The sequence below is a fragment of the Tachypleus tridentatus genome, chromosome 10, assembly GCF_004210375.1.
Source record: "Tachypleus tridentatus isolate NWPU-2018 chromosome 10, ASM421037v1, whole genome shotgun sequence".
NCBI lineage: Eukaryota > Metazoa > Arthropoda > Merostomata > Xiphosura > Limulidae > Tachypleus > Tachypleus tridentatus.
The window spans coordinates 109,255,785-109,327,873 of NC_134834.1; the positions used below are offsets into that span (position 1 = coordinate 109,255,785).

Sequence of the window (72,089 nt, forward strand, 5' to 3'; positions counted from 1 at the left end):
CAGATAAAACTTTAAGTAGCTAAGTACTTACCTACAAGCATTCAGTCAGTCACTGGGTGGTTTCATAAACACGGGCAAATATAAACATAAACAAGATGTTACTTTTTGTTTTGTGCCATTCAGGAATTTTAAAGCAATAACACTTTGTTTCCATATCTAACATTTATAAAGCTATAAAAATATTAACAGATGTGTTTAGAATGAGTCATATCCACGGCTCAGGATAAAGCCAGAAGTTTCGTTCCAGTTAAATTGAATGAAAGTTAAAGATGTTTGTGAACTGTTTTGGTTGAATGAAATGTGGATGTAGAAATTTTTCGTGAGAAGAGGAAAAATAGGTATGTTATAATCTCCTTTATAAAATTCCAGTATGAAGAGTAACGAGGGAAATTGCAACGGCCAGGAGGTTTGGTGAGAACCTGAAACAAAGGAATGTCCATGAATCATTGCAGGATTACCCTTGACGCCATCACTAATTATCACAGGGTTATTTTTGACGTCATCACTAATCATTGCAAGGTTATCTTTGACATTATCATTGGAATCCTTTTTAAAATTGAGAATATATATTTAGCCTAGTCACGAAAACAAAAGGTTCAAGAGGTTAGAAATATATCTTAGTTCGACACCGGAAATATATTATGAGACAATAAAGTTAGCAAGCGTTCTTATAATTAATATTCCATAGCTTTTATCTATTCGATGCTGGTTACTGAGGTATTCGACTTGAAATTAATTTGGGCATTGTGTGAAACGCGAGAGTTTGTTTAAATTTTGAATCCATTGGTATCAGCAATACATTTGCAGGATTGACAGAATCATCACTTAATTCATTAAAACATTCTAAATTACTTTTAGTGTATTTCACAGTAAAAATCGAAAATTTAAAGCACGTGTAGTTCTATTTGTTAAAACAGTAATTTTATTAAAATTTTCTTTTTTTTAAATATTCAAGTTCAGTTTGTATTTATTTTTATAAAAGCACTTTCTTAATCAAAAGTTTCCGTTATAACCTTCAAACTCATACTTTTATATTCAGCTTAAATAAAATGCGCTTCTAGTTAATTCTTTGCCACTAAGTGTGAAACGAGGGAAATAAAAATAGTGCTCAAAATAAAATTTATCAGTTTGAACCTCTGTTCGCTAACCAAATATATATATATATATGATAAAAAAGTAAAATGTGGAGGTTCAAGCCCACAACGTTCCACAGCCATCTCATTCTTCATTGTCTACATACAACTGTGTGAAAGAGAATGCTCTGAGAAGAACCTAAGTGATAAAAAATAAGGTCCTAGTTAGTATTAGGGTGTTGAGTGAAAAAACCTTACCTCCTGAAGTTGGCATTCCAGCTCCCCACTATGGTAAAAAAAAGTTCAAAGTTACCTCATAATAGAACAGTAGACAAAAACAGTTTATATTTAAATAAAATAAAATTCCTACCGAATCATCTGAACAAGCATATAACACTTATTCCACATCCCTAAAGCTAAATATTAACTGTTTAAATAATGTTTATTTGTTAAATATATTTCAAAATATATATATATAAAACACAATCCTTATATAAACTTAATAAATTAAAGTGCACTAAAATGAAGGTTTTACTAGCAAGTTAAACTGGTTTTAATGAAATATTATTTAATTGGAACTTTTCAAGACATGTTTTATCATCTTATGGCATAATATAATTTAGAAACGTGTTTTACTGAGCTATTTTATTGTTTTTCTTTTTTTCCCACAGAGAATGTATAACAGTAATGTTAAATTAGCAGCTCAAAACATTTCCTATCAAGACTTCTGCAGAATCTTGTACATGAAACTCTTGACAAGAGAAGAGTAAACACTTTAACAACAGCAGATGATCGTAGGTGTTTCTTATTAGGCCTAGCCCCCAGTTCGGTGAGGTACTTCTCTAGTTATGATGCACTCCGTTAGAATTTTTTTTTTTTTAACAGATAGCTTTGCAGAAGCAGTTGTAACCAGTTTGTGACGTCATTGAGATGTGATGCCCAGTAGTTATGCTTGACAAGTGACACTTCAACGACTGGAACTGCCTCAATGTTGGAAAAGTTTACTTAAACTAACTTTGTGAGATAAATATTAGTTGTCAACCGTAATACATGCTGTAACATAAATATGTCTGAATTCAGTTGTAGGTCTGTGCTAACACAAGTTTACGACCGAAACAAAATAAAGTAAAATAGTTAGTGATATCTAGTTATATTTAACTGTAAAATAGTTAGTGATATCTAGTTATATTTAACTGTAAAATAGTTAGTGATATCTAGTTATATTTAACTGCTTTGTGACTATGTTCGAACTCTTTAAATACTTTCTGCATACTATTCCTTACTTTGATCCTAAGTTCTTTAAAGAAGATATGTATTTATTGGTTGAAACTATCAGAATAGATTTGTTTAATATACTAACTAATCAAGTTATGACAAGACTATAAATAAATAAGCAACGAAATTATAGAGATTACGTAACTCTTAAGCTAATTGTGTCTTGTAATCGTTGTGACTTTTTAATAAACATGAACTTAAGTTACATCTGTAAAACAGCTTTTGTTGGATTCCAGCTAATTACTTTAAAATAATAGTAAATTTAAATAACAAATAAAAGTTAATAGCGTTTTCTAACAATGCTCCTAATAAGTACCGTATTTCCCGGCATCGAAGACGCACCCTATTTTGATTAGCTAAATATCGATAAAAACATAAACATAAGAATAAGGTCGCAGCACTTCCACCAATCTTATCAAGATGTTTCGTGGATTGTTTAGTGATTTACGGTACATAAATTCTCTTACCCACTTCTCGTTTTTTTGTGAGCCAATGCTTATCTTATATACCTTTGAAAGTGTATACCTTATATTACCACTGAAATATCTGATTATTACCACTAATAATGTTATTCCAAGCCTAGGGAGTTAAAAGAGTGCCTGTATTATATGTACGGTGACCTGTTCTTGTTTATTTATTTGTTATTTAATACTAAGTAACATATACATTTCATTCTGGGTCATACAGAGGCTTGGATTACTGTCTAGTATCAAAACGCTTCCTCTGGCTTAGGTTTAGGCCTATGATCAACGTAACCTTCGGCCTGGAAGACACAGGGTAAGTTTTTGAGACTTATTTTCGGGAAAAAATAACGTCTTCAACGCCGGGAAATACGGTAATTTTTTTCCTGTGCTTACGTCTAAGAAAAGTTTAAGTTTAGCTTTCTTTGTACTAGGTAATAAATACACTGTTTCAAAATTAATTACTAACAAGAATGAGATTTTCATATTGATGAAATTAACAAGAATATTTAAGATAAGTTTCAGCCGTGGCATAGCGGCTCATAGAACGACTCTGAGGTTTTTTTACAAGTATGAACGTTTTGCTCATAACTCCGGCACCTCTTAACCGATCTGAGTTTTTGACTCAGGAAGTCAAACCCTTTCGACTGCTGTATTTGACTATACCCGAGGTCTCATAGATTAATTTACTTGACTATACCCGAGGTCTCATAGATTAATTTACTGCAATCCTGCCTAAAATAATTTCAGTTTGAGACCCAAAAGAATGATGAAATCGAATCGGGTATTCAAGCTTCCTATGCTTTGTATTGCTGGCTCTCAAAAGTATAGCTAATGAAAATGAAATAGATCAATTTACTCTAATCTTGCCTAAAGAAATTTCAAGTGCCGTGGCTATTGAGGATTCCTTCTTCTCTTTACTTAGCGATATTGTTTGTGTGACTCGACTGATGTAACAGTAAAAACATTATGGTTTGAATGTTAACATTGCCAATCAGGATCCAAGGGGGTCTTTACACTACAATTTATTGAATATTAAAACAAGGGAAACTTCCAATCAGAGTTGTTTTAAACGTATCTTTTCGAGAAAACTTCAAGTCAAGTTTACATTTGTGAGTTGATATTTTTTGAAATAAAACATTTTGAAGTCCCCTTATTAACTGGGAGTAAATTTAATATCACATTTGTTAGTTTTATCTTTCAACTGAGATACAAATGATTTCATCTACGATTCGGTAAGGAAGATGAAAGCATCACAATAGTCAGCAGTAGGATGAGCAGATAGTAAGACTTTTAAAAGTAGCTACAGTCATAATACTGTACTCAACTTGCTGCACAATATCTTCCAAGGTGGATATAAACGGTTCCTGAATACCTCTGTGTGTCATTTGGAGTCTTCCATGACTTGTATGCTTGACTGTTAAGCTCGTGATGCACTTACAGACTACAGTCACCTTACCACTTTAAATCACTTTTCGCAGCCACGACGCTGAAATAGAACGGAAAAATGTCTTCTTTTTAGCCAATGAGTTGTCAAGAATATATCACTTAAACTTAGAAAAATTGAATTGGATAGTTTTTTTTTTTTCTGTTTTTTCCACCACTGGCTCGAGAGGGTATTGTTATAACAAACATTTCTAATGTTAGGTTCATAACACATTACACTTCAGTGTTTGTGAAAATTTTCATCTTTGCGTTAAGACATAATTTACATTATGTCTTAATACAAACGTATTAAGTAAAGTGTTTTTTTTTACTTTTGTTAAAAATTGTTTTTAAACGCAAACACTAGAAGAAACAACAACGAACATTTTTCAATAATCCATAATGGATGTCTGACGTCTCCTTTTTCAATCTTATAGGGAGTTTGTCAGGGTTGTCTGTTATTCCCTTTGCTTTATGCGTTGGTAATCGAGTGGTTGCTCTATTGTCTGTATCAGTCTTTTCCAGTACGTGGCCTCCAGTTGTTGGGGGTATGAGTGTCAAGTATGCGAACTCAACATCTACAGGTTCGGCCTTGGCCATTGTTCACCATTACTTTCAGACCAGTGTTGCTCAGCTCAATTATGCCATGTCTTGGGCGCGGTGGTTGGGCAAATGGGGCTCGCTGCGGAATCCCCGTTTGCACTAGACTGGACCTCTTAACCAGTCACTTGCTTTCGTGTTCGTTCTCTCGCGTACCCAGAGATGGACAGGGGGAGGTGGTGTTGGTTCGACAGTGTAAGATTACCCTACTGCCCTGCTAAATTGTTTGGAAGGGCAGAGGTGGTGAAGAAGAGGATACTCCCCTTGGTCTTAAACCTTGGCTCTGGATGACTGCACTGCATGGGCTATTGAGTGCCATGTCTTCACCTTTCTCTAGAGTGGCAAGCCTGAGGCTGTGTCTCGGCTTTCATTGATCCTATGGCCTCACAGGGGAAGTCTGGGCATCTCGTGCTCAAATCCAGGACCATTTTTTATATCACGTGCCAGTCCCTGTTCCCAGCCATTTGACCTTTTCTTTCCGATATACGTTAACAGTATTTAAGTATGTCATGTTGCTTGTTCAGAACAATGTTGTTTTTGAGCAGGCACCAGAGTCATACTTTAAGATACTTGATAAGGCTAGGTATAAGTTGTTACTCTGTCTCGAGGCGGACTTTCAGCGGCGCATCTCTGTGGTACATTTCTCTTCCTTCACGGCTGTATGTGTTGTTTGTTTTGTTGGGGGTTCAGATTTAGATCGGGTTCTGTAACTCCTAACTCAGCTCTCGCTTTTCGTAGTTCTTATATATATATGTTTTGTTTTCCTTTATTATTATCATTTTGTACATATGAGTGTATTTATGTTTCTTATTATTCTTTCTCTTATTTTCATTTTCTATATATTTGTATGATTATCATTTTCATTCATTGTTAATTTTTTCACTTTCTATATATATGTGATTAAGTTTCTTCTTGTTACTATTATTATTTTAACTCTGTATATATATGTACTTTGTTGTTATTATTCTAACGTTTCTAGTTTGTTTATATATGTAACTGAGTTTCCTATTCTTTATTATTTTGTGTATATATTTTGTACCAAACTATTTTTTATTTGTATTACTATTTTTACTCCCACATATACATATATGTACAGTGTATATACGTTGTTTGATATATATTTGTGTTATTACTATTTTTACTCCCACATGTATATATGCACAGTACATTTACGTTTTTTGATATATAATTTTTTCACAGTACATATCGCGTTTTTCTTCTTCTTTTGTCATCATTCATTGTTCTAATATTTTTGCTGTAAATAAATTCAAAATTGTAAATGTGGATGTATTTTTTCTGATTATTATTTACCTTAAGATGTACATACATGGTAATGAGTTGTATGGTTTGATTAATAAATATTTTTGTTCTTTTTGTCAGACTAGTTATGTCTAGATAATGATCTATAGATAGCTATATGCAAGTAAGGGTAATATATTAATTAACAAATAATTAAATGGAACTTGTCTAAGTTTTATTTAATATGGAAAATTATGAGTCTTATCAATCTAAACGTCTTTACGAATATTTATATTGTTTCTTCTAAACCTTTTCACAGTTAACTCTATCACTTACAATGACAGGGTGAACCTAATATATCTTTATATTTTAGCTTTAACAATAATATATTTTATTGAAGTGTAAGCTTCACTTAGCCTACTAGCCTTAAATGTTTTACCATATCATCACAACTGATTTACATACGACTTCTTTATACTGTAGTCTTGGACGTTCTCAACAAGTGTTATCGACATTATGTGTGATGCTGGTGTTTGGTTATGATATTCACGAAACGTTGTTGTTGCTCCAATGTCCTTGTTTGGCATTGTAGTATGTCTTCTCATACGGTTCTGTATGTGTTGGGTTCCGTGTGGCACAAAACATTTGTTTTTTACTGTGAATTCCTCAAATTAAAATAGTGAAAAACGGAACACAGGTAAACGACCACGTCTTCAAGATTCTGAGCAGCAGTCTTCAACATCTGTAACACCTGTACCTCTGACATTAGTCTTTGTATGATAAATACCTAGGACAAATGTTTTCCTGCTTATTGAAAATGGCTTTCCAATATACGTCAAACACTACGTTCTGGAGATATCTTGGTGGAAAATCTGCTACTAAACAGGGTGAACTCCTATTGCGTTCGAATATCATTGGGATATACCAGTTGAGGTTACTCTCCACGCTACTTTGAATTCGTTACGAGGAGTTATTTTTGGGAGGGATTTGGAGAAAATCTCGGAGTCGGAGATTCTCGCGGGTTTCTCCACCCATGGAGTTTCTGCAGTGATAAATGTCCGTTTGCAAAGATGGAATTATGATGCCATACAGAGTTCTAATTTTGATGTTTACATCACTTCTACTTGTCAATATCAAAGTAAATTACTTAAATTCCAAAGAAATGCCATGATACCTACGAGTGTGAAAATCCGATCCTCATTGTGTTAACTCTAGTGACTTTCACCCAGCTGTTTTTCGTTCATACCCACGATGAGTCGGAGAAAAAGATGTCGAACGTTTTGAAACAGTTAACAATATTTCTTATCCTGAGGCTCCACCACTCCATCTTGGATGTATGCTGCTGAAATCTATTCCACTGTTACAATGAGTGTGCAAACAGAACTCTCTGTGCATCCAAAATAATCGTGTTTAAAAAACGTGGAAAGTCTTTTGCACTCCATACTTAAGAAAGTTGATGAGTCAACATTAATATCTACCTCTGTCTTTACTATTCAGATCCACGGACCCACTTCCTTTTGTTCCAAGTTCGGGCGTCTTCCCACGTTCATTTCCTTTTCCATCCCAAAATGCAGGAAGATTATTCGTAATGCCCTGAGTCCCTGAAATATTCTTTCAGTGACAGACCTGCCCACTCCACCCAGGACAGAAGGCATGGAGGTCAAGAGACTTCTTTCTATTCAATAATGTAAAGAGAAAATACGTGGTCGTAAACAGAAGGGCTTTCCAACCAGTTATCCTCTAAGTAAATGAAAATGGCCACATTGATAGTGGAATTGACGACGTTTATATTGTAATTTAAATTATATTAAGGCACTGACTGATGACTATCATCCTGTGTTTTTTTAGAGGAAATATTTTTGAAACCTGCTGATACAGTCACCCTTCAGCAGTTTTTGTAAAGAAATGACAGGTTGTGTACATAGAGAGTTGAAACTGCTGGTCAATCGACTTAGAGGTCCTAGACATCTGTGTTTCCATGGGTCATACCATTACTGTTTGTTCTTTTACCTGTCTCTTGGAATCAAATCTTAATGCTTTCTGGGGACTGTGTTGGACATAATCCCTCTGGGAGGTGCTCATATTGATGGCAGGGGTGCTACATAGATCGTATACTTACCGATCACAACATTTCTCTCTTGAATAAAGGTGTTTATTCTTATTTTCATGGATCTAGTCAATCTTTTACTGCTATTGATCTGTCTTCTCTTCTTCACTTTTCCTCAATTTTCTTTCAGGGTTAAAAGAGACACCAAGGTAGTGATTATTTTCTTATTTTAAGAGAGACTGGTCGTGGTCAATGCTATCCGACCCATTGAACCAGGCCAACTAGCCCATTTCACTGCTCTCTCGTAACTTGGCTTACTGAGTATATGTAGTTACTGACTGTATTGTCACAATATATACCTAAACCTAAAACATTTTTCACATTATATTCGTCTGGTGGAATCCTGCCAGTCACATGGCAGGGAAGGCTCAAAAACGGTCTTGGAATACCTTTCGTAGATATTCTACAACTTCGATCTGAATCACTTTTCATTAGACCTATGCACATGCTCGATGCTTAAGACGTCACAGCCAGATGAGATTTTGGATTAAATTCACAACCAAAACATTTTCTAACGCTAGTTCCAAAATCATATGTGACAAGATTCGAAAGATCAGCAGGTAGTATACTTCTGTGCCATTTTGATCTTGCTTTCTAATGACCAAAAAGTTTCTGATGCCCAGATCATCGCCAATATTCGGTGAAAGGTTTTGATGGGTATCTAGCATTTCTCCATTATCCCCTGCCTCTTTAGCCATCAAGACTTGGGAAGAGCAGTCGCTTCTTTTCTTTTGGGCTGATCATCTCTGTGACTATAACTGCTCCTTAACCCTGGTAGAACTCAAGCTTGCTCTTCATCAAGCTGGAAGTAAATCAGTCGGAACTGATCATATACATAGGAGATGTTGCGCCATATCTTTCCTGCTTCTCTTTCCATTCTTCTGATTGTTTTTAACCAGATCTGGCAGGAGAATGCTTTTCTCGATTCTTGGCGCAGAGCTATTGTCCTGCGTTTTCTCTTAGCCTGGGAGGGATCCCAAGATTCCTTCAAACTACCGTACAATTGCTTTATATTTAATATATATTAAATATATATTTAACTAAATATATTTAGTTACCCAAATATTTTTTACATGGTTTCACCTATTAGAAGTTAGTAATATATAGAAGTGGTATCGTTCATTTCTTATTATAACTTTCTAAAGATTCATTCATGGAAATATGTCGTTTTGGAAACTGAGAAACAGACACATAATTATATATATGTATATATATATATCTTTCTGGTTTATCACATTCTTTAGAATTACAGGAATGAGTGTACCAGTATATCACTAGCATCCCAGTATATACTACAGGAATGTGGGTTAATGTTGTTTCTGCATTCTGGTTGTTTGTTATAATTTTTATGTGTATAGTTATTAATTTGGAACTGATTGACACACTGCCATCTGTTGAACTATTCTGGTGTAACTGAATAACTGAACTGTCGCTCTTATTGGTGCATCCACAGTCCCAAACGAGATCTATTAATTTATTACTTATTGAAGAATGAGACAAACCATCAGATTCACGGTCCACTCTAACGGATTTACTAATTTACTCTCATTTTAATATCTATGTTTGTATACGCTTAATATATATTTAGAAATGCATGCAATTTATAGGCTTAGATATGAGTTGAGAAAATTCCAACTATTCTGCAAATTTGAAGATTCTGGATTGTTATAATACAAAATGTACTGTGTGTATGTAAATACCAGTTATGTTGCGAACCGAACTTTGGAGAACCTCGTCTTAAAGTTTATCAGTTGCAAAACACGCGATGAGTCAGTTTCATATTGTTGGTTTGATATACTGTAAATCTAGGAAGCTATAATTGTACCTTTATCAATAGGGAACGTGCAGATAATTGACCAGGAATGTTTATAGCTTTTTAACGCTACAAATCGGTTAACTCCAGTCAATTAACCTCGGACGTTAACATTCTTACGAGGACATTATATATCTTCATCTGTGAAAAGACTCGCATGTGAGCATTAAGAGATAGCTTACCGAACTGTACTGTTATCAACATAAATTCATTCGCTCAGCGTAAACCTTCGATAACATATTAAGTTCCAAACCAAATATAAACTCAGTATTGTTAATGAGTTTGGAAAACTATTGTATAAAAATCTATATTTGTAATAACTGTTATTAAAATGTCATTGTTCTTTGTGCAATAATACATGTATTTGTGTTAAAAATAAAATTCTATGTATCAATTTTGTTCGTTAAAATTAAAATTAAAGTTTTGAAGTTTGAAATCGTAATACGTAAAATGCGTAACATAATGATGAATTATACTACATAACGAAGCATTCAGAGTCTAGGCATTCCAGTGTAGGAAGCCACACAAGCTCTTGTATGTTCTGAGCCTTCAACAGAATTTTCAAGCATCTTTTATACTGCACACATATTTCTGCAAAATATGTTGGTGTATTTCAGAAACATTAGTGATAACTATGATAAAAACACAATCAGTGCTAGTTAAGTTCTGTAATGCTATTTGTAACAACAGTATAGTTCATCTGCTACTCCTGTGATGAGATGAAGAGTGTTTGTGGGATAGTGTCTCTGGTCTGAGTTTTCTCATAAATTCTTTCATTGTCTACGAGTTATACAACAATAAAAAACTTACGATCATATGTTTATGAAACTTAACACCTCTGTGATGTGAGAAAATTAGGTATTTATAAATCTTTTTTTTATACAAATAAAAATTAATTTACTGATTCTACTTTTCACTTTATCAATATAATATTCGTATATACCAAAATAGCACGATTCTTATATGCACAAGTTTTTTGTTAGTTTATATGGTAAAATAATCGTCAGCCCAACAACACCCATATATTTATTCACTGTATATATAAACTATTAAAAGTGTCTTTTAACTAGTTCGCAATAAATTCAAAAATCATTGTTGTTTTGAATTAAGCACAAAGATACTCAATGGGCTATCTGTGCTTGCCCACCACGAGTATCGAAACCCGGTTTTTAGAGTTGTAAGTCCGCAGACATACCGCTGATCCTCTGGGGGGCTTCAAATATCATCTAACAGTACTTAGTCTGATTAGTTTCAGAAAAAATTTGTATAACGAACTAGTTAAAAGTATGTCCAACAAATGTTTTACTATCTTGTTCTTTTCATTTTGCCAAATCTCCACTTAGGCCTATTCATTTACTTTAGAATTTCAGTTTACAAGCCAAGGTTTTTTTCTCCATTAGTATCGAAGTATAGTTTATTTATTTTAACGTCGAATTACCACGGTTGTTTCCTATATTTACATAATCATCTTTTTTTTTTTGTAATCTGAAGAATCATCTGTCTATTTATCAATGTCTCTTGAAGATACTTCAATTGTTTTAGAATTGTCATTTACGTAATAAATTATTTTTCTTACCTCAACACCGTTAATCTCACTCTAATATATTAACAGTTAAGCCTATATTAATCATTGAGCTTCTGTTTGTACGACGTTAAAGTTTGCGTGTAACTTTTCTTTTGGAGAAATTATTTCTCGTAACTTCTCACCTTCTCTCTCTTCGTCTGTTTATTTTTTGTGCTCATCTTAAGCTATTTGTATGCTTATTACTTAATCGTCTGTCGTTTTATTCTCGGAATTAGTAAATTTTACGCAACAATCTATATTTCTGTGTGAATGACTTTTAAACTTAACGTACGACCCTTTCCAGTTCACGCAACTAAATTTGTCATATGACTTACTTTTAAAAACCTGCTTCAAACTTTCTCGAAGGGAAGCGTAAAATATTCATTCACAAATGGAATAAATTGATAATACCTGATCAAAAAGTCTCCCAAATTATGATATATTGAGATCAGTTTGATGAACTTTATTTACAATGTATATCATAAGAGCACATTTATTGAATTAAAGGATCTTCGAATACAAAATAATTTAAGTCCAATAGAATATTTTAAAAACAACAAAATATATATGTAACGTAACTATGATATTATTTTATATCAAACTTAAAAGCAGTTATTTTGAACGCTAATAGTAAATAATTAATAGTTCTGCAAGTTTAACAAGTAACAAAGAAATTAGATTAATGTTTATCTTTAGGAAGTAGCATCACAATTACGTACAATTTTGTTTGCGAAAGTATATTATTCTACAAAGTAATTATTTACCCCATAGTAAATATGCAAGCAGTAACATTAATTGCGCAGTTCATGCCAAACATAAGTTGAGCTATGAATTAAATATTTACTTTTTTATAAAATTATACCTCCAAACAAGCTGGAATTTTAATGTAATGTATCCACACATTTTTTTCTAAATAATTTATTATTTCTACAAATTAAATTAATGAACCTAAATGTATCAAGTGTTTCACTATTCTTAAAACCATGTTTATATTGTTGCTTTTGTTGACAGTATGGTTGAGAAATGCGTTTGTCAAAATTAATTTAACAAGAAATACTTATAGCTCATATGTTGAGACACAAAATAAAATGTAAAAGTATATATAAAATGAATTAGATTTGTACTATTTTATAGAAATAAATACAAAAAATATTTAATTCTTCAAACACAATGGTTAAACAAACGAATTAAATGTTATAATTCACGTGAAAGAAGCTATAATAAAATCAAAGCTATGTTAAATATAGAAATACATGGTGTCTGGCACAGTGATCCTTTATTTACAAGGTCCGGTATTGCCAGGTGGGTTTAGGCGTTCGACTCGAAATCTGAGGGTCGCGGGTTCGAATCTCCGTCGCACCAAACATGGACGCCCTTTCAGTCTTGGGGGTGTTATAATGTGACGGACAATCTCACTAGTTGTTGGTAAAAGCGTGGCCCAAGAGTTGGAGGTAGAGTGGTGATGACTAGCTGCCTTCCCTCTCGTCTTACACTTCAAAATTAGGAATGGCTAGCGAAGATAGCCCTCGTGTAGCTTTGTGCGGAATTCAAAACAAACAAACAATCCTGCTACTGTCTAAATACTAAGTAACACTCGGAATATCTGTCACGATGAGGAAAATATGAATTTTTCGATTTCCAATTTTGAAAAAAAAAAGTTTGTTATCTTTGTTTTGTTAATATGGATACAAATTCAGTATTCTTGTTATACACCCGTCAAGAGGTGAACATGAATCCTCTTTATTTCTTTTGATTCTTTTTCTCATCGTCAGTGAAAGATGTGATTCTATTTCCAGTGTTGTAATAAAATGACCTACTAGTGATAGAACTCGTTGTAAATCTAAGTATTCTAAAATGGATTTAGAAGGGTTTTCTCGAAGTGTTTTAGAACTCGTAGTTACATAATGAGGAACGATATTTACTAAACTTTCTTCTTCTTGAACAGGAGTAACAGGAGAATTCTTCACAAAATGATTTTAATAACCAAACAATGGCCACAAAGGATTCTGGACTGATGTCTTATTGTTAACTGGAAATATGGGTGAACTTTGAAATTCGTTGACAGTAAATTCAGACTTGTTAACTTTTAATTCCTATAAATATGACCTTTAGCATGATCATTTGATCGTTGCCCTGACAACACCAATAGAGACAGTGGACGAAATATCATTCCCATGTCTGGGACAGAAACTGTGTTCAATTGTTGATATTTGTTGGATTGAAGAATTGTCTACTTTCACTGTTGCTTTACTGTTACATCGGGTAATGAGTTGTGAACACGTTTCAAACTACTTTCTTTGATAAATATAGCAGCAGCATCTATCTGGGGTGCAGAAGGTGAGAGGCCATTTCACTTTGATAACCACTGCACCATCTTACTTATTTCAGAACATGTCACATCAACTGGCAAATTCGAAGAATGAACTAAAGGAATAGGGGAAGCATGGAAGTTGGTAACTCCACCCTCGACTCCATTAACCCTCACAACATCTTCCCTTACTACGGGTATGGACTCTGTAGACCCCTTCGACGTCGTTCTAGGTAGACTCGGAAGATTTTGAAAATGCTCTTTGTATTGTTCAGTAGACATATGAGAAAAGAAAAGACATTGGGAGGGCAAGTCTATCGCCCTTCCGGTTGCTTCGTCATGAGCATTAAAGAGAGTGCCTTTGTAAGGTAAACAACCTTACAAAAAGAGATATTAATTCCATTAAAAACCTAAAACAAGACAAAAACATAAAAATTCTAAAAGCAGATAAAGGTAACGCTATAGTCATAATGAACACGAATGAATACATCCAAAAAATGAATAACATCCTATCAGACACGAATAAATTTAAACCAATACACACAAATCCAACAAAGATACACGAGACGCAACTGGACAAATTACTACTACAAATGAAAAAAGCCAACACAATTTCACAAACACTTTATTCCTACCTACGTAAAACCGACTCACGCACACCACAAATATACGGCATCCTCAAACCTCATAAACCAGATTGTCCATTACGACCAATAATGTCCACATATGAATCGTTTAATTACAATCTTGGTAAATACATAGCATGGGCATTCTCCAAATATGTAACATCAGCCAGCTCATTCATCAAAGACTCTTTTAATTTCAAGTCTAATCTAAATCAACTTAATCATAAAGCCTTAATGGCCAGTTTCGATGTTATATCCCTCTTTACAGAAGTTCCAACCACTGAAGCCTGCAAGATAGCCTTAGAACTCTATATAAGAGACCCTAACCCAACCATAGAAATTCCCAGTAACCAGTTAGCAACCCTAATAGAATTCACAACGATAAAGACAAACTTCATGTTGAAAAAAAACAAAACTATATACAAACAAATGGCCTAAGCATGGGCAACCCAGTATCACCCGTTCTAGCCAATATTTTTATGACATAATTTGAAACACAAGCAAGTAACACAGCATTACATCCACCACTATACTGGTACAGATATGTAAATGACACGGTTGCGGGATTCAAATCTACAGAACACATACTTAATTTTTTCAATCACATTAACTCTATACATCCCAACATTAACTTCACATGTGAACAGGAAGAAAGCAATCAAATATCATTTCTTAAGCTCAAAATTACAAGAACCGACACACAATTCAAAACAGAAATCCACCGAAAAATCACCCATACTGGACTATACATTCCTTGGGACTCAGCACATGAAACAAAACAAAACTCAACATACTAAGAAACCAAATAAACACATCCATAAAACTATGCTCACCAGATAAAATTAACGATGAATTAGACAAAATAAAACAATACTTCATCAACATCAATAAGTTCCCCCTCAAACCGTAGAAAACATTATACGCACACACCTAGACAGAAAGTAAAATCAACCAACTAAAGTAAATATATGTCACGAATCAAAAATCACGAAACCATATACTGCTGTATACCATATATTCCTGACATCAGCAAACAAATACCAACATTTGGCAAAATTAGTAACAAAATATGACATTCCAGTTAATACCAAATTTATTCAAAACCAGGCACAAAACTGAGGTCTATACTATGTAAAACTACACTGACAAACACCACACCAACATTATTTACAAAATACAATGTGATAACTGCCACGACTTCTATATTGGAGAAACAAGTAGAAAAATGGAAACCAGATTCAAAGAACATAAAAAGTCGCCTTCACACGTTTTCGAACACTGCAAGTCAAATAAACACAACATAACGATAGAAAACACTCAAATACTAAATAAAGAAACAAACATAAACAAACGCAAAATTAAAGAAGCCTTACTTATACAACAACTTAAACCCAAAATAAACCAATATAAAGGAACGCCATTATACCTATATTAATATAATAAAATAAATAAAATTATATATTCAAACATCTAACACCGCCCTCTACATTCCGACACTCAGTTACACAACCCCTTTCAAACATGTGGTCAGCTTCCGGTCAGTTACCTCTTTCTTTGTGAACCTGACGATGACCGAAGAAGGTCGAAACGTTGTTCGCTCTTCTATGTAAAATATTTCCTCAACCCAAACGAGCCGTTTTACATATAAAATTCATCAGTCTTTGTATATGTGACCAAATCAACAACATTAGGTGATCTGGTGAAACTACGTCCATATGTGGACACAAACACTGGGCGTTACCTGCGTTTCTTTTCCGTTCTTCAAAGGAAAACTATCGGGCATAAAATGACCACGGTTTATTCCAAATGTTTAAATAAAAAAAAACACCTAAACCAATGATTCTAACAAAGAATAGGGTTAATGACAGTCTTGTTTGATAAACAGAAATGAGAACAGTTTGTCTGTTTAATATAAGTACAAACCTGGACACTAGAAGAATCAAACCTCAAACTTTAGTTTTTAAGATCTCGCACTTTTATGTGATAAAGTGGAAAGTGTGTGGGGAAACGTTATGATGTTAAAGTGTGCAATAACAAGTCCACCAATTTTTAAGCCCTCCGCTAGTACAGCGGTATGTCTCCCGATTTACAACGCTAAAATCAGAGGTTCGATTCCCCTCGGTGGGCTGAGCAGATAGCCTTTGTGGCTTTGCTAAAAGAAAAACAAACAAACAAACAAACAAAAACAAACCAATTTTTAATACAGCTGATAAAGTCGGCATTTTGAGATTGCAATAATTTACTGATCTGAGTAACAAAATCAAAGAATGATTTTAATAAGCTAGTCACCATTATATATAAACCAGTTTTATGTATCAATTATTAACAATAGAGCTTTTCTTACATCTTAGACAAATTGATTGGATCTTGGTAACTGGAATATTGTTAATAAATTAAATTATAAATCTGACGTAAGACATTTAACACTTTATTAACATCAGTTGACACTTACATTGTACCTTTCATCCTTTTAATTTTGTGTTTTAGTTATTACATTATGTTTTGGGTTTGTTTGTATTCAAATCCGATTTTAAGCGTTTAGAGCCTACAATCTTACCACCGATATTGTGGACATGAGGTATTACTATAATGTTTAAGTTTAAACACCAGAAGATAGAAAACATTAAGAAACCGTCACACCTAACTTGTGTAATTACTTGTGTTTTTATTACCAATAGTAGATATTACAGTGAACTAGTTTTAAACTTTATTTTTCAAGTTCAGACCAGTTATATGAGATATTTAGATACATTACTGCTTATAGTAATTAGAACATGTTTGTTCATGATAATTGGCTAGATATAACACACTACATTACTGTTTATAGTAATTAGAACATGTTTGTTCATGATAATTGGTTAGATATAACACACTACATTACTGTTTATAGTAATTAGAACATGTTTGTTCATGATAATTGGTTAGATATAACACACTACATTACTGTTTATAGTAATTAGAACATGTTTGTTCATGATAATTGGTTAGATATAACACACTACATTACTGTTTATAGTAATTAGAACATGTTTGTTCATGATAATTGGTTAGATATAACACACTACATTACTGTTTATAGTAATTAGAACATGTTTGTTCATGATAATTGGTTAGATATAACACACTACATTACTGTTTATAGTAATTAGAACATGTTTGTTCATGATAATTGGTTAGATATAACACACTACATTACTGTTTATAGTAATTAGAACATGTTTGTTCATGATAATTGGTTAGATATAACACACGGTTCGTTGTTGGTCATTTTGCACACGAATCTTTTTCTCGATGCAAATAAAAACTTCCACCACAGGCAGGTTAGATGGAAATTACAGTTAGAAGCAGAAGAGATAGTGTTTTACTAGTGACAATAATGACGGACACAACTTGTAAATGTGGAGGTGGGGTCTAGTTTATGTTGTGCTGTAAATAATAATAAGGATGTATATATTAGGTATTTGAGTGTATGTTAAATAATATTATAAACAAGTAGGGGGAGTTGAGGAACAAATTGTAGACATGAGTAAATAAATGTTGGTGATGTTGTGTATGTCACACTGGTTTGGATAATGTTTGTGAAGTATTTTGGATATGTGAAGTAAGGGTGATGTAGTAATAAACAAAACTTTATAAATAGTACTTTAAAAGTTTATCTTTAATGTGAAATATCAACATAAATAGGCTTGGTTGGGTTTAAGCTTTTCTTACGATTCACTCGATTACTTGCAATGATAGTAAACCTACTATATCTATTTGTAACACTACCAATAATATATTTTATTGAAACTTGTATGTGTTTTCTCAAATCAAAGTCACATCAGGCTATCTGCCGATTCGGCTAGGGGAATTGAACCCTGATTTTACCGTTGTAAATCCGAAGACATACCGCTGTACTACCGGCGACCATTTATTGTACCTTTAATCTAAACATAAACCTTAATTTTAACCAAACTTTTTAAAATGTAATTAAATGTTAAACTCCCAATTTTCACCACTTGCATTATTTATATTTAAATGTTTTATCTATTACATACAACCTGTTTCTTATTTTGCTTTTTGTGACAAGAGCTGGCTGTAAGTGTAGTGATTTACTTAACGAATTGTGGGTTAATATGTATTGTAACTACTACACAATAACAAGTGTTTACATGTATATTACTTGTAAACAGCGAACAAGAAAACGTTTCATTACATGAATAATAATGAATTAACTTGTAGTTCTAATACTATAAATCTGTGTAGCATTCATACCTTACTTATGTTCTACTTGTCTTCTCTTCCATGAAGATCAAATGTGCACGTGCATCAAACAATGCACGTGTGGCAAAGAACACGGTTGTAAGTGCACCACGTGCAACAAGAAAGACGAAACTAAAAAGTTGCAAGTGTGAAGGTACGAAATGTTTTCTTAATACATGGGCAGCTATTAACAACCGTTTACGTAACTAGCACGAGCTATTTAAATTCTAATCTCTCTGGTTTATAACATTTTAATATTCTCTTGGGTTTTTAATTTCTTGTTTTTAAATGTAGCGGTTTTCACCTTTTACCCTCCTATAAAGGGTGAACCCCCTTACCTTGTATACGTCTACTGAACCTTCATTCTACTTCGTAACTAAAACTTATTTCAAGACTACAAGTGCTTTCGGTTAATATCGACTGCACACTTTAACATGTAACGTAACGCAAATCGATATTAAGTAACATGGTAACAACACTGCTAAAAATAGCAGTATCATTGCACCAACAATAATAGTGTAATACGCATAAAGTCTTGCCATACCTCTCCACTTTAGGGGTCTGTCCTGATGCCCCGTCCTATTACTTTGTGCCGGTTGACTCGGTCTTAGATCAAAGATTATAAATTCTAGAAAGGATTCATGCAAAATGTAGATCTGCATACAGACCAAGCTTGTGTGTTCCTAATTCTTCATTTTAGTTAATGGGTAAATAAAGCGATATTGCTGTAACATTCAACTTGCAACTCGTTATCCGAAATTCGGATAACTTGAACCGTACTTATTTAAGTAACTGCCGCTGCAGAAGCGGTGATCGATACCTTTATGGAAATCTTTCTTTTCTGGAAGTGTATTTGCTCCACTTTCTTTACAGTATTTACCACATGTGTAAATTGGTACATGTTGAATTAATTTCGTTCTTTCATTTTAGAAATTCTAGTCAATGTCTAAAGCTGGTGCAAGAACTTGCACATTTAACAGTGAATTTCATACAAATATGAAATTTTGACGAGGAAGACAAAATCAAATGTTTGCATTATTTATCTATACTGTTTGTTTTCATTTATGGTGACCTCTCGAACAAAACCTTACTACTAAACATGCAGCTACTCACTCCATAGTTCGACTTGATGTGTTCTTCAAACTGCCTGACGATGCTTTTGTTAAAAGCTACCAAAGAGCAACCTTCGCTTATCACAGTTCTATCAACATCAGCTTTCAAATGTTGACTGCTTTTCGTAACTATGTTTGAACCAAAGATCCGTTCTACCAAAACGAATAATGAAGGTTATTTGTAATTCGATTACTCCTTCCTTGAAGACATTAAATAGATGTAGTCATAATTCGTTTCACCTGCAGCCGATGCTTCAAATCGGTAACCTGCCAATTATACGTGTCTACGTGCAATTTTCCTTCCCAGAGTAAAATTGTATTTCTTCTACACTTCCAGTCGATTCCTTGAGTGACGTCAGAAATCTCGTCGAATTGCTTGGTGTCCACTTAAACAAACTAACATGACTTATCACGTTTTTTTCTTATTGTTGTGAGAACTAGTCCAAGCTTAGATGTATAAATAATAAAGGGGGACAACGTGTGTAGTTGATGTAACAAATAACCTTCCACAAATATTTCTCCTCGGTATGGATTTCTTCCCTTTAGTGAGAGGACCACCCAAGGAATATTCAGTATTTACACATCCACCCGCATGTTTCCCGTGCGTGGCAATTCGTGAAATGAAAAGATAAGATCCTCATGGTTGGTGTGTCCTCCTCTAACACACCTCGTTGGCCTTTACACCTATAGATGGGTGGCCTTGCGATATTCCCCCCCCCTTAGAACAGTCGGCTGGTCCACTTGCACTAGGGTCAACGAAGTACCAGTGTTGGATGTTTTTATCAGGTGAAGTAAACATTTTATCTGATACTGATGTTTGAGTATAGTGCTCACCAAACTCTGGCGTTGGTCAAGTGACGTTGTTTGACGTTGTAGTACGTCCCGTTACAGGGCTCCATGGTGGGTGGGTTCAGGGGCCACAGAAATTTCCCTCTATAATTGAATTTTCTAACTAAAAACTTCAAATAGTGGCACACTGTCTCAAGGTAAACGAACACATCTTGAAGATTCTGACCAGCAATCCTTACCACCTGCTCTACCTCCATTTTCTATATCTACGTTCTCTTTCAGACGCCTTTAAGCCAAATGTCTTTTATTCAGAATGAACCTGATGGTCAGCAAGTCACTAAATAAGCTTCAATCTAGTGACATTAATGGTGGTCAGATCCCATTGCAACACGGTGAACTCCTCTTGCATTCAAAGGTAATTGAGGATATGCCTATTGAGGTTACACCTCGTGCTACTTTAAATTCATCATGAAGAATTATTGTTGAAGAATTGAGAAACATCAAAGAGTCAAATTCTCGCCGGTGTCTCTGCTAAAGGAGTTTCTACAGTGAGGTCCATCTCCATTCGCAAAGATGGAATTATAATGCTGACAAATATCCTTGTTCTTGCACTTCCATCCCCACGTCCACCTGGCACTATCATAACAGGTTATCTTAATACCAGGGTACGACCATATATACCAAACCTTCTGTTTCCAATATCGGAGGTTCAGTCATTGAAAGACTTCATGTCGTGGTTCCCTGACTCGTGCTAGTTGTAGTAACAAGGACCATGATGCCTACTAACGTAAACTGTCCCTAATTGCCTCAATTGCACTGGCTCTCACTAATCCTACTTTTGTTCTTACCTCTGAACATCCATACGTATTCAAATCGAATGATCTTCAACACCGATCTTTAATTTACACACATTCCAACAAACTACAAACCCCACATTCTTTATTTGTGGATACATGCATTTCCTTCAATACATCTTCCACCCCAAGATGCAAAACAAGCATTCGTTCACTGGAATCTCCTAACAGCAAAGACTTGCCCAATAGAACTAAGGCAAAATCAATGAAGGTCTCCATACCTCCCTCGAATAAGAAAAATTACGTGGTGGTAAACGGAAGGGTTCTCCACCCAATTCGCCAACACAGCCACCATAATACAATGGAACTATAGAAGGTTACATTCTAATCTGGATGACATAAAAACACTAATTGCTTCCCACCATCCTCTCTCTCCTTATAGAATACATTTCTCAACCTGCCATTAGATTAGTCACCTTCAGGCATTTTTATTTGTACAGAAATGACAGTCTGTATGAACGAATGCATGGAGGGGTGGCATTGTTGATAAATCAGCATGTGCACACCTTATCTTTACCACTCGACACACCCTTGGTGGTTGTAGCCCTACGTGTTTCCGTGGGTCTCACAATGGTCGTGGTCGATGCCACCCCGACCTTCGTGCCCTGGTAGAAGCTGGATCAAGCAAACTAGCTCTTTCACTATCCTTGTATCCTAAGATACAACATGGAAGTATGGCATTTTGCGAAAATGGCCGCCGTTTGACCATGTTTACTAAACTCTTAATGAACAGGATATTCAAAGTATACGAGGTGTCGCCACTCTAATTCTTCTCTAGAGGAACTTGGAGTTCCTCAGGTGTGTATCTTTGAGTGTCACACTTTTCAGTTTAAAGATTAATGCTGTCGCTGAACAACTCGCTATTGCAAACGAGTTCTGTCGACGACTTTCGCACCTCATGTCAGTCGTCAAACACGAGGTACATTGACCAGCAGCTACGGACTACCCTCAATCGCTTTCTAAAGTGGACTACAGCAAACTGCTTTAACTTCTCTAAAACCGTCTGCATGTAATTTTGCTTCGATCAATACTAATTGTCTATTTCAATATGTTTATGGTTCATCCTTCTGGTGATCAACATCCGACAATTTGAAAGCAAAGGAAATAGCTTGTGAAGAAAAATGTGTAACTTTCTCAACAGTTTCAAAGATCAACGCACTTTCTTACCTAATATCGGGAACGTTATATAATAATACTTGCTTTCTTACCTAATCTGGGGAACGTTATATAATGTACTTGTTTACCATACTCTACTACTACTACTACTACTACTACTAACGTTGTGAGTGAATAGCACTTGATTTATTCATTAGACCTTGAGATCAACAGTTACGACCACTGCATTATAAACGGAATGTGTTACTTCGGTGTAAGTGAATTCATTCTAAAAAATAAACTAACGTTTTCTTCGAAAAACGTGTATTTACGTGAACATATGAATGGTCAGTGAAATATTAAGTAAATTTTGATGTTCCTTGCCTTTCGTTTTCTAAATACACTATATAAATTACACGGTATTTTGTTTTGTTACGACAGCATTATAACTCAGGGAAGTTGGTTAGTTTATTAAAGCACTTTATACCACTTTCATTACCTATAATCAAATTCGGAAACTGTCCCGCTTTGGAAGTAATAGTAAGCCTACGTATAAATAACTCCAGAGATAATCACTATCTTTACCATGTACTCAATGAAACTTAAAACATTGTTATTTCACCGAATTGTGTTTCCTACTTCTTCTATACTGGCCTAGCATGGCCAAGCGTGTTAAGGCGTTCGACTCGTAATCCGCGGGTTCGAATCCCAGTTGCACCAAACATTCATTTTCAGCCGTGGGGACGTTATAATGTGACGATCAACCCTATTGTTCGTCAGTGAAAGAGTTGCTGAAGAGTTGGCGGTGGGTGGTGATGACTAGCTGCCTTCCCTCTTGTCTTACACTGCTAATTTTTTTATTGCTAGCGCAGATAGCCCTCGATCAACTTTGCGCGAAATTCAAAAACAAACGTACTCCTTCTATAAATGACTACTAGAGATATCTTTGAATTATATGAATCTAAATATTCATATTTAGCGGCTTAACTGTTTAACGATACTAAGATTTCCTTCCATGCGATTTCGTTGTTATAAAAATGACGTTAATGAAATAGTATGAATCCATAACTCAAAATGCTCTGTTACCATTTACTGTAAGGTTTTATATGGAAGTAAAATCCAGAAATTTATAGGTGTTATCAAATATTACCTAAACCGCCTTTTAGAACATAACCAGCCCTAATTATCTAGGGGCTATGTCAGTTATTCTTAATATCTGGGTACGTCTTATGTAATATGGAAAGTGGTTTACATAATCATCTAATACATTTTTTCACTTAGGTAAATAACTTTTATCAAACTACGTCAGTTACTTGTCAAACTATATACATAGAGAATTACCATTATTTCATATGCCTCTAACCAAATCTAACTCTTACCAACATGTATTAAGATAGCTCGTGGTTGAACAATAGTAATCCTCTTACTTTTGCGGAATTTCTCACCTTCTACTGACTTCCTAATTTACCACTGAAACTGATTTCGAAAGCTTAACACTACTTAAGCTGTCACGTTTATTTAAGTGTGATACTGGGACATAAGAGCTAAACCTATTTTCTGACATCTTTAATCTAAAAAAAAAACAATGGAAGTTTCATTAGCAGTCTCAACATGGTTAAAACTTCCAGTTCAAACCACACCTTCACCTCTTATCTCAACAATATTTCGTAGCTTAATGACTTGTACTTTACGAAGTGTTATAACTAAACCACACTATATACACTTCATTATTGGATTTAATCTATTGTGGATTACACAAGTTAAACTGTGTCAGTTGTTTAACTTAACGTCAACCACAAAGTAACGTTTCTGACATAATCAACTATTAATGTGAACTTCAATGTATCATGACACCTAATTAATTTGTGCCACATTCCTCTTTACAGATCCTACATGCACATGTATCGAGAAATGCACATGTGGTAAAGAAGACGGTTGTGAGTGTATCATGTGCAATAGAAAAGCGGAAACTGAGGATCGATGCCAGTGTACAGGTATGTATAATCTTCCTGTTTAGTCCATATTGTATAGAATTCAACTTTAACCCAAAACACTTATATAATTTCGTCATTCATTACTAAACGTTTATCCCTTGTTTAAACTTCGATTTTTATCATACATGTAATCTCATTTATTTATTTCTAGAAGGAGAAACCTGCAGTTGCACATCATGCACTTGCATACAGTTGAATATCAGAAAGGCGGACTGAATTTCCCAAAACGTTTGCCAGGTTCATATTTAGGTTGCTATTTAGGTTCATATTTAGGTTGCTATTTGATATTTGATATTCCGTGTAAATTATCAATCTAAAATCACTTAACTAAAGCTTCACGAACATTGACTGTACTTTTTATACTTGCAACTATTGTAGTTGAACCATAATTCTTAAATATCTTATTTCCTCTTGATCTATAAGCTACAACTGAAATGTGACTTAATCGTTCTATAAATACTACCCCTAATTACTGCAGTACCAGGGACTTTCATCCTCTCTTGTAGTATCTTTGTTTGTTTGTTTTGGAATTTCGCACAAAGCTACTGGAGGGCTATCTGTGCTAGCCGTCCCTAATTTAGCAGTGTAAGACTAGAGGGAAGGCAGCTAGTCATCACCACCCACCGCCAACTCTTGGGCTACTCTTTCTGCTGTTTATCATGTTTCTCTTTGTTGTCCATTCAGTGATGATGTTTTCATCAAGAGTGAAGAGTAAAACTGATTCTGATGTAGTTCAATCTCCCTCTAGTGTGTTTACTGAACAGAGATGTTGATAAACTCCCTGGGCTCTTTTTAGATGTATTTTAAAAAGGGATAATTTTGGTAATGTTACACCACTCCATTCAACAGGTCAATGTATAGGATTCTAGTTTTTATATTAGTAAAGGTGAGGTATCATATTGGAACTTATCATTTTCTTACCAATAAAATATATTACTGATTGACACTTATCACACTTTACATCCAATTTAGTGTTTCTGTTTCTAGCATCTAATCTCCAAGTGAGGTTAGACACCAGGGAGAGGTAGTTCCATGAGGAGAGTAAGTCACATGCCTGTTGGTAGAGGATTGTTGCATGATTGTTTATATGCTACAGTACAGCTGAACCACATTAAACATGCTTGGGTAGATAAAAGTATTTAGACTAATGGTGAGTGAAACCTGTAAGTATATAGAGGATATAATAATTGAGAAAAGTTTTATGTAAGGGTTGGTAAGTGTCTATAAGAAGTATATTCTCTGTGCAGGAAAATTATAACATTAGACTGTTGGAGAAAAGATATTTTAAAGGAACTTGAGTTTTAATTTTCTTTTGTCATGTTTTGAAAAACTGCTTTACTTTCAAGCTGGAAACAAAGTTGTTGGTTGATGATAAACTACTGTAGGACATTCTGAAGTACATAAGAACAGAATGTTACAGACAGAAACACAATAAATAAACCATATAGTAATGACAATATAACAGAGCTGAAGAATGTAGTGATGATACTAGTTTACTATTTATGTCACACATCACAAAATAAACCATATAGTAATGACAATATAACAGAGCTGAAGAATCTAGTGATGATACTAGTTTACTATTTATGTCACACATCACAAAATAAACCATATAGTAATGACAATATAACAGAGCTGAAGAATCTAGTGATGATACTAGTTTACTATTTATGTCACACATCACAAAATAAACCATATAGTAATGACAATATAACAGAGCTGAAGAATGTAGTGATAATGCTAGTTTACTATTTATGTCACACATCACAAAACAAACCATATAGTAATGACAATATAACAGAGCTGAAGAATGTAGTGATAATGCTAGTTTACTATTTATGTCACACATCACAAAACAAACCATATAGTAATAACAATATAACAGAGCTGAAGAATGTAGTGATAATGCTAGTTTACTATTTATGTCACACATCACAAAACAAACCATATAGTAATGACAATATAACAGAGCTGAAGAATGTAGTCATGATACTAGTTTACTATTTATGTCACACATGACAAAACAAACCATATAGTAATGACAATATAACAGAGCTGAAGAATGTAGTGATGATACTAGTTTACTATTTATGTCACACATCACAAAACAAACCATATAGTAATGACAGTATAACAGAGATGAAGAATGTAGTCATGATACTAGTTTACTATTTATGTCACACATCACAAAACAAACCATATAGTAATGACAGTATAACAGAGATGAAGAATGTAGTCATGATACTAGTTTACTATTTATGTCACACATCACAAAACAAACCATATAGTAATGACAGTATAACAGAGCTGAAGAATGTAGTGATGATACTAGTTTACTATTTATGTCACACATCACAAAAGACTTCCTCCATCAGTTAACACCACTGTCAACCTCTTTATAAATAAATAAGTGTTTATAGAGACTGAGCTATCTATACAATGATAGGAAGAATATAAATGTGTTCATCTGGAGATGAGTACTGATTTTAGTTCCATCTTTTATATTAGAAATATTAATTTCAGTTTAGTATGTTACCTCTAGATTAACAGACAGCTAAGATTCTCATATTAAAGTAATGAAGAAAGAGCATTCTTCTTTAGCTAGGAAAGGAAACATTAGCCTTTAGAGGACCTTGGCCATGCTGGACTTGTCCTGACAAAACTGTGGGGTAATGAAATGCTGTATATAGTAAAAAAAGGAACTAAATGTAATAGTTGTGGTGTTTTAAAACGCACCTAGACACACTTCACTATCCTCTAACAATATGATGTACAGGAGAATATCGCTAACTATACTAACAACTTCATTAACTGGAGTACTGTAATAATGCAGTGGATAACATACTAGAACATAATACATAAACTAAGTAACAATACATATACAGTTATTGTATTTGTTTATATATAACACTTCAGGTCCTGTAAGATCACCACAGACCCAGGTACTAAACAAACAGTAACACTGAACAAGTAAAATGATATGGATCTACATGAAAGAGATATTTACACCAACTTAAACATTGTAATTCTGGGATACATACAAGTTATGAATCAGTTGTAATGTGATAACAGAATGACTCAATATAAATTTGTCATAAACTTTAATTCTTGTTCCACAGTATAGTAATAGTAGCAAGTGGAATATATCTGATATGAGGATACCACCCTTCCTGTGTATGAAGGGATATTTGTGTTGTCAATATAGTGACTCATTTGTGATAATAATGTATAATCCTAACTCAGTACAGAATCTGTACTTTATAATAAAAGTGGCAGTGGGAGTAAAAGAGAAACAATTGTATCATTCTGTTTAGCTGTACAAGTTTTAGTCTTAAATGGCAAAAAAATTAAAAGCAGATGAATACTGAAGAAAATAGTCTAAGTAAAGTTTAAAATTAATTTTTCAAAGAATAGTCATTTAAAAGTACAAAATGTCAAAAGAAAAACAAAAAGCAAAGAAATCATTAGAGAACTGATATATACACTACATGGCCAAAAGTATATGGATGCATGACCATCACAACCATATGTGCTTGTTGAACATCTCATTCCAAAAGCATGGACATTAATATGGAGTTTGCCCCCCCCTTTTGTCGCTATAACAGCTTCCACTCTTCTGGGAAGTCTTTTTACTAGAATTTGGAAAATGGCTGCAGGGATTCACTCCTATTCAGCCACAAGAGCATTGGTGAGGTCAGGGGAGAAGGCCTGGCTTGCAGACGACGTTCCCAAAGGTGTTCGATGGGGTTGAGGTTAGGGCTCTGTGCAAGTCAGTCACGTTCTTCCACACCAATCTCAGCAAATGATGGCTTTATGGACCTCACTTTGTGCATGGAGGCATTTTCATGCTGAAACAAAAAAGGGCCTTCCACAAATGTTTGCCACAAGGTTGGAAGCACACAATTCTCTAGAATGTCATTGTATGCTGTAGCATTAAGATTTTCCTTAACTGAAACGAAAGAGTCTAGCCCAAACCATGAGAAACAGCCCCATACCATTATTCCTCCTCCACAAAACTTTACAGTCGGCACTGCATTCAGACAGTTAGTGTTCTCTTGACATTCACCAAACCCAGATTTGTCTGTCAGACTGCCAGATAGTGAAGTATGATTCATCACTCCAGAGAACACGTTTCCACTGCTCCAGAGTCCAATGGCAGTATGCTTTACATCACTCTAACTAACATTTAACATTGTGCATGGTGATCTTAGGCTTGTGTGTGGCTGCTCAGCCATGGAAACCCATTTCATGAAGCTCCTGATGAACAGTTCTTGTACTTTTGTTGCTTCCAGAGGCAGTTTGGAACTTGATAGTGAGTGATGCAACTGTGGACAGATGATTTTATGAGCTTCAGCACTTGGCAGTCCTGTTATGTGAGCTTGTGAGGCCTACCACTTCATGGCTGAGGTTTTGTTCCTCCTAGATGTTTCTACTTCACAATAGCAGCACTTAGAATTGATAGGGGTAGCTCTTGAAGGGCAGAAATTTGATGAACTGACTTGTTAGAAATGTGGCATCCTATGACAGTGCCATGTTGAAAGTCACTGAGTTCTTCAGAATGACCCATTGTACTACCAATGTTTGTCTATGGAGACTGCATGGCTGTGTGCTTTATTTTATGCACCTGTTAGCAATGTGTGTGGCTAAAATAGCCACACCCACTAATTAGAATGGGTGTTCACATACTTTCGGCCATGTAGTATATTTGAGATGTAGATAAGTTTCATAAACTGAGAAGTTGTCTGCAAATGAATGATATCTTAAAATACCAGAGAAAGGTATAAAACCTGGTTAAAGATTATTTAACAAGTTAATCACACATACCTTTACTGGTTGTAATATTAATTTGAATTCTATAACTAATTTTAAATGAAACAAATGCCATGGTTTTGGGTTGTTTTTTTCAGCTTTATTAACATGCCCAGAATTTTTAAGGGATTTAAAACAATCCTTGACATTCATATAAGGGTCACTGTCCAATTTAATGTCTAAATACAACACCATCAGTTTGGTGTTTTATGAATATAGAAACTTTTACTTTGTCACTGAGAATTCTGAGACTTTAAAATACCGATGTCATGAAAAATATTTATTATGATCAAGATCATAATGACAATGAGTAGTTTGTAAATAATAAACAATGTAAAATTACAGTATTTTAATGTTTATATCCAGATATAGATTAGTGGTAAAACTGAAGTAACAATATATCCATGAAGTTGAACATTATCATCTAATTTCAGAAAATCATTTACCTTTATCTTAACATGTGTGTGAATAGATTCATGTGATTAAACCATGGACAAAAGATCTGTAACTGAGAAATGTTTAGAGAAAGCAAAAATGGGAGAATCATTGTGGAACATGGTTAAAAATGTAATAAACTGATGGAAAACTTCTTTATATCCATATATCAGGTCATCCCTTAAGTAATGTCTGATTTTAAGTTCAGAAAAGAGAAAGGATTTCAAACACTTTTAATGTTATATAATCAATAATGTATGTTCCATTATTATTAATTACTTCCTGCCAATGACTCACAAGCTTCTGAATGTCACTTACATAAAACTCTTGAGGTTTGGAGGATAAGAATGTAGAGAGGGTAGTTTTGACATCATGTGTTCCAAGCTCTTTTCCATCAAAATAGTTCTTCAAACTTTGGAATAGATGATAATCAGATGGGGAAGTTTTTCCCAGTCTTGCTCTTCAATGGTAACAGGTGTGATCATTGCTGTATGGGTCCATGCATTATCCTGGTGTAACACAACACCTTTACAACTGATCAAAGACAAAAATGATGATGCACTTTCTGTATTAAATTTTTAGACATTACTTATGAGATGACCTGATACATTACAACCACCATCTTACTATATTTACAAAAAATACTTGTATATCTCAAATGCAATCTGATCCTTTTGTCCACTTTAAGACATTCAAAGTTTTTCCATTTCACAGGAAAATAGTTAGTCAGTACTATCTACTTATTATTAAACTGAAATTTAAACACTAACATTAAATTATATCTTAATCTAACTTCTAATAGTTAACAAAGTCCTTTGGATTCTTATTTGTTCATTATGTAGTTTATTTTATCCTACTTCTTGAGACCTGTAACAGTTTGATAATAACCTTCTTGGTACTGTACAACTAAGTGTATAAACTATGTGGACAAAACATAGTTCTTCAGAGATATAGTATTACAGAGAGGTTATGCAGTCATTGTTGCTTGTTTAAATGCCAGAACAATTCTCCAAGATGGTAAGAAAAACAAGATCACATTGGGTTAGCATTGATATAGCATGTTGCCTATAGAGATGTGCAATAATTGTTTCTGGATTCTTTACACAACCTTATAAATACATGTTGACTTCTGATAGTGTTGATTTATGTAGTTGTAAACATGTTTTGGTAAATTTTCATATACATTCACATCGTGTTTCGTCATTTTTATTATCCTTCATATTTTCAAGATATTCATTATAATTGTCATTATTAGGTAAGCTTTATTTTTATACAATGATCCAATATGTGTGTATAGTCTTCATTAAGTTTACAGAATAAAAGTGATTTATTATATGATGTAACATATAATTTTTTAAACTAGTATTGAAATATCCGAACATCTCTGTACTATACATGGATCTGTAAAGTTATTAAATCATAACTTTTGTAAAAAGTATTGAAATATCCGAGTATTGAAATATCCGAACATCTCTGTACTATACATGGATCTGTAAAGTTATTAAATCATAACTTTTGTAAACTAGTATTGAAATATCCGAACATCTCTGTACTATACATGGATCTGTAAAGTTATTAAATCATAACTTTTGTAAACTAGTATTGAAATATCCGAACATCTCTGTACTATACATGGATCTGTAAAGTTATTAAATCATAACTTTTGTAAACTAGTATTGAAATATCCGAACATCTCTGTACTATACATGGATCTGTAAAGTTATTAAATCATAACTTTTGTAAACAAGTATTGAAATATCCGAACATCTCTGTACTATACATGGATCTGTAAAGTTATTAAATCATAACTTTTGTAAACTAGTATTGAAATATCCGAACATCTCTGTACTATACATGGATCTGTAAAGTTATTAAATCATAACTTTTGTAAACAAGTATTGAAATATCCGAACATCTCTGTACTATACATGGATCTGTAAAGTTATTAAATCATAACTTTTGTAAACTAGTATTGAAATATCCGAACATCTCTGTACTATACATGGATCTGTAAAGTTATTAAATCATAACTTTTGTAAACTAGTATTGAAATATCCAAACATCTCTGTACTATACATGGATCTGTAAAGTTATTAAATCATAACTTTTGTAAACAAGTATTGAAATATCCGAACATCTCTGTACTATACATGGATCTGTAAAGTTATTAAATCATAACTTTTGTAAACTAGTATTGAAATATCCGAACATCTCTGTACTATACATGGATCTGTAAAGTTATTAAATCATAACTTTTGTAAACAAGTATTGCCAGTGTGTATTTATACTCACTATAAATTGTGATGTTATTTGAATAATTAATAACTAATAAAATACAATAAAAACACTAACACCTAGAGTCAGTTCACCATTTTAAGTTTAACAAACACTTCATATTTATGAACACTATAATCAGGAATTTATTAACCCTTTCATGATGGGCTTACTATAAAATACACAAGTTTGGATACACATTGCAGACATTACATATTTATATTAGAGCTTTTATTGCCGTATGCATATCTTAACAAACATTAATAGATATTTACTAATGATTCCAATCTTTAGTACACAAAAATTCATATTTTTAATGAAGTAATTTTACTAAAGATTTGTTAATAAAAATGTAAAGTCTGTTTTGTTAATAGTCCGAGTGTGAAGTGATTTTCTTGTTATGATTAAAACTATTCTTTGTTCAAAATCTGACATATTTGTGTGATCCTTGAAACCACCAAAATACATTCCAAACACTTGTTTTCAATAAAATTATATATTTTATCTGTTATTATCTCTACTCTAATTTTTTATGTTCTGTCACTTTAATCAACTTCGTAACCACCACAATAAATTAGAAAATAAATATGAATCATGCTTAATTTTTGTTCTACAATGACTGCAGGTTATAATGTGAAAACAAACATGTTTATTGTAAGTAGCTTAAAGCTCATAACATTATATAATTGTATATAGTTATTATTTTTATTATGTTGACCCTCCACTCTTGCCTGGCTAACAACACAGAAGATACACCAACCTTATATTAGATGGTAGTATCCAATTGGGAATGGGACACACGAGTCACTAACTCTAGGAGATTTACGGTTACACTAAATAATGACTCCAAGACTGAGATTCCAATAAAACATGTCAATTTTATTTATTCTTTACTTAAACAAATACAGCACATCATATGTTTTATTATTACCTTTAATAATTCTTCCACAATACTCTTTAAATTACCTATTATTCTCAGTAAATTCTCAATCAACATACTATATAATTAAACTCAGACATATTATAATTGCTTATTTCTTTCATACAGTTCATTCTAATTCTTTAACTACATTAGTTAATTGAGAGAAACATCAACTTAGCTTACATCAAAGTTGAGGAAGTGTTCTGTCCTTGGTGTAAGTTGAACTATGTCAGCATTTTGAACTTGGAGAAAACTAACAAGAAAACATTTTTTGGTTCTGGAGAACTTCCACTGCTAAAATAGCAATTACTTTCAGCCCAGAGAGAGACTTGTATTTAGCTTCAGACATGGCACATTATTTGATGTTGTACTACTTAATTAAACCTAAGCACATGTGACATGATGATATGTTACTCAATTTAAAATGAAACACAAGTTACATAGTGATATGATACTTATGTAAAGGCTAGGTACCTGATGTACAAGTTAATTACAAGCCAGTCACATGGTGTTACTTGACAGACTACTTAACTAAAAACTTCTCATACACTTGTGACACGGCTACAGTATTGATCAAGTAACTGACTATTGGTAGACACATTACTGTTTCAGTTTTGGGTATATTTATTAATATGAAAATATGCTTTCATTCAGAAGGGTTAATATATGTTGCTAAAATGTCATATTGTGTCGATGATTTGTTACTTGTATTTTGTTTATCATGAACCATGTAGATATTTTTCACACATCCAACATATTTTGTTATTGAGCTGTTTGAAAGTTACTTGAGTTTCAAACCTCCCAACTGAGAAATGTTAAGTTTTTTTTTCTTTTTCATATTTTTCTTCAGTTGATTTGCAAGTGGAACTTTGATTCAAAGCTTTATTAACCTATGTGATAGATATATAACTTGTGGAACTTTGATTCAAAGCTTTATTAACCTATGTGATAGATATATAACTTGTGGAACTTTGATTCAAAGCTTTATTAACCTATGTGATAGATATATAACTTGTGAAACTTTGATCCAAAGCTTTATTAACCTATGTGATAGATATATAACTTGTTGAACTTTGATTCAAAGCTTTATTAACCTATGTGATAGATATATAACTTGTGGAACTTTGATTCAAAGCTTTATTAACCTATGTGATAGATATATAACTTGTGGAACTTTGATTCAAAGCTTTATTAACCTATGTGATAGATATATAACTTGTGGAACTTTGATTCAAAGCTTTATTAACCTATGTGATAGATATATAACTTGTGGAACTTTGATTCAAAGCTTTATTAACCTATGTGATAGATATATAACTTGTGGAACTTTGATTCAAAGCTTTATTAACCTATGTGATAGATATATAACTTGTGGAACTTTGATTCAAAGCTTTATTAACCTATGTGATAGATATATAACTTGTGGAACTTTGATTCAAAGCTTTATTAACCTATGTGATAGATATATAACTTGTGGAACTTTGATTCAAAGCTTTATTAACCTATGTGATAGATATATAACTTGTGGAACTTTGATTCAAAGCTTTATTAACCTATGTGATAGATATATAACTTTCTATTATCTACTGTTGTAAAATTTTCTCACCCTTGTTCTTTCTTATCCCATCAATTTGTCAGTGAAACAAACTAGTTTGGTTAGTCTTTGTCTTTCCTATTAGTTATGAGAGAAAAGTGAAAACAGAATTATAACTTGTAATTGTTTTTAAAAAACGTCAACATTATGTTAGACATAAATGACGTTTTTAGCTGAATGTGAAGGTTATGAATTAGATAGCTGACATGGTGTGAATGTTAAATTTAATTATTTATAGAAACAATAGTTTATGGCAAACGTATTGACACAACTGCTTATGAATCATACTTATGTTATGAACTGTCAGTTTTTATATTATAGCAACTTGTTACTAGAACCATTATAAGGTTTTCTTCTATCACTGAGTATTATTGAATCATAATACTTATTACTATGTGGAATGTTCCGGACTTCTATCAAGATATAAATAAGCATTAAAAATTTAGTTCAAATGATAGACCTAGTGTGTGATTGAGAGTTTAGTGATAAAGTGTATAGTGGCAATTTGAAGGTGAAATTATAACAGAGCAGGGAAAGGTAATTCATTATGAAATTCTTCCCAGCTGTTTTCTAAAGTAATTGAAGCCTGTGTGGACTTTGACAAAAACAAAAAAGAGACAATTATTTAACTATCCTAATACAGCTGTGGTAACCAACAGTTTTATGAAAATTTCTATAAACATTTGGCTTGTCTTAATGTAATATTTTATAGTAAATGGACTGTGGTGCTATTTGTTTATTTATTGCTCAGAATATAAACAGTTTTATCAGACAGAATTACAGCTGAATATGGATCTTTGAAAAAGTATAAAGACCATTGAAAAGTTTAACATAATGAATTATAGCTAAACATGGCTGACAAAAAAGAGAAAACTAGCCCATAAAACTGTGTTACTGGATAGCATTATAAATAAAATAGTTCTGTGAAAAAGAACAGTGTGAAAACCTTTACAAGGAAATTACCTTGCATAGAAATGTTACCATGTAGAATTAGAACTTGATGTGACACAGTGAAAACAGAAAATTAAACTTCAGAAATGTTCAACAGACAGAATTATAGCAGGACATGGGTCAGTCAAAAACAGAAATGAAGATAACAAACAAAGTTTTAGGATTATAATTCGATATTTCTTACTTAGATCACTGGTGGCCCAGTGACATATTGACAGACATGCAATGCTAGAAACTGGGTGTTGATACCTGTGGTGAGCAGAATATAGATTGCTCAAATAACAAGGAAAACAAAACAATTTCTCAATTAAAAGAAAATTACACTGACATTGTATTTTACTAGACAGAATTACAAAGTTACCTTACTTTAAACAAGTGAATAGGGATACATCAGCCAGTCAGCAGAACCTTGTTACCAAACTTAGGGTTTGACTCTAATTTTTACAACTTACAGTTAAATGTATGAGGTGAATTTTGTGATAATATGAATTTCAATGTGGTTGCTGATTCCAAAATCAAGAGTGCTTCCACAAGGTGAATCTACATCTTTATAACTGGAAGTGAGTCAGTGGAAAAGAAAGCTAGACTCCACAAAGTTTTGTTATAACACAATGTATAGTTTAGTGTTTATATACAAACAACCAAGTTTTGTATTTGTGTTCCTAGTTCTCACTTTTAACTATGAAAAACGTTGATACATTATCACTGTCATTTCCTTCAATCTCACATACTTTAGTCGTATCCAAGCTAACTTTTATTTTTTCTCAAAAAAAAAAATCTGAGAAATTTCAGCCCCTCCTCATATGACAATCCTTCCATCCTAGGCACCATTCTAATAACCCTTCTTTGAACACTTTCTTAAATTTGATGTCTTTCCTAAGATAAGGAACATTAGACTGAACACAGTATTCCAGATGTGACCTAATTAGTAACAAGTACAATGAAACTGTTACTTCTTTAGACTTGTATTCAATATTTCTGTGCATACAACCCAACATCCTATTTGCTCCACCACTAACAATTGCACACTGCTTAGAATATGATCAGCTATTACACCATGATTCCTTTCTTTCATAACACTGTTAATCCATCCAAATTATACTTATATTTTAAAATATAATAACCAACACGCATTAACTTGCATGTATTGTAATTAAAACTCAACACTTTCTAAATTATATAAATTCTTTCATAAATCAACAGCATCCTCTTCAAAATATGTTTCGCCTGACTCATAATTTACCTATATTTATAGGCTGGATCTATACTGATCGATCTTAAGTAATCAAGTTAATTCTTAATACACCGAAAGATAATAAAACGTTTAGAATAGGCTTGTTACAGTTACTTAAGTTCATGAATTTTTGCTACAATAATAAAGCACAAAGAGAAAAACAGTTTCAGTAAACTGTGTTTCATAGTATATTTACTTAATAAAAAATATTTATCCTGATTTTGAATTTATTTACAAGAAAAATGAACTGTACAAGAAATCGTGACAAAAACAGCACGCGGTATGAGTTATGAAAAAAATGTTATATATACAAAGTGAAAAGGAGGAATATATACAAAGCAAGGAAAAACAAAATAATTACACATATTACAAAGTGAAAAAGAATGGTGTATATACAAGACAAAACAATGAAATAGATGCAAAGCAAAAATAATGAAATAAGTACAAAGCAAAAGTAATTAAATATAAACAAAGCAGAATTAATTAAATTTAGACAAGGCAAAAAGGTAATACATTCAAAGCAAACAGAATTAAATATATGCAAAGCAAAAATAATTAAATATATACCAAAAAACAAAAATAATAAAAGAACAGACATATATATAAGAAGCGAGAGTGAAGACAGAATGGCTCAGAATCCACTCTCGACCCGGACCCCCACAAACGCAAAAAGAGGCGAGATACCCGGCCGCTATAGATGGAAGAAATCCCTGTAACCCAGCCATCGAAAGTCCGCCTCAAAGCGGAGTAACAGCCGATACCTGGCCTTGCTCAATATCTTAAAGTACGACAACAGTGCCTGCACGAAAACTAATTTGTTTCGAACAAGCCAGATGACATACGTAAAGATGGTTAAAGTATACTGGAAGGAAAAGGCCAGATGGACGGAAACAGGGATCGGCACGTGGTACAGGATGGTCTCCGCCAAGAGAGGCGGGACCTGAAAACCAGCAGGCAGTAGAGGGAACAGGAGTCTGTCGGAACATCGGCTGACACAGCATGAAATCGCCGCAGCAGCGTCAACATACCAGGAAGGAGGGTCAAAAACATAGAAGTTTGCAGGCTCAACAGAACACCAAAATGCCTGCGACCTTGCCAACCAAGATTCAAGTGAGGTGGCAACAGGGATGACCCTCCAAGGACAAACAGCGAAAGGCAGTAGACAGAAAGAGAGAGAGACACTGGATTCTGACACAAGTTATGCCCAGACCTCCCTTGCGAGGCAGCAGTGTCGAGAAAAACTGAGATACAGCCTCAGACTTGCCACCCCACAGAACGGCAAAGACGTGGTGCTCAATGGCCCATGCAGTGCAGTCATACAGAGGAAGAACAGCCCCAAGGTACCAGACCAAGGGGAGTATCATCCTTCTCACCACCTCCACCCTGTCACACAAGTTAGTGGGGCAGTAGCAGTAATCGTGCACTGCTGAACCGATACATTGCACCACCCCGTCCCAAGCAACCCGGGGCTCATGAGAAGATGAACATCAAAGCAAGTGACCTGGTAGGAGGTCCAGGCCATACCAAACAGGGAGTCGGCAGACGAGGCCCATTTGCCCAACCCCCAATACCGAGACATGAGATAATTGAGCTGGACAGCACTGACCAGAGAGTAATGGTGGACATTGACCAGTGCAGAACCCAACGATGTTAGGTTCTTGAGGAAGAGGTTCACATCGTCTGCATGCGAGATGTATGTCACGCTCGTACCCCCGGCAACTGGAGGCCACTCACCAAGACCAAGTGATACAGAGAAGAGAGCAGGCACTCGATCAACAATGCATAAAGCGAGGGGACAATGGGCATCCTGACAAACTCCCTGCGACCTCTTGTTGGGCATTTCCTACCCTGTTTAGGACTTCATTTTGGTATGGATTTTAAACATTTAACCAGCTAGTATGTAGGTTAATTTCATAGTGTTCACATTTTCCCTATTAAATGCTAAAAGTTTTTTTTTCCCCATTTCTTATTGTCATCTTTCGAAGCTCTACTCAAATAAGTGGTTGAGTCTAACAGCGCAAAATGCATATTTTTTCTTTATGTTCATTGGCCTTAAAATTTTGGCCAGCAGTGTATTTCACAACACTAATTTTACTAAAGGTAATCACGATGGCTGTCTGGAAGAATTTAATTAACATTCTAACGATGCTTCTTCTGGAGTGTATAACTTATATATTGGTGATGCCTGTAATATACTGTTGGATTAATATCACCATGCTGGTTGTCTTTAGGTTTTTAATCACAGTGTCAATAATGGCTTCCTTATGCTTGTTAATTAAAGTAATGACAATTGCCAGGAGATATGGTGTTACTATGGAAGTTATGAAAGAAGCTTTCAAATATGTGACTAAAGAAATCTTTATGGATATCTTGAAACATTTAATTAAAGTACTGGTGATAGCTGTCCTAAAGCAGTTACTTACCGTATGTATCCATGATGGATATCACAAAATATCTGATTATCGTAATCTGTTTCATTATCTCAATCATGATAGTTACACTAAAACATTCAAATAACGTCTTTACAGTTGTTAACCTAAGTTGTTTAGTTAATATAATCTTGATAGTTCTCATGAGCTGTTTGATTAATGTTGTCGTGATAGCCGTGTTAATATGTTTAACTTCGATAGTCATAATAGTTGTTTTGATGCATGTGACTGAAGTGGTAATGACGGATATCTTGAGATACGTAACTATAAAGGTGATGATGACTATCTTACAGAACCTGATTAATATAATAATAATGACTATACTCTGATTTATAATTGATGAAGACATGATAGCTGTTTCAAGTAACTTAGTTAATGTATTCATGATGGTTTTGTTGTTTAACACAATCAAAATGATTGTCAATGAGGAAGTTATTGTGTCACGAGTGAGAAAAATAAATTATCATATATATGTAAGAGAAATTGTTTGATAATTATCAAAACTATAGTCATGTAACCAGTCATGTAGAATAGTATATGGAACTGATATATGACAGAAAACTTGAGTGTTTAGTAAATATAAAAAGTATCACATAAGTAAAGAACAACATGGAAATGAAATCCCAAGAGCTCATGAAGTGTAAAATCTAAAATGCACAAACTATTCCTGTCTCATCTGACTGAGGTTAAACGTTTTATAAACTTAATTTATTAAACGATTAGGTGTGGCAGCATTGTTACAGTTAATTATCTAATTGATAGTTGTACAGATATGTCTGTTCATGCTGATTATTGAGTAAAGAAACATAAGTGAGTGAGTACAAGTTAATTTGTAACAAAGAGTTAAAAAACAGCAATGCATTTCAGAAAAATTTAAATAATTTAGGTATGGGTTCAAAGCCAGAGTGTTTTTAAAGTAATTATGACAATAAAAGTTATTTTTGCATTTATTTCTTTTTATGCAGTAAGATTTTTACAGCTTCTTTGAAGGGGAGAGAAAAATCTGAAGGAAGTTTTTGTGTTTGAATACAAATTATTTGGGTGAGTGGCTTGTGTTAACAGTTATTTTTAGTTGAGTTAAAAACTACAACACATAACCATGATTCTGTGTTATGATATCTAAAAAGAAGAAAACTGTCAAACCAGTAGAACTAGTATGTATAATATTTATAATGAAGATCACACTAAAAGAGAAAAAAATAACCAGTACTGTGATTATTGTTATCACAGTTATTAGGGTGATAACCGTGATTTATTTTAACCACTGAATTGTGAAATACTTGTAAGGACTGTGGAGCACGTGGTGAAATACCAAATGGCAATTACTGTATCTTTGGTTTGAATAGTTTAGGAATGAAATTTATTGTAGATTGATAATGATATAAAATATAGTTAATGTTTAAAATCAACACTAAAGTATTTTTAAAGTAAACTATCATAAACTGATTACTACTTGATCCTAGTTATTTAAGAGATTGTGATATAAGTAAAATAGTTTTGTTGTAGAGATTGGTATTGTTTTTAATAAAGGAGGTTTTAGGGTTCTTCAAGAGTTCTTCTGGTTTACATGAATTTTACTTCAATGATTTTGATCTTTGTTTCTAATCAAAACACCTTGGGTGTGAGAAAATGAAATCACAATTGGCAAAGTGTTTGCTACACTTGAAGCGTTGATAAGAATTTTACAGCAAATATTCATTTATTGATTCACCAGTTTTGTTCAATTTGGAGCATGATGATGGGTAAAACAACAACAAAAAACAAAACATCATCACGTGGCTTAATTAATTAATACTGTAAGTGCAGGTACTAGTTTTGCCTCCAATTTTATTTTATTATTTTAAGCTAAGCTAAAAAACTTGATAGTTATTTTAGGTTTATCAGAAACCTGTGGGTTCTCAGAAATTAATGATTTTCTATTTGAGCCCATTTTGGCTTTAAATAATTTTAATGGGTTAATAATTGTTTCTCTGAACAGTTGATTCATGGTTCAGACTTGAAAAAAAAAAAAAAGGTGAAGGAAGCCTGAAGGATAGTTGTCTTCTTGGTGGTGATTTGACAAGGGGTGTTTTGAAACTTCTAGCGTGAAGTTTATAAACTTATCACGAGCAGCAGATCCAGATAGTGGAGACCCATCCCATGTCGGCCAGCGCACCACGTCCCAGAGAAAACACAAAGCCAGAACAAGAGTTAATGCATCACAAAGGACACTTACATATTACAATTTCGGATACAATCATGTGCATGGTAATTAATATTAGATTTAACAGAATGTACAATTTACTATGTTTATACAGTTCATATATATAGAACACAAACTATATAATCACTAGACATTGAATATATTGGTAAAATAGAGAACATGACCACATATTGAATAATATAAACATGATACATATGATTATTAATGAATATATTTGGTCCATTGTTCATTATTGTCGGTAGCCTTAAGAAAGATGGGAGGTAGAGCCACAAGGTAAAATTCTCAAGTTGGTTGTTGGAGTGTTTGTTTTGTGACTGATGTGATTTGAAGAAGAGATCAATTTGCTCCATGAGGCTGGTGTTTGTGCAATATTGAATAGTTTATTTCTGGTTTTGGTCTTATTTTAGTATTTTTAGCTGGTCATAAGAAACGTGTTTGTTATGATATTGAATTGCTTGATTTCTATAAGTAAGAGCCTATTGTATAGACGTGGATTTGGTTGGCTATTCGTACTGCTTTTAGTTGGGTAGGCTCAAGTTATAGCCCCACACTCTCTCAGTGGCACAGCACAATGTGTACTTACAATGCTAAAAACTGTAGTGGGCAGAGCACAGACAGCCCTTTGTGTAACTTTGTGCTTAATAACAAACAACAACCTCAATTCAAGTTTTACATAGATGTGAGGCATGCTGTATGTCACTGACATCCATATTCCACAATAGGTCTTATATAGGTATTTTATATTATCATTAATGTAGAATAATAACCTATGGATAGTTTGGCTTGGTCTTCGTAGTGTCGTAATTGTTGTATATATTTAAGTAGATTTGTCATTGGAAATTGTTTTGAATTTTTTCTAGAACTTTGTAGGATCCTGTCTATGGTTATCTATTGACTGGCAGAAAGAAGCTTTATCACTTTTCGTAATGCTGGGTTACGATTAATTTTTAATGTGGTTCTTTGTGTCATTTATTAAGGTTTGGAGGCTAGTGTTTCTTGTAAAAATTATTTCTCTGTGCAAGCACCTTCTGATTTTTATGAAGTTATGAATTTCTGTGGTTAGCTGCCAGTGACTGATATTAAGGATTTTCTGTGTGACTAAGATAGTATTTTCGATTACCTTGATGATAGCATTTGTGATTTTTTACAGTGTAAGTATCGGTATTTGTGAGCAGTTGGCTGATGTTTTAATGTCAGGTAAGGGTGACTCTATGATTAGTTTTACAGACGTGAGGTTGGTGCTGTGTTGCATGGGTTGATATTTACAGTAAATGAAATGGGTTGTGATATACTGTGAGAAGTAATAACTGTATATATTCGTGCTGAAGGTGATTGGGCATAGGATATTTTAGTGGAATTGTCTGATAGTTTTATAACAATCTACTCATGCTAGACATTCAGTAACATTTACCATCCATGAGTAAAACGATTTTATAAATATTTTAGTTTAAAAATTCACCACATCATTACATCACAGAGAAGATTTTATTGAAGTATTTCTGTGTTGACACAGTCATCAAAGAAAGTGTCTTCCTTGCAACTCATGATATTTTCACTAAAGAAAAATAAATATTTATTTTAAGTTTGTTTTAATTATTTTATATTTAAAACTTGCTTCTGTTTTGTAAATTTTATTAATTACATCTGAAACATAATTTTTGTGCAAATTTCAATTTTGTTATTCATGGCTGAGCTGATTAAATAATTATGAAATTTTTAGAGTGGTTGTGGTAGTTTAATTAGTTCTGGACCTTTTAATTCAAAGTTAATCCATGTGTCAAAGCTTTTTGTTAAAAACAAACTGTGTTAAAATTATCAGTATGTGTGTGTGTTTTTATAGCAGAGCCACAACAGGCTATCTGCTTGGCCCACCGAGAAGAATCGAGCCCCTGATTTTACCATTGTAAATCCGTAGACTTACTGCTGTACTAGCGGGAGGCAAAATTATCAGTGACTTTTTAAGTTAAGCCAAAAGTTCATCAGAATGTCAGTCTTGGTGTCTTATTTATGAGTTGGAAAAGTTTTAGAAAAAACAAAACAAAAACGAAGCTGTTTCAGATCAAAATCAAACTATTCAGATTTAAATGTCAGTAAAACTGTAAAATATTTTTATTGTGCAAGTATTGGATATGTCTTATTACAAATTAAATTGAAAGACGAAGTAAAATATTATATGATAAACTTTTCACGGGCACCAACAAGTGTTCACTAGAAAGTAACCATATACTTTAGTTTTCTGTGACATCTCTAAAACCTCTTGATAATTTTGGTCCATCTGAAAGGAATTCATCTCTGCTTAACGAGGAAGCATACCCCACACCATGACTTAAATATCATCTATAATAAATGAGCCAAGATTAGCAAAGTTTGAAGGCAACCATAGTGGTGACTATATCAGTAACAACACATGAAAAACTTGTGGCTGTATTAGGAAGTCTAAACTTTGCGCTGACGTACCTACATATATAGATGTTACAGTCTAGGTTAGATTATAATATTGAAAAACACTGGCATGCTTGGAAATCCTTGGAAACTCAGGGTGGTACAGCACTTATTCTACAGAATTACAACAATAAAATCAGAGTTTCCATTCTTATAAGTGAAGACGTCAGATAGCTCGACATGGCTAAAATACAAAATAACAGACCATAATATAATTTAATGTTATATAATGTTATACTTGCAAAAATATTTATTCCTCTACATATTTCTTCAATAAATTAATCAACATTTTTATTTATAAATTTTGTGTTTGATATAAAGATATTATTCCTGATTTTATTTATATATTAATTTTAAATATTACGTACATTATCATTTGCCATGTGTTATGTTCAGTTTTATTTGTCTGGTTATATTTATAACTAATGGTTTATTTTCATTTTCAGCTTTCTTCCGCATATGCTACAGCATAATGAGGTGAGATAACTTTAATTTTATTGGCTGAGGTGTGAATGGAGACTTCATAACATAAGATGAGGGAGAAAATATATTTCTGTTCATCTACCTCTTTTATTGGATAAATTAAGAATACTGGAAATGTTTTAAATAAATGTGTGTTTGAAGTTTTATTGTGTGATCCAAATTTTATTTTGGAAAGACAATGTAATAAGGTTCCCCAAATTTTTGTTAGGCACTGTTTTGTAAATATTTAAGACTATATGTACACACAGGATGTTATATCAGATCACTGTACATATCCTAAAATATCAGTTTTCATACTATTTTCAATAAGATTTCTTATCGTTCATTACATCCTTCAATATGTGAAAATGTTTATATTCCCTACTAGGCTTGCAACTTCCACCTACTTTACGTTTCAATGTGGTTCAATATTTAATTCAATATTAGACAAAAAAGAAGCACCAGAAATATGAGGAGAGTAAATTGTAAGAAAATATTAACTTTGATACGATATCTTTTAAAACTAACATAATAGCAGGAATCTCATCGGGAATCTTGCATTCTCTTGGCATATGAACCAAGACGAGCACTCCTCAGAAAGTATCCAAAAATGTGGTTGGAGAGTGTGATTTTGTAAGAATACACCAATGGGAAAACACACTAACCAGGTATACTATTCTCCCATCTTGAAAGTACTGGTCACTAAATTGGGTGTAAAAATGAGTATGACATTCTTAACTGTAGATATGCTGGCTGGTCCACCTTATCTGCCATGATAAGGTGATGGGCATCCTAGTCAACACAATACATCTAGACTGGTCCATCTCTTTTTCCATACCTCCCAGAAATAAACCTGCTGGAGAAGGTATGATGGAGGTTCCTCAGCCAACTAATATTATTTGGTTGTTTGAATTCCTTTCTAAAACCAGTTATCCCACAAAGTAATCAGTAGGATTTTGTAGGATGCAGAGTACTCGCCAGTTATAATGTTCTCTAATATAGAACAAAGGTAAAAAGGATACATAGAAATGAAAAGGATGGAAACTACATGTGCATCTAGTCCAAATGTCATGTAAAGCTGGAGAGTGGAGAAAGCGGGATGATACATTTGCTTTCCAACAATTAGAGTGGACACCACCTTCCTATTTGCTAGCTTCCTCTATAGTTTTGCACTCGAAAGATGTGTTTTTAAATGTTAGAAACTTATTTTGTTTTTCAACTTATATTTTTAACTTATGAACTCACAAGCTCATATCACTATTTCTGTCTCCTTTGTGGGACAAGAATTACCTCACATAAGTCAAATTTCAACAGTGGCTAGAGAAAGTACGTTACATGTTGATGACATAACAGCCACTTTTCATATATCAGTGATCTTCATTCTGTAGCCTACAGCTTCACTCCCACTTTTCATATATTAGTGATCTTCATTCTGTAGCCTACAGCTTCACTCCCACTTTTCATATATTAGTGATCTTCATTATGTAGCCTACAGCTTCACTCCCACTTTTCATATATCAGTGATCTTCATTCTGTAGCCTACAGCTTCACTCCCACTTTTCATATATTAGTGATCTTCATTCTGTAGCCTACAGCTTCACTCCCACTTTTCATATATTAGTGATCTTCATTCTGTAGCCTACAGCTTCACTCCCACTTTTCATATATTAGTGATCTTCATTCTGTAGCCTACAGCTTCACTCCCACTTTTCATATATTAGTGATCTTCATTCTGTAGCCTACAGCTTCACTCCCACTTTTCATATATCAGTGATCTTCATTCTGTAGCCTACAGCTTCACTCCCACTTTTCATATATTAGTGATCTTCATTCTGTAGCCTACAGCTTCACTCCCACTTTTCATATATTAGTGATCTTCATTCTGTAGCCTACAGCTTCACTCCCACTTTTCATATATTAGTGATCTTCATTCTGTAGCCTACAGCTTCACTCCCACTTTTCATATATTAGTGATCTTCATTCTGTAGCCTACAGCTTCACTCCCACTTTTCATATATTAGTGATCTTCATTCTGTAGCCTACAGCTTCACTCCCACTTTTCATATATTAGTGATCTTCATTCTGTAGCCTACAGCTTCACTCCCACTTTTCATATATCAGTGATCTTCATTCTGTAGCCTACAGCTTCACTCCCACTTTTCATATATTAGTGATCTTCATTCTGTAGCCTACAGCTTCACTCCCACTTTTCATATATTGGTGATCTTCATTCTGTAGCCTACAGCTTCACTCCCACTTTTCATATATTAGTGATCTTCATTCTGTAGCCTACAGCTTCACTCCCACTTTTCATATATTAGTGATCTTCATTCTGTAGCCTACTTCACTCCCACTTTTCATATATTAGTGATCTTCATTCTGTAGCCTACAGCTTCACTCCCACTTTTCATATATTAGTGATCTTCATTCTGTAGCCTACAGCTTCACTCCCACTTTTCATATATTAGTGATCTTCATTCTGTAGCCTACAGCTTCACTCCCACTTTTCATATATTTCTGTAGTGATCTTCATTATGTAGCCTACAGCTTCACTCCCACTTTTTCATATATTAGTGATCTTCATTCTGTAGCCTACAGCTTCACTCCCACTTTTCATATATTAGTGATCTTCATTCTGTAGCCTACAGCTTCACTCCCACTTTTCATATATTAGTGATCTTCATTCTGTAGCCTACAGCTTCACTCCCACTTTTCATATATTAGTGATCTTCATTCTGTAGTGATCTTCATTCCCACTTTTCATATATACAGCTTCACTCCCACTTTTCATATATTAGTGATCTTCATTATGTAGCCTACAGCTTCACTCCCACTTTTCATATATTAGTGATCTTCATTCTGTAGCCTACAGCTTCACTCCCACTTTTCATATATTAGTGATCTTCATTCTGTAGCCTACAGCTTCACTCCCACTTTTCATATATTAGTGATCTTCATTCTGTAGCCTACAGCTTCACTCCCACTTTTCATATATTAGTGATCTTCATTCTGTAGCTTCACTCCAGCTTCACTTCCCACTTTTTTCATATATTAGTGATCTTCATTATGTAGCCTACAGCTTCACTCCCACTTTTCATATATTAGTGATCTTCATTCTGTAGCCTACAGCTTCACTCCCACTTTTCATATATTAGTGATCTTCATTCTGTAGCCTACAGCTTCACTCCCACTTTTCATATATTAGTGATCTTCATTCTGTAGCCTACAGCTTCACTCCCACTTTTCATATATTGATCTTCATTATGTAGCCTACAGCTTCACTCCCACTTTTCATATATTAGTGATCTTCATTATGTAGCCTACAGCTTCACTCCCACTTTTCATATATTAGTGATCTTCATTCTGTAGCCTACAGCTTCACTCCCACTTTTCATATATTAGTGATCTTCATTCTGTAGCCTACAGCTTCACTCCCACTTTTCATATATTAGTGATCTTCATTCTGTAGCCTACAGCTTCACTCCCACTTTTCATATATTAGTGATCTTCATTCTGTAGCCTACAGCTTCACTCCCACTTTTCATATATTAGTGATCTTCATTCTGTAGCCTACAGCTTCACTCCCACTTTTCATATATTAGTGATCTTCATTCTGTAGCCTACAGCTTCACTCCCACTTTTCATATATTAGTGATCTTCATTCTGTAGCCTACAGCTTCACTCCCACTTTTCATATATTAGTGATCTTCATTCTGTAGCCTACAGCTTCACTCCCACTTTTCATATATTAGTGATCTTCATTCTGTAGCCTACAGCTTCACTCCCACTTTTCATATATTAGTGATCTTCATTCTGTAGCCTACAGCTTCACTCCCACTTTTCATATATTAGTGATCTTCATTCTGTAGCCTACAGCTTCACTCCCACTTTTCATATATTTCATTCTGTAGTGATCTTCATTCTGTAGCCTACAGCTTCACTCCCACTTTTCATATATTAGTGATCTTCATTCTGTAGCCTACAGCTTCACTCCCACTTTTCATATATTAGTGATCTTCATTCTGTAGCCTACAGCTTCACTCCCACTTTTCATATATTAGTGATCTTCATTCTGTAGCCTACAGCTTCACTCCCACTTTTCATATATTAGTGATCTTCATTCTGTAGCCTACAGCTTCACTCCCACTTTTCATATATTAGTGATCTTCATTCTGTAGCCTACAGCTTCACTCCCACTTTTCATATATTAGTGATCTTCATTCTGTAGCCTACAGCTTCATTTTCATATATTAGTGATCCCACTTTTCATATATTAGTGATCTTCATTATGTAGCCTACAGCTTCACTCCCACTTTTCATATATTAGTGATCTTCATTCTGTAGCCTACAGCTTCACTCCCACTTTTCATATATTAGTGATCTTCATTCTGTAGCCTACAGCTTCACTCCCACTTTTCATATATTAGTGATCTTCATTCTGTAGCCTACAGCTTCACTCCCACTTTTCATATATTAGTGATCTTCATTCTGTAGCCTACAGCTTCACTCCCACTTTTCATATATTAGTGATCTTCATTATGTAGCCTACAGCTTCACTCCCACTTTTCATATATTAGTGATCTTCATTCTGTAGCCTACAGCTTCACTCCCACTTTTCATATATTAGTGATCTTCATTATGTAGCCTACAGCTTCACTCCCACTTTTCATATATTAGTGATCTTCATTCTGTAGCCTACAGCTTCACTCCCACTTTTCATATATTAGTGATCTTCATTCTGTAGCCTACAGCTTCACTCCCACTTTTCATATATTGGTGATCTTCATTATGTAGCCTACAGCTTCACTCCCACTTTTCATATATTAGTGATCTTCATTCTGTAGCCTACAGCTTCACTCCCACTTTTCATATATTAGTGATCTTCATTCTGTAGCCTACAGCTTCACTCCCACTTTTCATATATTAGTGATCTTCATTCTGTAGCCTACAGCTTCACTCCCACTTTTCATATATTGGTGATCTTCATTATGTAGCCTACAGCTTCACTCCCACTTTTCATATATTAGTGATCTTCATTCTGTAGCCTACAGCTTCACTCCCACTTTTCATATATTAGTGATCTTCATTCTGTAGCCTACAGCTTCACTCCCACTTTTCATATATTAGTGATCTTCATTCTGTAGCCTACAGCTTCACTCCCACTTTTCATATATTGATCTCTTCATTCTGTAGCCTACAGCTTCACTCCCACTTTTCATATATTAGTGATCTTCATTCTGTAGCCTACAGCTTCACTCCCACTTTTCATATATTAGTGATCTTCATTCTGTAGCCTACAGCTTCACTCCCACTTTTCATATATTAGTGATCTTCATTCTGTAGCCTACAGCTTCACTCCCACTTTTCATATATTAGTGATCTTCATTCTGTAGCCTACAGCTTCACTCCCACTTTTCATATATTAGTGATCTTCATTCTGTAGCCTACAGCTTCACTCCCACTTTTCATATATTAGTGATCTTCATTCTGTAGCCTACAGCTTCACTCCCACTTTTCATATATCAGTGATCTTCATTCTGTAGCCTACAGCTTCACTCCCACTTTTCATATATTAGTGATCTTCATTATGTAGCCTACAGCTTCACTCCCACTTTTCATATATTAGTGATCTTCATTCTGTAGCCTACAGCTTCACTCCCACTTTTCATATATTAGTGATCTTCATTCTGTAGCCTACAGCTTCACTCCCACTTTTCATATATCATGTGATCTTCATTCTGTAGCCTACAGCTTCACTCCCACTTTTCATATATTAGTGATCTTCATTCTGTAGCCTACAGCTTCACTCCCACTTTTCATATATTAGTGATCTTCATTATGTAGCCTACAGCTTCACTCCCACTTTTCATATATTAGTGATCTTCATTATGTAGCCTACAGCTTCACTCCCACTTTTCATATATCAGTGATCTTCATTATGTAGCCTACAGCTTCACTCCCACTTTTCATATATTAGTGATCTTCATTATGTAGCCTACAGCTTCACTCCCACTTTTCATATATTAGTGATCTTCATTATGTAGCCTACAGCTTCACTCCCACTTTTCATATATTAGTGATCTTCATTCTGTAGCCTACAGCTTCACTCCCACTTTTCATATATTAGTGATCTTCATTCTGTAGCCTACAGCTTCACTCCCACTTTTCATATATTAGTGATCTTCATTATGTAGCCTACAGCTTCACTCCCACTTTTCATATATTAGTGATCTTCATTATGTAGCCTACAGCTTCACTCCCACTTTTCATATATTAGTGATCTTCATTATGTAGCCTACAGCTTCACTCCCACTTTTCATATATTAGTGATCTTCATTATGTAGCCTACAGCTTCACTCCCACTTTTCATATATTAGTGATCTTCATTCTGTAGCCTACAGCTTCACTCCCACTTTTCATATATTAGTGATCTTCATTCTGTAGCCTACAGCTTCACTCCCACTTTTCATATATTAGTGATCTTCATTATGTAGCCTACAGCTTCACTCCCACTTTTCATATATTAGTGATCTTCATTATGTAGCCTACAGCTTCACTCCCACTTTTCATATATTAGTGATCTTCATTATGTAGCCTACAGCTTCACTCCCACTTTTCATATATTAGTGATCTTCATTCTGTAGCCTACAGCTTCACTCCCACTTTTCATATATTAGTGATCTTCATTATGTAGCCTACAGCTTCACTCCCACTTTTCATATATTAGTGATCTTCATTCTGTAGCCTACAGCTTCACTCCCACTTTTCATATATTAGTGATCTTCATTATGTAGCCTACAGCTTCACTCCCACTTTTCATATATTAGTGATCTTCATTATGTAGCCTACAGCTTCACTCCCACTTTTCATATATTAGTGATCTTCATTATGTAGCCTACAGCTTCACTCCCACTTTTCATATATTAGTGATCTTCATTCTGTAGCCTACAGCTTCACTCCCACTTTTCATATATTAGTGATCTTCATTCTGTAGCCTACAGCTTCACTCCCACTTTTCATATATTAGTGATCTTCATTCTGTAGCCTACAGCTTCACTCCCACTTTTCATATATTAGTGATCTTCATTCTGTAGCCTACAGCTTCACTCCCACTTTTATATATTAGTGATCTTCATTCTGTAGCCTACAGCTTCACTCCCACTTTTCATATATTAGTGATCTTCATTCTGTAGCCTACAGCTTCACTCCCACTTTTCATATATTAGTGATCTTCATTCTGTAGCCTACAGCTTCCCTCTTATCGGTTTTACTCTCTTTCATCTCCGTTTCCTATGGGAAACTTAGGAGGAGGTCAGCGTGTTTGTTTATTTTCGTCTACTACTTAGGCTCTGTCAACTTCTCTTCCTCTTGAGGACAGTATTCGACCATCCTCTCATTATGTGTACATAACTTCTCAGCTATGTGCCATTCTGTATCTTTCCTTTTTTTTATCACCAGTGATTTTTTTGTTTAAACACTTTTTTTTTATGGTATTGTTTATTAAACCCTAAACTGATGTTGGAAACTTTGAAATGCAAGTGTTTATGATAATTGTTTTATAAATTCAATGTGTGATAAGTTGTTCTACAACTGTAGGTATGATTTTCATCATATCTATATAATTTTAATGTGTAGATAATATAACGTTTTACTGTGACAATTGTGGTAGGTTGGTGTTTCAGAAATCCGATTATTAGAATAATCGTAAAACAAAGTAGTATTATATATCATTATATTACTTAAGGACTAGATTACTACGTATATAAGTAAAATGTATGCAGTTTCAGTGTAAATTACATAAATATATAAGTTAATCCACTTTCAACAATCTTCTTGTCAAATTTCAATCTTTGATGTTTAATAAAACTATTAGAACGAGCAACATACCACAAACTTTAATGGTTGTATTGAACTGTAATTACAAGGTACAATCAAAACTAAGAGTACCAGATAAAAAATATGTTTTATAGGTCTAAGTAAACGTAATATCTCAAATGGTTCTGATTTGTTCTACTAATACATAAAGGTCAACATTACATCTTAAGTTTGTAAAAATGCCGGCAACAGAGTAAAATTTACAATGTAATTTTTATTCAAACACAGAAATCTGTGCTGGCAGATTCAACAAAACGACATTCTAGTGCTTGGTATTTGTATTTTTTTTTAACTAGCAAGTACTCGATGAAATAAAACTTTCCACATCACAGAAATTTCTAAGTGGTAAATATTAAATGTTAATACATCACTTAATGTTTGAAAATTCTTAGAGTTTAATAAGATTAACTTCATAGATCTCGCCATCAATTGACTGACATGCGTATTGCTCAATACAAAACAATCTCGATAACTGTATATATTTTGGGCTGTAACTCATCTATCGTGGATCACTTGGGTGTTTAGGTATGAAAGTTCTCCTAGGTCTTTCTAGTTGTCTTATCACCACATTTATCCAAATTAAAATGTGTATATTTTCTGCTTAACAACTGTTATATTATCCTATTGGAATGTTAATAAATCGTCTTTTAATATTGTATAAAACACCTTTTTTATCGATTTACATTTACTTAGTTAACCGTTTCAAACGTTTTTTTTCTTTTATTTTAGGATCTATGACAAAATTATTGAATAAGGTAATAAAAAATTCAATGTAATCTAGTTAAAACAATATTTACGACATAAATTTAAATACACTTTCATATTAACAAGGGTCCTGCATCCTTTAATATGGTACTTCATAAACATAGGGAATTTTATTTCGAACTAGAGAAGCTGGAATTCTTAAACGAATCCTTAACTTCATTGAATTAAACAGATACATATGTTAGTTAATGCAGCAGGAATTTCGTTTTCATACAAAGTGGTTTTTATCTGTGTTAAAGTGTAATCATCAGAAATAGCAACTGCTTCTTGTAGTATTTCAATTTTATTTTCAATCAAGTAAAATTCTTTTCATGGACGAACTCTATACAGGTTTGATTATCTTGCTTGTGATAACTTCTAAACATTTGGTGATAAGCCTCCAGTAGTAATTTGTATGCTTTCAGAATATTTGCTTTGATCTTATCATAATCTGTACAATTTTCTAGGGAGAGACCAGCATAAGGTTATTGTGCTTTACCAGTTGAAACACTTTGAAATAATAATGACCATATTAGGTGAGTCATTCAGTGATTAGGGCAGTCTTCTCAAAATGTTGGCAATGTTTATCAACTTAATTGAAATAATAATGACCATATTAGGTGAGTCATTCAGTGATTAGGGCAGTCTTCTCAAAATGTTGGCAATGTTTATCAACTTAATTGAAATAATAATGACCATATTAGGTGAGTCATTCAGTGATTAGGGCAGTCTTCTCAAAATGTTGGCAATGTTTATCAACTTAATTTTCATCAAACAATGGTACTTCAAGTTAAAAGCTGTATTTTTCCATTTTGATCGGAATTGAGTCTAATTTTATTTATCTCAGCCTATTTTTTTTCTTGACTTTGATACGGACCTGTTCAAGCTTGATTTATTTGAGTTTTAGCTGAATTTCTAATTTATCTTTATCACTGAAGTCTGTTTAGCTAGTGGGAACGTTAGGGTAACCCAGTAGTTATGTTGAATATATCTGTGAAATTCAAATAAGAAGACTAACAAGAATAGATATGTGGGCGGGAAATGGTGGGTTATACAACGTAGAACAGATATTTCGATATTAGATATGTAGAAGGTGAAGAAGAGAGATTCGTTTGTCAAATAGTTAGCAAGACGATGGAGAATAGAGTCCTGGATGTTAAGCAGTGGGTAAGATAATGCAAAATGGAGATTTGAGGAATAAATTGTTAGAAAAGGTAATGAATAGAGATTTAGATCTGAAATACTTAGGAAAGCTATGAAGAATGGAGATGTAAATGTCACACAGTTAAAAGGTACGTGAAAAATAAGAAAATGGATGCCAGATGTTTATAAAATTATGTCGACTATATCTGTGAAATTCAAATAAGAAGACTAAGAAAACAGAGATTTGGGTGGAAAGTGGAGTGTTATACAACATGGAATAGAGATTTGTATATTAGATATATAGAAGGAGAAGAAGAGAGATTTGTTTGTGAAATAGTTAGCAAGACGAAGAAGAATAGGGACCTGGATGTCAAGCAGTGGGTAAATAATGCAAAATCTGAGGAATAAATGAGAAATAAATACTTTTAGTAAAAATACTGAATGAAGAATGGATTTGGATGTCTCAGTATTCATGGCAAGTGAGTGAAGAATAAAGATATGTATATGGAACAGTTAAAGGTACCTGAAAAATAAATATATGGAAGCCAGATTTTTATAAAATTATTTCGAATATATCTGTAAAATTCAAATAAGAAGACTAACAAGAAGAGATATGTGGGCGGAAAGTGGTGGGTTATACAACGTGGAATAGAGATTTGGATATTAGATATATAGAAGGAGAAGAAGAGAGATTTGTTTGTGAAATAGTTAGCAAGACGAAGAAGAATAGGGTCCTGGATGTCAAGCAGAGGGAAAAATAATGCAAAATGGAGATCTGAGGAATAAATACCTAGAAAAAAGAGGTATGAAAGAGATTTAGGTCTCAAATACTTCGCAAGGCTATGAAGAATGGATATGTGGATGTCACGCAGTTAAGGGTATGGGAAAAATAAAGATATGGATGTGAAGCATTTAAAGGTACGTGAAAAATAAGTATATGGAAGCCAGATTTTATAAAATTATGTCGAATATATCTTTGAAATTCAAATAAGAAGACTAACAAGAATAGATATGTGGGCGGAAAGTGGTGGGTTATACAACGAAGAATAGAGATTTGGATATTAGATATATAGAAGATGAAGAAGAGAGATTTGTTTGTCAAGTAGTTAGAAAAACGATGAAGAATAGGGACCTGGATAACAAGCGGTGGGTAAGATAATACAAAATCGAAATTTGAGTTATAAATACTTAGTAAAAAAAGTGAATAACGATTTGGATCACATATATATAGCAAGGGAGTGAAGAATAAAGATATGGAAGTGTAACAGTTAAAAGGTACGTAAAAAACAAAAGGTATGGATGCCAGAATTTTATAAAATTATGTCGAATATATCTGTGAAATTCAAATAAAAAGACTAACAAGAATAGAGATGTGGGCGGAAAGTGGTGGGTTATACAACGTGGAATAGAGATGTAGATATTAGATATATAGAAAAAGAAGATGAGATATTTGTTTGTGAAATAGTTAGAAGACGATGAAGAATAGTGTTTTGGATGACAAGCAGAGGGTAAGATAATGCAAAATTGAGATTTGAAAAATAAATACTTAGTAAAAAAATGAATGAAGATTGGGATCTCATATACATAGCAAGGGAATGAAGAATAAAGATATGGATGTCGAAAAGTTAAAAGGTATAAGAAAAATAAAGGTATGGATGCCAGACTTTTATAAAATTATAACGAATATATCTGTGAAATTAAAGTAGCAAGACTAACAAGAATAAAGATGTGGGCGGCATGTGGTGGGTTACACAATGTAGAACAGAGATCTGGATATTAGATATATAGAAGAAGAAAAAAGAGATTTGTTTGTGAAATAGTTAGCAAGACGATGAAGAATACGGACCTGGATGTCAAGCGGTGGGTAACATAATGCAAAATGGAAATTTGAGTTATAAATTCTTAATAAAAAGAATGATTGACGATTTGAATCTCATATACATGACAAGAAAGTGCAAAATAAAGATATGGATGTGGAACAGTTAAAAGGTACGTGAAAAATAAGTACATGGATGCCAGATTTTTAAAAATTATATCCAATATATCTGTGAACTTCAAATAGGAAGACTAACAAGAATAGAGATGTGGGCGAGAAGTGGTGGGTTATACAACGTAGAAGAGAGATTTCGATATAGATATAAAGAAGGTGAAGAAGAAAGATTCGTTTGTCAAATAGTTAGCAAGACGATGAACAATAGAGTCCTGGATGTCAATCAGAGGGAAAAATAATGCAAAATGGAGATCTGAGGAATACATACTTAGAGAAAGGTATGAACAGAGATTTGATCTCAAATAGTTAGCTAGGCTTTGAAGAATGGAGATGTGGATGTCACACAGTTAAAAGGTATAAGAAACATAAAGGTATGGATGACAGAGTTTTATAAAATTATAACGAATATATCTATGAAATTCATGTAGCAAGAATAATAAGAATAGGGATGTGGGCGGGATGTGGTGAGTTATACAACGTGGAATATAGACGTGGATATTAGATATATAGAAGGAGAAGAAGAGAGATTTGTTTCTAAAATAGTTAGCAAGACGATGAAGAATAGTGTCCTGGATGTCAAGCAGTGGATAAGATTATGCAAAATGTAGATTTCAAGAATAAATACATAAAAAAGGTATGAATAGAGATTTAGATCTCAAATACATAGCAAGGCTATGAGAAATAGAGATGTGGATGTCACACAGTAAAAGATATGTCAAAAATAAAGATATGGATGCCAGATTTTTATAAAATTATAACGAATATATCTATGAAATTCATGTAGCAAGAATAATAAGAATAGAGATGTGGGTGGGAAGTGGTGGGTTATACAACGTAGAAGAGAGATTTCGATATTTGATATATAGAAGGTGAAGAAGAGAGATTCGTTTGTCAAATAGTTAGCAAGATGATGAAGAGTTGGGACCTGCATATCAAGCGGTAGGTAAGATAATGCAAAATGGAAATTTGAATTATAAATACCTAATAAAAATAATGAATGACGATTTGTATATCATATATATGGCAAGGGAGTGAAGAATAAAGATATGGATGTGTAACAGTTAAAAGGTACGTAAAAAATAAGTATATGGATGCCAGAGTTTTATAAAATTATGTCGAATATATCTTTGAAATTCAAATAAGAAGACTAACAAGAATAGATATGTGGGCGTAAAGTGATGCGTTACACAACGTAGAAGAGAGATTTCGATATTAGATATATAGATAAAGAAGATGAGAGATTTGTTTGTCAAATAGTTAGCAAGACGTGAAGAATAGGGTCCTGGATATCAAGCAGAGGGAAAAATAATGCAAAATGGAGATCTGAGGAATAAATACTTAGAAAAGGTATGAATAGAGATTTAGATCTCAAATACTTAGCAGGGTAATGTGTGTGTTTTTATAATATTTGCAAAAAACAATAGTGAAATAAAACTTGAGGAAATATATATATACATCGAAGAATTTCACGACATCCATTTGATTTTGGAAAACTTATATTTTATATAACAGAAGAATATTCCAAAATATATATATATTTAGTATTTCATAAATTAAGCAAAGCTAATACGGAATTTTAGTTGAAGGAATAGATATATTTTTAATCATTTTTCCGCATAATTTCCTTGCTATTTAATAAAACCTAAATAATTTTGTAACGTTGTTAGCATTTTATTTACGGTTTTAACTTAGGATATTTTAAATGTTTTAATTATTCAAAGTATTAGAGTCAGATATATTACGATTTCACTTCTAAATAGCAATAGAGGTCGTATCTGCTTGTTATCTTCATAGCATTTCATTTACAACAAATAAGGAAATTTTCTCGCTGCGACCCGGCATGGCCAAACGTGTTCGCATCCCGGTCGCGCCAAACATGCTCGCCCTTTCAGCCGTGGGGGCGTTCTAATGTGACGGTCAATCCCACTATTTTCTCATAAACCAAAACACAAATAAAACATTTTTTTTTTATGCTAAAGCTAAACATAAAAGCACGTTTTACGGATCAAATCCGGTAATAACCCAGTATGTGATTTCGAGTTAACTATGTTAACTTACATTCATCGTTAGGTTCACAAAGAAGGTCGAAACGTTGTTCGCTCCTCTATTAGTACCTTCTCTACCCATTCCAGCCGTTTTAAATATATAATTTTCTCTATAAGTGGGTTTTCTCGTCATCACGGTTCATGAATATTTTGTCAAATATACATCACATTTTTAAATTTACACAATCTCTTACTTATTTATATCTCGATCATAGATGAGCTAAAATACTCAGTTTGTGTATTTTAATCCGAATTGCTACATTAGCGCCATCTCTTGCTTAAAATGATTCTATATATGACATTTTATTATAAAAACATATTTTAGTCTTGAAAACAATTCTTGTAATTTTAGATCAAGTTAAGCCGAAGTTCAACACTAAATGATGCCATTTACTATAAACAGTTTTATAATACTGTTGATTAACTGTGACGCTGACATTTCTTTTATATGTGGTTGTTCGCTAATTTGCATAATAAAAATATTTTCTCACACATTTGCACACCTATGTGGATAAGTAATACCTAGGTGCACACCTGCAAAGTGGGTGCAACATCTCGGTGTTTAGGTTCTTTTCTCTTGGTGTTATGGTGGTTACTCTTCTTTACTTTGTAGTTTCTCACTATATTTCTCATTAAAAGATGTGCATACACGTGGATAAGTAATACCTAGGTGTATACCTGCAGTGTGGGTGCAACATCTCGGTGTCTAGGTTCTTTTCTCTTGGTGTTATGGTGGTTACTCTTCTTTACTTTGTAGTTTCTCACTATATTTCTCATTAAAAGGTGTGTACACACGTGGATAAGTAATACCTAGGTGCACACCTTCAGTGTGGGTGCAACATCTCGGTGTTTAGGTTCTTTTTCTTTACTTGGTGCTATGTCACACGTTACTCTTCTTTACTTTGTAGTTTCTCACTATATTTCTCATTAAAAAGATGCGCACACACGTGGATAAGTAATAATACCCTCATGTTGTATGTGTACAAAGTTTTAAGTTTCTAGGTTCTTTTCTCTTGCAGTTATGTGGGGTCACACAGAAACCTAAAGCCTCGGACTTTTATTATTGTGGGTCAGTTTGTTGCTACATGACAACACTTTAAAATATGTGTTTTACAACTCACGGATTAAACATTTGATTAATTGATTCATTAAAATCGATAAATATACAACATTCATACATATATTACATAAAACAAAATTAATGCAAGGATAGTAAGATAGTAAATGAAAATATGAATGTTAATACAGGGTCTTTTACGCTAAGCGTTTCGAAGACATATCCAACAGGACTTGATAATCCCTGAACATAATTAGAGGCGCTTAGGTCAGATATTCTTGGCCCAAAACAGCGAGATTGATGAAATGGTAACGTGAGATAAAGAAAACATAGAGTACTTATTAGTTTTTCTGTCACTCATAATTACGATTAATTAATAACAATTGTACTTTTTATCGGAAACTTTAACAATTGTTCATCAAGAAACTATTGCATAATATATATAAATATAGAATATCATCACATGTTACATATTCTTCCAGAAGTTACCGTACACTGGGAAGGTATAAATGATTTACTTTGTTTTTCATACAAACATACAAGAGGATTATCTGTGCTAGCCGTCCCAAATTTAGCAATGTAAGACTACAGGGAAGAGAGCAAGTTATCACCATCCCACCTCTTGAATTACTCTTTTAACAACGAATATTGGGCTTGACCGTCAAATTAATTGCTTGTAAATATCATGTTACGAACAAAACTAAACAATAATAAAATATTGACTCTCGAAATAAATTAACAACATATGCACTTAACAGTACTTTTATGTCATAACATGAGTATTCATGTCAAACGAATTCTCAAATCCTTCCAGTTGTTCTCGAAAATACATTAATAAACGAACATGCTGCTAAAAGGGTATGTATTCAAAATTATCATCTTATCTATAGATAACACGAAATTTAATTATTTTACACAAAAATAACCATTGGGGTGTCCCAAATGGAACTCAACTTTGGAAGAGGTGTAGATTGCTATTTATCTTCACATAATTATGTTAAAAAGCCAAAATTTGTCCCTCTATGATGATTGTAAGTGAGTGAAGTATTTCATAAAATATTACAAATAATTTTATTGATTTTACTTGTGCAATATATACCATATAAAATATTATTATTGATACAATTTTTATATTTTATTATAAGCAAGCTAACTTCTATTTTTTAACTTTGTTATATGATAAATATGCGACCTAAAAATATAAAACAATGGACTATCCAAACATAGATATTCATGAAGGTCCAATGAGGAAAATGTAACAACTTTTGAAACAAATTTAGCCTGAAATGTGCCATGATGCAAATAAGGTGAAAAATTTTATTAAGTTTCTTTGTCACTTGATTCAAACTGGTTCTCAGATGTTCGAACCAACACAAAATGTCAAAGATTTTGTAAACATGCACTCAGAGTAGACACATTTTATAGAAGAGATTACAAATATGTATGCCAACCTCCTTGTATACATTGTACCAACTGTGCACTAATACATAAATCTATAGCAACAACATAAATTTCGTATGAAATTATATATAATGATATACATATCAACTTCAGTAATAAATTTTATTGAATAAACAAAGAACTGAACCACACACTACATCACAGATGTTTATACTTTGAAATTTCAACTAAATACCAAATCCATATATATATATCAGTATCTCTAGATAACAAATCAACTAACAAGTTATGTGTCCATATATTTATATATGTTAAGTCAGGTAAAGTAAGAGTTTCTTAATGATTGTTTCACTATACAGAACAACAGTGTTTTGTATCGTTTTAATAATTATTTGTTTGATTTTGTTCACAGTGGACTCTTTTTATCTAACGGAAAAACTTTTATCTTGTACACAGTCAGCTTAATGTTTGTTTTGAAGTAATCCTACATGATTTAAATATTGTCTGTTATTCATTATAAACTAAATAAAATTATTCATAATTTATCAGGTCATCTCATAAGTGATGTCCGAAATTTCAATACAGAAAGTGCATCATCATTTCTGTCTTTGTAGAAGGTTTTAATGACTAAAATATGTCGTAGGACGTGTATAAAAATGTTCAGACAAATAAAAGAAACTATCACAACTCTACTTTTTCAGATCATTTATCAGATAAACCCTTATAAAGATGGATGTGTCTGAGGAGCACATAAGGCAAAAAATGCTTTATGAGTTTAAAAAAAGCAATAGTGCAGCAGAAACCACAAAAACATTCAAAGTGTTTATGGTGCGGAGTCTCTCAATGAAGGTAAACGTTGAACGTAGTTTAAGAAGCTTAGATCAGGTGACTACAGCTTAAGTTTAATGATGACTTGCTGCTGGCTGCACTTGATGAAGACTGTGCTGTAACATTTGAAGAACTAGCACAGAAGATTAATTCAACAGTTCACTGTCATCTGCAACAACTTGGAAATGTATCAAAACTTGAAAAATGGGTCCCCAATGATCTGACAGAAGCCAACCTTAGAGCAAGAATGGATATTTGCACTTCTCTGCACTCGTGTGAACGTAACTCACCTTTTATGGACAGGTTAGTGACTGGAGATGAAAAATGGATATATTATAAAAAATGTTAAGAGCCGCACACAATGACTCAGTTCAGGTAAACTGGCTAAAGCACAGCCCAAAATGAACCTCCACCATAGGAAAGTCTTGTTAATATTGCATAACTTCAAGTCATAATGGGTGCTGAATAAATTACTGAACTAGGGCCACATACTCTAATGGGTCCTTCTACACAGTTTAGCATTTCTTCTTCTGTCATTTCCACATAAGTACGTTGATCACTTGACACTGAAATATATTGGTTGTTATTTTCTACAGTTAGAGCTATGAATGGCTTAAAGCTAATGATTAGGGTAAGATTTTATATAATTTAAACATTCTATCGTTTGCTTTCAAAGGTATCTCTATAAACATTCTTTGTGTATACTTTACTGCGGCTGTTTTTACATCAGCCTATCTATAATACATATATTGTTTGTTTGTTTTTGAGAGCTATCTGTGCTAGTCGTCCCTAATTTAGCGGAGTAAGACTAGACGGAAGGCATCTAGTCATCGGCTGAAAGGGCGAGCATGTTTGGCGCGAAGGGGATGCGAACCCGCGACCTACTTGAGTGGGTGGATCTGGCACCACATTATTATCAGTCCTTCTGGTAGTAGTAGTAGTGTCTAGTGCCTCACGAACCTACTTGAGTGAATGGATCTGGCACAGCTTCCACATTATCATCAGCCCTTCTGGTAGTTGTAGTGTCTAGTGCCTCACGAACCTACTTGAGTGGGTGGATCTGGCACAGCTTCCACATTATCATCAGCCCTTCTGGTAGTAGTAGTGTCTAGTGCCTCACGAACCTACTTGAGTGGGTGGATCTGACACAGCTTCCACATTATCATCATCCCTTCTGGTAGTAGTAGTGTCTAGTGCCACACGAACCTACTTGAGTCGGTGGATCTGGTACAGCTTCCACATTATCATCAGCCCTTCTGGTAGTAGTGGTGTCTATGCCAGCAGTAGCCACAGTTACTTATTTAATATTATTTTCTACTTACACTACTTATATAACCTTAAACTAACTTCTCTACCTCAACTTCTTTCTTTACTTTAATCAACCTGTTGTCATTTACTCCAAAATATCCTCCAAAACTTCACCAATCACGTGACGGTGAGGAGGTAGGCCGAGTGGTTGGTTTAGCTTAGCTGTTGGAACTTCGACTGACAGTACGTGTTGTTACACGACTTATTTATTTTAAGTGAGGATGCAGTAGGTGAATGGAGCACACAGATACTAACTCGAGACTAACTGCCTTCCCTCTAGTCTTACACTGCTAAATTAGGGACGGGTAGCGCAGATAGCCCACCTTTAGCTTTGCGTGAAATTCAAACAAAACCACGTCGATAGAACAGCAGAATTAGTTATCATAAAATGGTTAATAAAGAGAAATTATTGTTAATCAAGAGCTTGAAACCATTGATGTTGAATATAAGTACAGTTGGAATTTCAAAGGTATTAAAGATGTACCGCTGATGTATTTATAAGGTAGCTGATGGGGGGAATAATCTTACAAAACTGATATTTCTCAAATACAGTTGACGAACTAACCGATAGATTGGACCAGATATTTGTGTTTAGTATTTTAAACGATTTACGTACTGAGCAATTAAGAAAGATAAATTAGTAGCGGAAATACTAAATATTTTAAAAAACCTGTATGGATATTGGTTGAAGTACCATAGTGAGTAGAAGACAACTAAAATACGATTTATAGATACATAACATAGAGTAGGAAGCTGTCCAATGACTTTGTACTTAGTTATCGAATATCCAGTACGTTAGCTCAGTAGGTAAACCACTTTATTATTGTACAAGGTATCCAGGGTTCGATACCAACCTTACCAGTAAGTGGTGAAGTTTGTAGAGCTCTTGCATAACGTACGACAGATAATATCACATAAAAATAAAATTACCACACCAAGAAGCTTTATTCCAATAAGAGGACAAGACTTTATTTTAGTAACACACAAACTAAAACATATAAAATCTTAAATCCATTTGAAAAATGAAACTTTAATAAAATTCTGTACTTCTTCAGACAGACCAGTGTAAAAATAATACATATAGTGTCTTCTTCACAGAGAATTATTGAATAATCAAGTATGTGTTGATAAACTAGGAAGCTACGGAGGGAAAGAAAAGACAACAATACATTACTTCTAATTGTACTACAGTTGGTCAGCTACAGAAATGATACACGTAAAGCAATGTTTCTAATATTGTATTTTTATATTGCACTAATTTCTGATTTGAGTAGCAATGAAGATATGGTGAAAAATGGGAGATTTTTAATAAATAAATCTACGTTTTATTGTTTAAATTAGAGGCATTGTGACTGTTGTGAGACTACGATGTGAATTAGTGGAACTAGGATTGATTATTTATGTCAGTATAACTGGTGTGAGACGATTTGGGTGTCAGAATGACAGTTGAGAAACGATTATATTCGTCAGTGTGGCTGATTTGACTATTGTTATGGGTGACAATGGCTAGTGTGAGACCGTTATAAATGTCAACATTACTGAGACTGTTATAGATGTCACTGTGACTGGCTTGAGTCTATGTGTAGGTGTTAGAGTAACGTGTACGAGACTGTTGTAAAGGTTATGCATGTGACTTCATGCACCTTGTCGGCTTTGTTTATTCCGCTATATTGGACCTAATAACAAAATAATTAAAAAACAGAAACTCCATTTTCAGTTAAATACTTAGAATTAAATCGTGTAATAATATTGGTTGGTTGTGATGCTGTTGGTTGAAAAAATACAGGGTTGACCTTTGGTTATCTTTGTTGGTGTCTCCATGTAAAATAATGTGGCTGCTGCACGTCAGTAACACCATCATATTCCTGTTATGCACGTGCTACGTACAGTCAAGTCCTGACCCTCTAGTTGAACTACAACCCATACAAACAACTGTAGGACAGTGGTTGTGACTGACGTAGTTACAAACATATTCGTAACGTATTTAAAGTGTTTTCTTTCGGAGAATGAAATTATCATGAATATTGGGCTATCTCCTGCATCTACCAAGAGGAATCGAACCACTGATTTTAGAGATGTACATCTGAAGATGCACCACTGTTTCATCGGAGAGCATCACGAATATTAATATTAGAACCACAAAAGCTTCAAAAACAGACATTTTTTGATACAAACCCAACCAAGCCCAACTAAAACAATACTCTATCCTAGCCCACAGTTATGATTACATATATGGGGTAGCATGTGAAATACACCCTTAATATATAAACTTTTGTTCATATGTGAACTACTGGTTAGTTAGTGTTGGTCCTAATGTTTTTACTATTTTATTGTCAAACAAGATTAGTAGTTCACCAATATGAAGATAGAACTTTTGTAAGTGTTGAGTCATTTTAACAAATTAATTACACATATATCATCAATACATTATATTATCTCAGAAACTGTAAGTATATTTACCAACCTGTAGGTGGTGCTTGTTTTACACGAAATGTGAATATTTGGATCGAATCACACATTAAAACTTTACTAGTATATGGTCTGTAAATTAAAATGTACATGTAGCGTATCGTTACAATACAAGCGTTGTGTAGATAAACAATTAGATCTAGATTCCAGGTCTAACGTCCCGGCATAGCCAGGTGGTTAGGGTACTCGACTTGTAATCTGAAGAAAACGGGTCGAATCCCTGTCACAACAAGCATGCTCGCCTTTTCAGTCGAGGTTGCGTTATAAAATGAGTCAATCCCAGTACTCGTTGATAAAATAGTAGCCCAAGAGTTGGCGGAGGGTGATGATAACCAGCTGCCTTCCTCGTTTTTTAAACCACTCAATTAGGGACGGCTAGCTCAGATAGTCTTTGCAGCTTTGAGAGAAATTTCAAAACAAAGAATATAGGTCCAACACTAATAGATGTGGTAAACGTTATCGAACAACCTGACAAACAAGTTAACTCTAATTTAGGTAAGGAAAGATATCACCTATCATCACACATGAAATACTGCTAAGTAAGTAAAGGTGATTATATAGAACACATCTGGGTCCAATTTAACAATTTTTATACCAGTTCTTTACTTTCGACTATATTACCAAAACGAACGAATCTGACACCCAGCCTATTTCAAGACATCTAAACTTTTCATACCTTCAATATGAGGCAATGAACTCCAGGTAACTGAAAATATCTAGGTATTGTGTGTCTGGAATGTCCATAACTGTGTCTCTGACAACAAAACTAATGTATCGGCAGCTAAGTCTGTGGTTATTGTTGCAAGGTTGAAATAGGAGTTCGTCATAGACATTCCAAATTACTAACATTTTACCTTATGTAAATCATCAGTCAAAACTGTAAACACAAAGTTTTCCTGTATGTAATAAACGTTACAGAAACTCGTCATATTTACACACAAAATGCCAGATAGTAAAACTAGCTCCGTTTTCAGTTACCTCTACAAGTGTCACTGTGACTAAAGCGAAGCTGTTATTGGTGTTAATATCGTGAAAATGGTATTAATAAAGTAGCTTATAGTAAACACCCACTTCAACAAAACTATATCGAAATAAAAGTCGAATATATCCCTTACAGAATAAAGTCTACCAGTGATATTGTGTTAATTGATTTGGTGTAGCTTGAACTTTGTTCAAAGTCACACGACAGTTATCTTCGCTAGCCGTTCCTAATTTAGCAGTGAAAGGCCGCCAACTCTTCACCTAGTTTTTTAGTCATGAAGACTGGGATTAACCGTCACTTGGCTGAAAGGGTAAGAATGTTTGGTGGGACAGGGATTTGAACCCGTCACCCTCACATTAGGAGTCAAGCGACTACTCATCTGGCCATACAGGACTAATATAGTGTTAATGAATGTATACCAATAATATAGTGTTAGTGAAAGTTGTTGAAAATGTTGATGTGTGTTGCCTTGTTTCTTAATTCAAGTTTAAGGACTATCTCCATCTTGAAAAGTCCTTCATCTGAACGCATCTTCACAATCCATGTACATGATTATTTTTCATGACCATCACATACTTTCTTAAATGTGATAAAGTCTTAGTAACATCAAACTACATACTAAATTACAAATAATGTTGGTACTGTGCCACTGGAACCTTATATTCAAGATGTTGATTTGGTTATTCAAAATTATTTTAATATAACATTCTGAACCCTGTGCATACTACTAAATATATAAAATGTGATCGTATTAAATCATCATACATGAACAATATTAATATTTTAGTAAATGTAGAAATGTTTTCTTGATCAGTATCTGTTAAATAATAATTTAGTATTGAATAAATCAGGTCGGATCAAACATGTTATGAAGATTTAAAACTTGTTTGTTAGAATCTTTTAAACAATCCTATCTAATAATAGTAGAACTATACAAAGATATGATAAAATGTAAATTAGTTAGTACTTTGTATTTTCAGTACATGATTGTATTTAAATTAACAAATGTAAAGAAATTCCTCATGTTGGTCAAGAACCAATGTAATGAAAATATATCAAATTGTCTGTTCACTGTTTAAAGAATTCAGACTTTAGTTGTTGTTTTGATAATTTTATTTATACAGTATACCTACAGTTTTGATAAAATCTTACTGCAAAAAACATATACATGATTTCAATTATTCGTATCAATAAATAATCTGAACATGTGAATATAGTCTCTTTGAATCTCTTTTGAGTAAAATGTTTCAACAATATCCTTTCCATAATTGATGTTTTGGACTACAAGGAATCCGATATTACTGTTATATCATTTAAATGTGTCATTATATCTGTGATCTGCCTTTACAGGTTAAACATACTGATAAGTTATGATGGTAAGTGTTTTGCATAAAGAAAATCAAATAATTCTACTTTTGAACTTACAAACAGAAGGATCAGTAAATACGTTTATCTATAGTTATTTATATATTACACACATTTATTTATTTATATTACACACATAAACTTTGAATACAGTTTTGGTAATGTTGATTTTCAGCTTTGCTTGACATGTGTAGTGTTTATATCTTTTAAAGAAAAAGTTATAGGACGTTGATTGTGAATTTATGAAAACTTAATATTCTCATACACCGTAAATATATTTCCGTTAGATACAACTTCTCATAAGATGGCTTTACTGTTCAGTTTCTGCCGCCACTAGTTCCACCTACCCAAGGTTTCAACAGGAACGTGACTACTTCTACTTTCGCAGCTGCTTCCAAGGAAAGAAGCACCAGAAGTGTGAGTTGAGGTATCAGTGCAAGAAATTATTACATCTTACCTAAACTCACATTGACTTGGTTGAGGACACAGTGTATAATTTACCTAGAGGAGCACCCTTCGGAAAGTGTCCAAATTCATCTCTATGGAATATGACATCTCAACTTAGAGGAAAACACATGTGAGAGAACGCTCATAACCAGATACAGTCTTCGCCCATCTTGACAGTATGTTTCACTAAACTGGCTGTTAAAAAGAGGATGACATCCTTAATTGTAGATATGATGGTTGGTCCACCTTTCCCATGGTAATGTGTGATATCCTAGCCAACACAGTACATCTAGACTTTCTATACCAGACCACCTGGGAATCAACCTTTTGAAGAAGATATGACAGGGGTTTCTTAACCAACTAATATTATTTGGTTGGTCCAGTACTTTCCTTAAACCAGTTTTACCACAAAATAACCAGCAGGAGATTGTACCCGGCAGATATAACATTCTCTAGTACAGGGTCACCAAACTTTTTTCACAGGGGCCACATCACTTGGGGAATGAGAAGCGCGGGCCGAAGGATCATTATGTTCAATACTCATAAGCTAGAACGTAAGCTCTCTGTAAAAGAGTTAACACTAAGTTTAGGATGCGACATTAGCCATGTGAGAGTAGCATGCAATACACACATATAATAAAAAAACAAACAGAAACACAACCAACATTTTATTTACCAAAAGGTTATCAAAGAAGGTGACATTAACAAAACAATTGTCACATCGCACATGGTAAGTACATGTCTGAATTTTACTGAACTGCAAAAAAAGTTAGTGAGATTTATGAAATTGGCCTTTGACTTTCAAAATATCTTCAATGTTCAGTTTTGAATTGCAGTATCTAATCATTAGAATTGCTTTCAAATGTTTATCAGTCAACCTTGATCGATGTACCGACTTCACATACTTCATTTTGAAAATGCTTGTTCACAGACATAAGTTGTTCCGAACACTGATGCCATACCAGATGTGAACTGCTTCAGCTTTGGAAAATCATCTTCAGGTACGCAGCTGTAAAATTCAATAAGTTGCCCCTCTCTGTGTTTTGCTTTCAACAAGTCATTTCCTTACAAATCGATGACCTCCAGCTGAAGTTCCACTGGCACGTCATTAATGACACAATCAAAGGATTCTGAAAAGGAGAATGTCACTTTTGATTCTATCAAGATCCGAAAATCTCTCTAAAATGCTTATTTAAATCACCAATAATATTTTTCTGAAACTCCAGGTTGACATCTTCTGTGATTCCAACATGAAACTCATTGAAACACTGAAAATGAGAGAGGTTTCCTCCTTCCAAATGTGCTTCAAAACAATGACAGCTTTCTATGAAATCCTTTAATGATTCTATAGAGATCACAGACAAGGTTATTCTCCCCCTGAAGTTTCAAGTTTAATTCATTCATGTGGGATGTGACGTCAACCAAAATGACAATTTTGACAACCAGGTTGGATCCGACAGAAGTGGATCGGCTCTATATTTCTCGATAAGAAATATATCTATTTCTCTTCTCAGCTTATAAAAACGAGACAAGACTTTACCGCAGCTGAGCCACCTCACCGCCGAATGATAAGGCAAGTCACAGAAATTTGAATCAATTTCTTCAAGAAACGCCTTGAACTGGCGATGATTAAGTGTATGACCCCGAATGAAATTCACTGTAGAAATGACTGGTTTCAATACACAAGAAATATCTAAGTCTTTTCCACAGAGTGCTTGCTGATGTATGATGCAGTGTATGAACAGAGCGCTTGGGAGTTGAAAATCTTCCAACTGTTTCCTGATCAGCCCCACCAGATCCTTCTTTACTCCAGCCATGTTTTTTTCCTCCATCAACTGTTACACCTCTAAGCTGATTCCACTGAAGGTTATAGTCTTGCAAAGTTTTATGCACTTCCATGAAAATGTCTTCTCCAGTTGTTCTTCCGTGCATGCTGCAAACTGATGCCAACTCTTTCGTGATCTGAAAGTCCAAATTAACTCCACGAATGAGCACGAGAAGTTTTATTAATTAATTGCTTCTGACATGAAACGAAGACGTAAAGTGCAAGGAGGCAAACAAAGAAAGTTCATGAAAAGACAGGGTAATTGTGTACTGGATAGTTGATCTGAAATAAATGAGTCACACATTGAAACATTTATGCTACAGTGTGTGAATTTAGACAATGCAATTAAGAATCATTATAAAAATGTCATCAAGAATTAAGAATAACTATAATTCTCAATGAAGAACTCAGTAAGACTACGAGGATAAGACATGTGGTCCTGGAAATGTAGTTGGTCTAAAAAAAGAAATCAGTGTGTATGCAAATGTAAGTTAATGAGGAAAAACGAGTAATGCATCAGGATTAGATTTATACAAACGGGATTGAGAAAGAGGGAAAAAGACCTTGAATGGAATATACATGAGAAATTAAGCCCACATAATGAGAGGATGGTCGAATACTGTCCTCAGTGGGAAGTTCACAGAGCCTTAGAAGTAGATGAACGTAAACAAACAAGCTGACCTCCTGCTGAATTTCTTATTGAAATCGAAGGGATGAAAGAGTGTCAAATAGATGTGAATGAACTTACAGACTACATGATGGTGTTCACTAATATATGAAAAGTGGCTGTCATGTCATGAACACGTGACTTTCATCTCCTCGTCGTTGTTGAAATTTCACTTATGTGTAAACATTCTTCTCTCACAAAGGATAGAGAAATAGCAATATGGACTTCTAAGTTACTAAATGAAAAAATGTAATTCGAGAAACAAAGCAAATCTCTGTTATTAAAAACCAGTAAATTTACAAAACAATTTTTTAAATACTATAGAGAGAACTAGAAAATAGGAAGTTGGTGTTTCTAAGATTGTTGGAAGACATATGCTGAATTATAAGAAATCTCATGAGTTAAGATGGCAGTTGTCTAAAGAGCAAATCTTTAAGGCAAACGAACAGAGAAGATAACCTAACTATGTGAAAAGGTATATCTTGTTTCAGAAGGAGCTGTAACAGGCAAAAGAACATACCAGTCGGCTGAGAAACTCCTTTCAAACCATCTCCTGCAGGCTGGTTCTTTGGAAAACTGGTATGGAAAGAGGGTGGACATTTTTTGATGTAATATTTTAGCTCGGATGATTCCCACCGTACCATGTGAAAAAGGTGGACCTATTTAGATGTAGTGTTCGCTAGAATGCTCCCTACCCTATCATAGGAAATAAGGTGGACTCGTTTATATACATTGTGTTGATAAGGGCGTTCCCACCCTATCCTAGGAAGGAAGGTGGACTAATGTACTGTGTTTGCTAACATGCTTCCCACTCTACCACGGGAAAAAAAGGACTAATTTGTATGTATTGTGTTTACTAAGATGCTCCTCACCCTGTCATGAGAAAGGTGGACTAATTTGTATGTACTGTGTTTGCTAAGATACTCCTCACCCTATCATGGGAGAGAAGGTGGATTAATTTATATGTATAGTGTTTACTAAGATACTCCTCACCCTATCATGGGAAAAAAGGTGGACTAATTTATATGTATTGTGTTTACTAAGATACTCCTCACCCTATCATGGGAGAGAAGGTGGATTAATTTATATGTATTATGTGTCCTAAGAAGCTCCCCACCCTATCATGGGAAAGAAGGTGGACTATTTTATATGTATTATGTTTACTAAGAAGCTCCTCACCCTATCATGGGAAAGAAGGTGGATTAATTTGTATGTATTGTGTTTACTAAGATGCTCCCCACCCTATCATGAGAAAGAAGGTGGACTTATTTATATGTATTATGTTTACTAAGATGCTTCTCACCCTATCATGGGAAAGAAGGTGGATTACTTTATATGTATTATGTTTACTAAGATGCTCCCCACCCTGTCATGAGAAAGGTGGACTAATTTGTATGTATTGTGTTTACTAAGAAGCTCCCCACCCTATCATGGGAAAGAAGGTGGACTAATTTATATGTATTATGTTTACTAAGAAGCTCCCCACCCTATCATGGGAAAGAAGGTGGACTATTTTATATGTATTATGTTTACTAAGAAGCTCCTCACCCTATCATGGGAAAGAAGGTGGATTAATTTGTATGTATTGTGTTTACTAAGATGCTCCCCTAT

The 72,089-nt window shown here is 33.8% G+C and overlaps 1 protein-coding gene and 1 long non-coding RNA gene across 6 annotated transcripts; both read left to right on the forward strand.

Moving 5' to 3' along the window:
* Positions 1-17,818: 17,818 nt before the first annotated feature.
* LOC143228172 (uncharacterized) lies at positions 17,819-25,200 on the forward strand. 2 transcript variants are annotated; one of them, XR_013015235.1, is made up of 4 exons: positions 17,819-17,895; positions 18,782-18,887; positions 24,470-24,577; positions 24,729-25,200. It is a non-coding gene; the product is annotated as an uncharacterized LOC143228172 (long non-coding RNA). The 2 variants fall into 2 exon arrangements; XR_013015234.1 differs by lacking the exon at positions 18,782-18,887 and having other exon boundaries at positions 17,836-17,895.
* A 12,569-nt stretch (positions 25,201-37,769) lies between these two features.
* Positions 37,770-44,459, forward strand: LOC143228173 (uncharacterized). Of its 4 annotated transcripts, none has more exons than XM_076459480.1 (4): positions 37,770-38,664; positions 40,191-40,266; positions 41,204-41,472; positions 44,317-44,459. In XM_076459480.1, the coding sequence occupies exon 1, from the start codon at positions 37,924-37,926 to the stop codon at positions 38,224-38,226; it is 303 nt and encodes a 100-aa protein (XP_076315595.1). In that variant the 5' UTR covers positions 37,770-37,923; the 3' UTR covers positions 38,227-38,664; positions 40,191-40,266; positions 41,204-41,472; positions 44,317-44,459. The 4 variants fall into 4 exon arrangements, 2 of the variants coding, with proteins under 2 accessions (XP_076315595.1, XP_076315596.1); XR_013015237.1 differs by lacking the exon at positions 37,770-38,664 and adding an exon at positions 38,903-39,220; XR_013015236.1 differs by lacking the exon at positions 37,770-38,664 and adding an exon at positions 39,278-39,497.
* Positions 44,460-72,089: the final 27,630 nt, after the last annotated feature.

Excerpts from the sequence above, each read along its gene's own strand:
- LOC143228173 (XM_076459480.1), top strand. The coding sequence starts at position 37,924 with ATGACCCTCCAAGGACAAACAGCGAAAGGCAGTAGACAGAAAGAGAGA.